At 45.3% G+C, this 63,144-nt stretch overlaps 1 long non-coding RNA gene across 1 annotated transcript; it reads right to left on the reverse strand.

The window, feature by feature from the left end:
- Positions 1–29,020: 29,020 nt before the first annotated feature.
- LOC123480271 (uncharacterized) lies at positions 29,021–58,244 on the reverse strand. The gene is made up of 3 exons (XR_006656191.2): positions 58,159–58,244; positions 39,574–41,279; positions 29,021–29,409 (listed from the first exon to the last, which is right to left on the reverse strand). It is a non-coding gene; the product is annotated as an uncharacterized lncRNA (long non-coding RNA).
- Between the last annotated feature and the right edge of the window lie 4,900 nt (positions 58,245–63,144).

Here is a 63,144-nt window from a genome sequence, read left to right on the forward strand (position 1 = left end):
TTCAAAAGGAAGCTTCCACATATGCCCAATAAAGAGAAGCTGCTCAGGTTGAGATAGTGGGGTGCCTAGGGCCCTGCCTACTTCATAAGCCCTCTACCCCTGGCCTCCAGGGGGCTTTGGAAAAGCTAAAGAGCCCTGAGTCTATGCAAACTTGTTTTTTAAAAGAGAAAAGGGAGGCTCTCAAAGAACTAAATTCGCAGAGCATGTTGCTATTTTGTAACCCTGAATGGCTTGGGAAGGACCAGAAAATAAGGTAAGGACGGGACTGAGACTAGAACCTAGCGTCAGACTCTCTACCGCTAGTCTTGCCTGCAGGCTTGTTTTCACAAGGAAATCAACTCCAGCAAACTTTAGGCTGGTCCCGAGGCCTGTGGTCATGAGAATGCTCGTGTGTGTGTGTGTGTGTGTGTGTGTGTGTGTGTGTGTGTGTGTGTGAGGCCAGGTCAGCCGGACCCGCCCGGGCCGACCTAAGAGCCCTCACAGGATTGCTCACTTGCCGGCCTGCTCCTGGGATTCTGCGCAGAGACTCCTGGTAGCACCGTTCCCTGGATACCGGGCCTGCTTTAGGACCTTCAGACAGAGCAGTCTTTCCAGGAAATAAACATCTGCCTTAGCTTTGCTTCGTTGGCCTCTAATCTCATGCAAAGTAGCTATCTGTGGAGTTTTCGGGGGTGGGGGGAGGAACCACAAAATTCTGTTGAAACACCTCCCTTTCACCAAGGGCCAGGTTATCCCCTGTGCGCACCATACCACAGTAAAGCCAGGTGACCCACGTGCGCCCGTCCCAGACCCTCAGAGCAGAGGCAGCTGCAAGTCCCACCTCGGAGCAGTCCTCTGGAGCAGGCGAGATGTGTTTTTTCCCCAGTTCTAGGGCAGGCACCTTCAGGGCAGGGACTGGACCCGGTCCGCCTTGGTGTCACGACAGAAGAGCGTGCAAGACGAAGTGCTTTTTGGTTGTCAAATGAATGAGAGTCATCGTGGTAAACACTTACGCAGCATCTTTCCCATGCCGGGCACAATTCCGATTGTACTGGTATTCTCAGTAACGTATGAGATGAATATTATCATCTTTATTTGACAGATTAGGAAATTAAGACCCAGAGAGTTTAAGTCACTTGCCCAAGGTCACTCATTTGGCAACGGATAGAGCCAGTCCGGTCTGTGCTTCTCATTGTTGCGCATTAGTGGGTGTCGGGGTCCTGGCTACATGGGGATAGAGATGAAACAAGACATAGCTCCATTCTCACACGGGGTAGAGAGAGAGCTCTGTGACCAGGCCAGGGCCTGCTCCTTTGGTTGGAGCACAGCTGGTAAGCACAATTTAAAAGACAGCACTCTTTTTTTATATATAATGCACATACCGTAAGATCCACCCTTTAGAAGTGTACAGTTCAAGGATATTTAGTATACTCACAGAGTTGTGCACTCATCGCCATTATCTAAATCTAGAGCATTTTATCACCCCCCAAAGAAACCTATCCCCAGTAACAGGCACTGCCATTCGCCCCCCCCACAGAGCCTGGCACTCAGGCTGCTTTTTGTCTCTCTGGGCTGGCCCCACCTGGGCGGCTCACGTAAGTGGAATTGCTCAAAATGAGGTCAAAGGCAGCACACTTTGTCTGCCTTTCTAAATGTCTCATGCTCTTACTTTGTCCTTGTTTCTTGGCAGCTTGTTTTGCCATAGTTTAAACAGACATTGTGGCAATTATCTTAAAATTTTTCTTAAAATGTCTCAAGGAGAGCAGATATCCCCCTTGCCTCTGATCCTCCAACCCTGGATGTTTGCATCTCACTGAGCTCAGGGCCCAGGGTTGAAGCTGAGCTAAGAAAAATAAATAAATAAAGGAATCAGAATGACCAAGGCAGGACTCCAAGGCCTGAGGCAGAACAAGGGCCCAGGAGGCTGGGAGGCAGGACCGGGACTGCCTGGCTCCAGACCTTCTTTTGTGGGTTTTTAACCCTCACTCAGCTGGCTCACAGCAGCACCTGGCCATCAAGCTCTGCATCAGAACAGTTTTAATGTTCAAAAGCCAAACTAAAGACCCAAGCAACAGAATAGAGAGATCAGAAATAGACTCTATGAAAGTAACATTTTCAAAATAAAAGCAAAAGACAGATTTTTCCCACCTCTCTGGTCACCCACCCCCAAGACATTCACCCACAGCAGCATCAGTTAGTAACTTCGATGTTCACCCACCTTCCCCATTACGGGTCACTTGACATGCTTATTAAAGTAAAGACCCTTGTCCCTTCAGCCAAAACTCAATACATTTAAAAAAAAAACATATTTGGAGTAACTTTAGATTTATAGAAACGATGCAGAGTAGCACCGAGTTCCTGTGTATCCCTCACCCATCTTCCCCTACTGTGGTTACCTGGATACTTTGTGAGAACAGGGAAATTAACATTGGTGCCTTACTATTACCTGGATCAGACTTTACCTGGATTTCATCAGTTTTTTCATTCGTGTCCTTATTCGGTTCCAGGATCCAGTCCGGGACCTCATAGATTTTGTCATCACGTCGCCTTAGGCTTCTCGGGTCTCTGACAGTGTCTCACTCTGTTCCTTGTTCTTCATGACCTTGACTGTCTCGGGGTACTGGTCAGGTATTTGTACTGGCCCTCAGTCTTGATTTGTTTAGTGTTTCTTCTCATGATGGGCTGGGGCCGCCTCAATAGATTTTCACTCAGTAAATCTAGGGTGTCCAGGAATCTAAATTTTTAACACATACCCATGCAAATGTTCTAATGCAAATGATCAATATTTGAGAAATATTGTTAGTCACCAAGACAATCTACAGGAGAATTAAAGGATTTAAAATTTTAAATAGTAAAAATTTCTTTTTAAAATCAGAAATAAGAATAAAACATTAAAAAAATCTGTGGAATTGCTCCTTTCCTAAGACTTGAAACATTAGTAGAAATCATAAATAAAAAAGGTTGACACATTTGATCATGTAAAATGATGTGTAATAAAAAATAAAATTATTTGCTCAAATATGAACAGCAAAAGGTTAATATTCATAGAAAATTCCTTCTAATGTAATGGTAAAACATGAAGTACCCACTAACAATCTCATCAGTACTAAGCAGATATAAATTAAAACAAGAATCATTTTATTCCCTCTAAATTAACAAGGCTCTTAATAAATGGAACAGGACCTTGTGCTGGTGAATTGGCGATGAACTTAGAACGTTCTTCATTGCTGGAGACATCGTCAATTTGTACCACTCCTTTGCAAAGCAAAATGGTAACACACACCCACATACCCAGCTACTTGTAATTACAAAGACCGTGACAAGAAAATATACATAATGTTCCATTGGAACAATATGAATTACATAAAAAGGTGTGTCATGTTTAGGTTTGCATTAAAATGTTTATGTTCAGACAAAAATGAAAAGGATAATTACCAAAACGAAATGTTTAAATTATTAAAAATTTTACATCCCCCGGTTTATTCTGCATACATTCAGTCCAATTATTTCAGTGTCTCTCATTTCAAAAAATAAAGACCTTAAAAACCAAGAGGTCTTTTCATCAGGCTGCACTCCTGCTTCCTTCAGAGAATTTTATGGTTTGTCTGCTGACATGAGTCCAAAGTTCGGAAGAGTTAAGCACATGTCCAGTTCGATCATTGGATGTGGCCCATGGGCTTTCAGAAATCCCTTTGGCTTTTCTTGGTAACAGAAAGAAAAAGAGGGAAGTGAGTGGGATGTCTGAGTCATAATAAGAATTCCCCTTTTTATGGAGAATCATTGGGATAAATAACTTCTCAAACTCAAAAAACATTCCATAAGTTGCCCTTCCCTTCCTTCTTCCTTCCACCATCCGCCCCCCCTGTGTTCCCCCCGTGTCCCTCCTGTCGCACCAGTTGCAGCTGCACCTGGCTTTGCAGAGCTGACCATGGGAGAGGTCAGCTTTCTGAGCTGGTCTGCAGCTAGGAGGCTGCCTTCTCCCCAACCCCCCACAGTCCTCCCCTGACTTGCAGAAAAGCCACAGCATGGACATCTGACCACAGCAGACCTTAGTGGACCTCAACTGGACACCTTACACGCCTACACTCCTGGATGTTGAACAAGTACCAGCAATGCTATTAATTTGGAAGGAGGGGGAGCATGTAAATGAAGCATGTGGGGCATTTTCTTTATGATTAGAAAGTATAATTAAGATACTTTCCTGGATATGTGATCACAGGACAGACTCAAAAGTAATGGCTTTAAAATATCTCCTCTAGAATTGGTTAATGTTTTTCCCTATGCAAGATAAAGAGTATTTTGATGTATTGTTAATTAGTTTAGATGCTGAAATTATTCAAGAAAGTTTGCCTCTAGTTTACTACGAAAGTTACTGAGATTTGACAATCTTCAAATTTCACCTCTCCCTCCTTTTTAATTTTAACTTTTACTCTTCTCATGAAAGAATTCATTTGGCCTTAAACACAAGAAACACCAACTTTTTCCCTAAGGAACACAAATCTGTGGATTTCCTAATATTTCCAGGAAGTGTCAACCCAAAAAAAGTTTAGGCTGAAACGAATAAAAAGCGTTTATTTGAGCCAAAAGGATTACAATCTGAGATGCAGATTCAGGTGCCAACATGAACTATTCTCTGAAGAGAACAAAGAAAGGCAGGGTTAATAAGACCAAAACCACAAAATGTAACTCTTTCGTGCAAATGAAGGAGTGCAGGCTAGGCTAATAGGGATTGGTTAGTTCCGATATGCAAATGAGGGAGGTGAAAACTGCAAGAAGGAAGTCAAGTCCAAATGTGACCATGTAGCAGTTATTGTTCCAGGATGCTTATGCCTGGGCCTTGAGCTGAGTTTGTCAAACCGTCACAGACTTCCCCCTCTGGCCTCAGCTACCATCTGACAAGTGTGTGCAGTTGAGGGAGGGCGTGCCCAGAGCAGCCTAAACCCGACCCTCCTGAGGGGCAACAGCAAACCCCCCAGGTCTCACCACTGGCTTTCTCCGAGGAGATCAGCACACTGGCCCACCCTTCCTTCCCAGGACAGAGAGGCTGGGGGAGGCAGGTGGAGCAGCTGAAAGGCCACCAACCATTTATTGGAAAGACATGTTGTTTTTATTGACTTGATGTATTAGTTCATTTTAGAAGAAAAGACCAGACAAATCCTGTATTTCGAGCTTGCCAGCACCCTGGCTATCAGTCCTTGAGGAGTCAGTTACCTCTTGAAGCTTCAATTTCCTCATCTGTCAAATGATGGGTACAACTGCAAAGTTCAATTCTCAAACCATCTCTGTCCCCTTTATCTGGAGACCTGTCACATTTGACTTTTAATTTCAATAATATCGTTCGATGATAACACACTTAAAGAACGGAATTCGAGCACTTTGAAGAAAGCAGTTTAAATTTTAAAGTCTGTGATATTATTGCCCTAAACTGCTCAGACTGAAACAGCTTGCTTAGGACAGCATCCGGTTTGCATTAGCTTTGTTGTTTTGCTTCATCTAGAATCTCTGTTTCAGTGTGTCAGCTCCAGGTGGCGGTAATGTACCACGGAGATGTGTGGGAAAGGAGGTTACTGCGCACCCTGCTCTCTTTCCAGTCTGGAGGCTGAGGGGCGCCTTAAGGAAAAGTCGAACGTGATTACTGGGGCACACCCTGCGCCCTGTGTGCAGCTCAGCCCACCACCCCGTCTCTTCCGGCCAACTGTGCTAGAGGAAGGAAGGAAAGCAAGCCACAGCTTACGAGGACATCATATCAAGGATGCAGTGGAATAAGATGAATTGATGGGGTGTGCCCTAACCATCTTCTCATTTACTCTTTTCTCTCTCTCTGTCTCTCTCTCTCTCCACCCACCCACCCCCACACACACACACCCACACACACACACACACACACATGAGCTTAAGAGGAGAGTGCATTTGGGGGACAGTTTAATTCACTCCCCTGGATTCATTTACAACAGCGTGCGTATCAGCATCCTCATGTAAAATGGTGTGATATGTGTTTTTCCACCTTCATAGGGCTGTTATGAGGATTAAATTAGTTAGCGTATGTAAAGCGAATGAGTTGCCTGGCACACAGTAAAATGAATGTTAGCTACTGCTGTTCAAATTAGTCTTGCCCAAAGGTCTTTGCGTTCATCTGAGGGCATCGGAGGAGACATGGGCACGGCCACCTAGGGGAGGGAATGAAAGGGGTGCAGAGGAACACATACAGACACAGACAGACTCACCCACAGCCTCTCCGGAATGTAGGCACCTGTGGAGCCAGATAAAGAAGAATGTCTAGTCTGCCGCCATACCACCCTGAACGCACCCGATCTTGTCGGGTCTCGGAAGCTAAGCAGGGTGGGGCCTGGTTAGTATTTGGATGGAAGAAGAATGCATAAGGCAGTTTTAAAGGGAAAAATGAAGGCCGGAAGGAGTTGCGGTAAGGTCTAAGCTCATTTACTTGAGGAATGAATGGACAGTAACTTTTTATGGTGAAGGAAGAGAAGAGGAGAGCATTCCTGAGCTGAGCTGAAATCCCCAGGCTGTGAGTCAGTGTTGGGGGCAGCGCAGCCGGGCGCAGTTCCACAGCCCGAGGTTACTCGTCCTGACCTGTGCCGCGGGAGTGTCTGGATGCAGATGGGCTCTGGGAGGTCGGAACAGACTTGCCCTTTTTGAGAGTCTTGCTTAGTGCTCACCTATGTTGACATATATCTCTCACTTTGAGCCAATCAAATATGTGGAAGTCCAAACTTACAAATCAAAAATGTGTGGGAAATTTCTCAAATAGGAAAAAAAACCTCTACACTTCACAAAATAATTCACCATTGGTCTCCTTTAAATCATTGACCTCTCACAACTGTATTATGGGGTCACCATATCTGAGGATATTCTTCTTTGAAACAGATTCATCAGAAAGCAAAGAAGCTTATAAAAGGCATTCATGTCCATTACGGATTAGCCCGTAGGCCTGACCCACGTAGACACACCCTGGAAGTGTTTGCACAGCTGCTGAATCGTCAACAGGACGAGAAGGCTTTCGGAGTGCCCTTCAATTCTCTCCCACCTATCCTTACAGTTCATCCCCTCCTCCTCCTCTTCATTGTTACTATCAATTAATCCTCACCCGAAGGTGTGCTTTTTCTTTTACTGATTTGAGAGAGAGAGAGAAACACGGATGTGAGAAACATTGATCGACTGCCTCCCGTCGCACCACCAGGGATCGAACCCACAACCTTTCCGTGTACAGGAAGATGCTCCGGTCAACTGAGCCACAATGGAGGCCTTTTTCATGTTGATTTTTTGGGAGTGGGGGGTTCTTTTAATTTTATGTTGTAATTACAGTTTACATTCAATGTTATTTTGTATTAGTTTCAGGTGTACAGCAAGGTCATTATTATTTTGCAAAGGCTTCTACCTCTGTGTAGAAGGGGAAGACAGAACTTTAACACATATATTCCAGCAGATGTGGTTTTCCTCTGAAAGCAGTTGTGAGGCTGAATGAGGCGCTGACAGAGAAAGGCCGTTTGCTCCCAGGAATTTCCCACACCCTGAGCTTCTGGGAGGGTTGTACTGAAGGGAGACAGACACCACAATTTGGATGTCCAGACTGCTTCACGCTTGCAAAAACAAGACGTAAAAAATGGTCTTTGTATCCTTCCTGGGACCATTTTAATGTCAGGAGCCATCCTTAACTAAGTCAGTAACCAAATTCACAAATATTCCCCATCATAACCTTTTTTGCTTGGCAGGAGACGCGGGCTGTGACGTCAGCCTCTGATGGAAACTTTTCCTCTCAAGACCGTCACAGATGTTGTAAAAAATGCAGCACTGACAAACTAACAACAACAACAAAGAATAAAAGCACTCACAACTCTCAATCTAATTTGTGCTCATGACTTTTCAAAAAAATATGTTATGGAGGCCTTTCGAGGTTAACCAATTAATTTATGTGGAAAGCTAAAAAATTATTATCCCATGATTGTTATGTAGTTTGTTAGCAGAGACATGTTTATTTTATTTTATGGCTTTTTGGATAATGTAGAAACAGACTGTGCCTTCTGCTTATTTTGTATTCCTCTCCGGTTCTAGCTGCACGCTGGTCCGGTCACAAATCATTGCTTGCTGATCTGATTTGCTGCACATCTAGAAGTCTTTGGTATGCGAGAACATTGCCTTAGAACGCGCGCTAGACTGAGCCTTTAAAGATCCCAGCCTAATCCAGGTTCTGTGACCCTAAGACATTATTGAATAAATCATTTCTTCTCTCTAGACCTCAAATATCCCAAATGAAAAAATAACAATGTTGACATTTTCCTCTCCCTTGACCCTATGAGGAAGCTATAAAAATATATGAGGCAATCATAACATCATAGCATCTCATATTTGTATAACAGCTTATGATTTCTAAAGTACTTACTATATATATATATACATATATATATATATATACCCTATTGCTTTTGGTCCTCATCAAAACATTATAAAGTAAAAGGCAGTGTATTATTGATAGAATGTATGGATAAGCTGAGAGGTTTCCAAATTTTCAAGTCCTGAAAATTTTCAAGGGCTGAAAAATTCCTTCTCCAATTGCTCTCTCTCTTCTCTCATTTCACTATAAGCAGTCAGGAGAAACCAGGCCAGACCTTCATCCAACACTTTACTTAGAAACTTCTTCAGCTAAATTTTCAAGTTTATTACTCACAAGTTCTACCTTCCACAGAAGTCTAGAACACAATTCAGCTAAGTTCGCTGCCACTTTATAGCAAGGATTACCTCTCTGGGGTCCAATAATATGCTCCTCATTTCCATCTGAGGCCTTACCAGAAGCTCCTTTAACTTCCATATTTCTACCTATAGTCTCTTCATGGCCTTCTGGGTGTTTCTAACACAGGCCTCAAAACTCTTTCAAGCCTCTACCCATTACCCAGTTCCAAAGCCACTTCCACATTTTGGGGTATTTGTTATAGCAGAATCCAGCTACTGATAGCAAAAAAAAAGGGAAAAAAAAGCATTACTTTGCTAGGGCTGCCACAACAAGATACCACAGATGGGATAGCTTAACAACAGAAATTTATTTCCTCACAGTTCTGGAGGTTAGAAGTCTGAAATCAAGGTGTCAGCAGGGTTGATTTCTTCTGAGACTTCTCTCCTTGGCTTATAGATGGTCACTTTGTCCCTGTGTCTTTCCATGGTCTTCTCTCTGCATGTCTGTGTTCAAGCTTCCTCATCTTATAAGGACACCAGTTGCCCACTCTAAAAACCTCATTTTAATTTTTTTCTTTCTTTTTAAGATTTTATTTTTTCATTTTTAGAGAGGGGAAGGGAGGGAGAAAGAGAGGGAGAGAAACATCAATGTGTGGTTGCTTGTCACACGCCCCCTACTGAGGACCTGGCCCGCAAACCAGGCACGTGCCCTGACTGGGAATGGAACCTTGGGTTCACAGACTGGCACTCAATCCACTGAGCCACACCAGCCAAGGCTAAAAACATCATTTTAATTTGATTAATAGGAAGATTATATGGAGATCTTTCAAGACTTGATCTCCATATACAGTTATCTTCTGAGACGGTGGGGGATTATGACCTCAGTATATGAATGAGAAGGGAGGACACTCTTCAGCTCAGAAGAGGAAGTAGACCCAAAAATGAGAATTAAACCCACAGATGAGAATAGCAATGTGCACAGGAACCTAAAGTCACATAACTAGAATACTCAAGACTCAAATATTCTGAGTTTCTTTCCTCAGTCTGTTAAGGTGAAAAAATATATATTGGACATATGTCCTAAGTAAGTAGACCTGTGAATTATCGTTAGGAAAGAAGACAAAAAGATAAGTTGTGGTCATGGGAAATGCCGACGATCTTGAAAGGGCTACTACTACGACTTTGACAGACCAAAACATTGTGGCACGCCTAATGTCTTTGTAAATTGTTTGAAAGGTTAAGTTCATGGCAATGCTATTATTTTAAGGCTTAAGTCTTTTTGTTGCATTTTTAGAATTAAATGTTTTATCTGCTCAGAGTTATAATCCCAGAAATTATTAAGAAAAAGGATTATATTATCATCTCTACTCTTTGAATGGTATAAATCTCTTCAAACACAATTTGAAACTAAACCTCTGTATACGGTGAATATAAGAACAAACATCACGGGCTGAATAAGAACCTGTTCAGTCATTACCAAGCCAACAAAATTAGTGAGAAGAGCTCTAGTTGGCAGAGTATCACCCTGGGTCCTGACCTGGAAATTACTCAACTCTAACTAGCTGCCTCATTGCCAAGGTCACTGGCTTTGTCTTTGTCCTACAGCAAATCATCCTCCAATCATGCAGGTCACTGCTCTGTAAACTGGGGATTAACTATCCCAGAGGCTTAGGGCCACACGTGAAATTCACTTTAATATAGATATGTGTGTATTAGAGGTAGGGGAGAAACATTTTCAATGCTGCTCTTTGGGTGTGAGTCTGTTCTTGGATTTAAAAAATGTGTGTTTTAAGTATCACACCACATGTGTATATTTACATTTGAGAAGAATCACACAATAGATAAAAACATCATTGTATAAACACAAAAGAAATGCCATAGTGTCTTTAGCTATGTCCCTGAGATCACTGGAGGCTCCAAGGAGAGAAGAACCTGGAGGAAGGTCCAAGTTGCTGAGCTCATCGTGATGAACACAGGAAGCCGAATCAGGATGAACACAGCTCCTTGGACCTAAGTCCAGGTCCTCCTCTGGTGGAACATTATTTATGGCTCTTGGGGGCAAGTTTGGGGCAAACAAAACTAATCAAGCTATAAACTATCACCTAACTGGTGGGTCCAGATAGAGAAGGGACTGGAATCATTCCTCACCAAGGTTCTCTGGGGGCCAAAAACTGGGGGTCCACGCCCAGATTTCTTCACTGTTGGGACCATATCACGTCTCAAGATCCTTTTATTCAAGGGCCTTCTGCCCAGGACAAAAGTGCTTGTGGTTTTCAGGCAGCCCCAGGTAAGGAAACAAGATCTGACGGTTACAATATTCCTCTCTGAACTTGTCTTTGGGTCTATGATAAATAATTTAAAAGGACACTTTAACATACATGCCAAATAATAGAAATATTAGATTAAAAATGTGACCAGCTGGTGTCTCAACCTTCCAGAAAAGTTATGATCAGACCTGCCCTTTGGTGAGCAGCCTCTGTGCAGGGCACCTCCTGGCAGGCCTCCAGCAGAAGCTGGCGTGGGTGGAGGGAGCGGTCAGACGGCTCTCCTGCTGAATGAGCCCAGTGTTCTGCACTTGGGTACCAGTCAGTGGCTCTTCAAAACCTTACTGGAGGTTTCTGCACCTCAAATATCCATCAGAGAATGAATTACTCCCATAGTCTCCCAACTGATTTCAATCTTGCTTCTCTATAGTTTATTCTCCATACGGAAACCAATTAGGCTTTACAGTGATCCTCGTAAAGCATAATTGAGGTGATGCCACTCCTCTGCAGATGTGCCTCCCATGTGTTCCCTAGACAGAGAACAAAACCCCAAATTCCTACCAGGACTCTGATTTGGTCCCCATTACCTCCCATTCATTTTCCAGTTACCTCATCATCTACCACTTTCCCATCCTGTCACTATGCACCAACCTTACTGACCTCTTATTTCTTAAACTCCCCAGGCACGCCCCTCCTCAAAGCCTTTTGCACATACTGTTCCCTCTACCCAGAATGCTCTTCTTCCAGATGCCCAGTGGCTTGCTCCCTCACTTTATTCATACCTCTAGAGGCATACCACATTATTAGAGAGGTCCTCTCTCTCCCCGAATTCTATCCCCTCCTCATCACTCTCTTTTTTAAATAATCTCAAACTTAATGATAAGTGGCAAGAAGAATATAAAGAACATCTTTTTCTGAACTATTTGAGAGTAAGTTGCTCCATCACCCTTAAATATTTAAGTTTGAAAGACCTGCAACAAGAACTTTCTCCTACACAACCACAAAACAGCCCCAGAATGAGGAAATTAACACTAGTTCATTACTGCTATCGAATACTCAGACGCCGTTCAAGTGTCACCACTGGTCCCAATGACATCTTTTACAGTAGAGGACTCCATACAGAATCTTGCTTTGCAGATATTTGTCATGAGTCTTTCGTATTCTTCAACCTGACACAGTTCCCCAGTCTTCCAGTGACTTTCATGACCTTGACACTTTTTGAAGAGTGTGGGCAATGGATCTTGTAGCCTGCTCATCAACTTGGGTTTGCCCAATGATTCATCATGATCTTTGGCAAGAGTATCACAAAAGTGATGTTGTGTTCAGGACTAGCTACATCATTTGCAGGACTCATTGCAAAATAAAAATGCAAATCTCTTGTTTAAAGATATGAAGAATTTCAAGATGGCAACAGCAGAAAAATAAAGCAAGAGTGGGGACTGTACTACTGACTGCAAACATCCGACGCCCGTGAAGCTGGCCTTGTCTTTATCATTAACATTGTACCTGGTCAGATAGCAAACGGTCCCTTTCCATCCATCCCTGATGGTTTTAACTTCAATCACTGCACTGAAGTGGGTAAGCCGGGCTTCTCCACCATGTCGTTCATCTTTCTCCTTTCGTAGTGAGTGTTTGAAGGAGTTATATGCTGTTTGCTTACTTATATCAACACGAACTCATAGTTTCCAATTTTATTCAGAGTTTTATAACTCATGGCTATCATTGTTAATTTATTTATTTACTATTATTTCTTAATTTAAATACAGTCCACATGGCGTGCTTTGGTGTACAGTTCTATGAGCATTAACACATGTTCAGAAAAGCATACCCTCCATTACAATCAAGATACAGAGGACTCAAACAAAATCTTTCAGGCTGCCCTTTTGTAGTCAAATCTTCCCCTCCTCCTAGCCACTGGCAGCCCCTGAACTTTGCCCCTATAGTTTTGCCTTTTCCAGAATAATAAAAATGGAACCATACTGTATGTAACATTTGGAGTCCTGAGTCTTTCACTCAGCCTAAACACCTTCGTGATTCACTCACGTTTTTTCCTTAGTAAGTTTCCATTGCATGGACACATGCAATTTATTATTCCATTCACCCATTCGTTAAATTAAAATTTCCTATTCAAATTAATGGTGCTTTCTGCCTTCAGACTGGATCCTCATTAAGAGAAAGCTTGCGTTTCTAACAAGCTCCCAGGTGATGCTGGTGTTGCTGGTGCAGGGATCACCTGTGCAAGAGCAGGGCTGTGGTGAGATCACTGGGACAAGGATGTTTGGAAACACTCCATTCTGGGCAGGACAGTTGCAAAGGAGGATACTGTGGCAATGCGGGTGAGCGATAATGAGTGCTGAGCCAAGCCAGAGGCAGCGGGGAAGACAAAAGAGAGAGACTATGGAGATACTGAGGAGAGGCCCCCAAAGAGCTTGAGGGATGAGGACACTTTTCTGAGAGCATGGGAAGAGGAACAAGACTAGGGGAGAGGTGCAGGGAGACAAGGAGTTCACCATGTTCAGTGGTTCAGTGTTAGACACACCAAGTGTGAGGGGGATGGCAGGACATCAGGTAGAACTCTCCAGTAAGAAGTTGGCCCTGAATGTGTGGAACTCAGGGGAGAGATGTCTGGGTTGAAGCCAAGGGTGAGTGTGAGTGTGATCACCAGGGAATGGAAGTAGAGCGGAGGAGGTGCAGGCAGGGCAAGCCTGCTCTGGATGCTGTTCCATCCCTCTGCTCTCTCCAGCTCCAGGTGAGAAGCCTCCCACCCCACCCCCCCGCACCAGTCTGCTTTCCTTCTATTATGTTTCCGTGTGGTCAGGCTCAGAGCCAAATCTTAGCATCCCAGGGGCTTGCTCAGTGCAAAAGGAGGCGGAAAAATGTTTGAGTGGAAAAGTCTGACCTTGCCTACCCCTGTCCGGGTCCCAGGCCAGTGCTGCTCCCTCTACAGAGGCAAAGTACACACACCCTACAGCTCTTTTCTGCATTTCTTCTTAGTACACGCAATACAAATTCACATTTAAAAAAATATTTGTACCACTGAGTAAGCTAACAGAAATAATTGTAGAAACATGCATTTATTAACAAGTCTACATTTCCAAAATTATAGATTCTAACTAAAATGACACCATAAAAAACACTGACAAGATTCCAAGACCTCAGAGTTGCATATTCCAGAACAGCATATTCTCCATAAAACGGCTTGTACCACTCATTTGATTTCTTCCACTCCAGCCCTGCATTTCCACAGGGCAGGCAGCCGTACAAGAAGCATCACTTAATTTGCCCTCAATGCAATGAGTCTAAAACAACATTTTGTCTCTCCACCCACACCCAAACCTGTGCAAAAACCTTATTAAAATGAAAACTTTCTTCACTTTATAAAGTTTACAGAAAAACAATATATTAAATATGATTTTAATTTTTCTGTAAGGAAGAGTCAGTGAAGATTTTTGCGTATTTGAAAATTCACAGGGCTCAGATTCGAGGTAGGCACTGAGTACTTATTAATTAGATGAGTGAGCGAGTGAGAACAAATGAAGATGAATGAAAGCCAAAGGAACGGTCTGGCGCAGTGTGTCCCTGCTCTTCTGATGGACGCTGCTTCTTCTGGTTTCCCAAAGCAGTGACTTCCACACAGCTCTAGGCTTGCCTTCTGCTGCTGCTTTCCTAAACCCACAAACAGATCACTCACAGAAGGAAAACATCTCAGAGGGGAGCAGGCAGGAGGGGGAAGTTTTTGGATATTGTGAGTCAAAAGCAAGACTTGGAAGGCCCCACCCCTAATTAATTGCAGGGATAAAGGTGAGCGCCTCCCAGCGTAAACTACCTGTGGCAGCTGGTGAGAGAAGTCCCTGAAGACCAGACCTCTGCTAGCCCATTAGCAAGTGTTCATCTCATATTTGGGACTAAGGACCCTGGTGGTGTTTTAACATTAGCTTTGTTCTGGGTTATATTCCCAAACTGAACAACGTAAGATCAAATTGGGGGGGGGGCAAGTTTTATAATGCAAGCTGTGCCTTTGGTGGAGAGGTTGAAAATCACATTGCAGCAGAAGAAAGGGGCTGATTGCAGTAGGTATGGTGTCTGCTAGTTCAGGTGTTGCTTTTCTACATTCGGTTATATGATCTTGTAAAAAAAAATTAAGAGCATGCTTTGATTATAGCAAGTAGATGTTCTTCTAAAAGTCTTCATCCATTCAACATGTTACTGAGCAGACCAGGGCCATTCACATGGTACCTTGGTGAATGACCCAACAATTAACGCTGGAAGAAGCAGGTCTTTATTTACAACATTCCAACCTTGGGGGGGCTCAAAGCACCTCAGCTCCACCCTCTTTTCTCACAAGACCCAGCACTTCCCATGCTCCCCACTAGGCTACTATCCACAAAAACACTCAGTAGATTCCCATGTTCATATCTGGTCTTAATCTGGCTGCGCAAACAGTTCTCCAGTCCCTCGGGAAGGTACCAAAGTCTCCATCCTCGCGCAGCAGCTCTCTCCTTTAGATCTGGAGTACGCGTTTAGCAGCCTCCATATTATAGTCCAGAGAAGCATGTGCTATGTTATTCTGGATCCTCAGAATAACACAGCACATGCTGTGAAACTCAGGAAAGGCATAAATCTTAATAGTCCAGGTAAAATCCAGGTATAGGACTTTTAAGGAAGTCCTCTGCAGCTCCAGCGTCAGCTAGAGCAGGCACCATCACAGCAGCAGCATCTCCTTTCTTATTAGTCCAGGCCACATGGCCTCCTTCCTCACTATAAGCTACATAGCTGCTTGCTTACTTCTCCCTTCCAAGCTGCATGGCCAAGAGAGAGGACGAGAGAGAGAGAGAGAGAGAGAGAGAGAGAGAGAGAGCCTCATGGCAGGCCTGTGGGGCCCATCTGCACCCTTTCAACCTGCGTGGCCAAACGCAGACAATGGCTGCTGTGCTTGACTTTAAATCTTCACCCTGTGCCTCCTCCCTAACCCCATTTCTGACTCCTCCCACAATTGGTTGCATCTGCCCATTCTCCGGTATCTTCTGCCTTTCTCCAGCTGCCATTGTTAGTCCGGGCCAGTGTGGCCCTGTGACACAGAGCAAACACATTGCAAGCTCTAGCACAGGCTCAGCAAGCCCCAGCTACATCACAGGTTAAGTCACGCCAGTCTCCCTTGCTTCAAACAGAGCATGGCAGGCTCAGCTATTTAGCAAAACTATGAAGCTAGCCAAGTTGCCAAAGATACGCAAAATCTCCCAATCTCTTGCTGTGCTTGGCTTTTCTATCCCCCAAGCCAAAGCTGTGGAGGCTTTTTTTTCTGTTTTTTGGCGGAACTCTAGCTCAACATCCTGTATCAAACATACATGTACTGAGCACGTGTTTATATGTTTCACTGTGACAGCCAAGTGTCACAGTTTGTATGATAAGAAACTAATCTTTCCTGCCTAAATGGGAGTGAAACAGGGTGATATGTGCTGGAGCCAGTTTGTACCAGCTGTTGAGAGTCAACTGTTACATTTTCAGAATTTTTGCAAACCAGTTTTTAAATACAGCTATTATTAAAAACTCTTCAATTTTACTAAAAATAAAGGTATCCTTTTCTAATTATTTTACTGCAATTTTTTTATTACCGATGTTCTTGAGGTTATTTTCTTCTCTCGTGCCTGTGTCACGGAAACACTTTGTAATGACACTCTTCTGCACAGCTCTGTGTTCGGTGATCTCATATTGGTAGCCATGATAGGAGTATTTACACCACAGAAATTGGGAAAGGCTACAAATCGGACTTGATTTGTTTTTTTGTTGCTTGACTAGACTGAAGAAAATGTTAATGATGCAGGTTAAACTTAACAGTGTATCATATCTGTAGCTGCCTGATTGTACATAGCACAAAAAATTGGGGATGTATTCTTCTAGTGCCCAGAAACCAAAATCCAATTCAGTGAAGAAGTCACATATTTACGAAGGAATGAGGTTCCTACATATGCCTTCATTTTTCCCTCTTATCTAACTCAAAGTAAACAAAAACACCCACCAACACTCACATTTAGGCTCCACACATTTGTCAGCGCTTTGAGTGACTCTGCTGAACGGGGTAGGAGCAAACATTTATTTGTCGTTCGATTTTGTCAAATCATGGCCGGATTGTACCCATATGTAGGTTGACTACGGTTGCAAGAGTCCAACAGAAAGTAATCAAAGTATTTTGTAAGAATCAATTAATTGACTATATAGAATTTACAATAAAGTATTGTATCTTTCATAATTATTTGTAAATTGTGTGCAACACATCCTTTATAAGAGTAAAATTTATAATAAATTTATGTGCAGACATATATTTACATACTTTTTTTTGAAGGGCCAGTTTTAACTTTTGTTAGTGAACACTTGTGCATGGGTTCCAGTAAAGGCAAACTAAAGCCACCATCCCAACTTCTCCTATATATCAACCACAAAAATTAAAATAAAAATGACCTCAAATATCCTGACAATTTCCATAATTGTTAAAAATACGAAACAATAGTCACAGAGAGAATGAGCCACAATAAGGCACATTGTAAGCTGGTTAAATCAGTCACTTCCAAGTCTTTAATATTAGGGTTTAAGAAGAAGTATTCCCTTTTCTTCACAGTGGCTTATTTTCTCCCACCTCATTCACCCACTTAAACCAGTGTTGTGGAATCACATCTTCCCTAGGTGTTAAGCACTGCTGAAAACCTGCCATTACTACGCATCTAGTGGCAACACCTGTTGGTTGTTGCAGGTGTGGCTGTAAATAGGATGATCAAAGTTATCTGTGGATGCCGGAGGAGATGTCAGAAAATAGTGTCCTCACTTTAGTGATTGAGATACGATGGAAAAGCCAGCAGCACAGAAGACGAGATATAGCTGCTGCCTCACCGAGGAGCTCTCTGATCACGAGTAACTCACAAGTGTGGGTAACCTGGCCTCCCCCTAGAGGGTAAGATGCAAGGGCAGCCAGGCTGCTCACTGCTCTCCTCGGAGCCTCGCACAGTGCCCGGCACATGGTGGGCATTCAGTAAACGTTTGCTGGACGAAATCGGTGATGATAAAAATCAATTCTGCCTTGCATAGCTGTTGTGAGGATCAAACCAGTTTGAGTATATGTAAATGTTTCACAGACTCATGGTCTTTATTAATGTATTAGTGTCCCCCATAAAAGAACGGTGCTTGGGACTCACTGCCTGGCTCCCTACTCTGATTTCTTCTCTCTCACAAGGAGCATCTCTGGCCAGAGCAGACCCTGAGCACAGAAGGGTCACACTGCATTGGAATAGCTGATTTTCCTCATCAATTTTTTTCATTAAACTGTGGTTCCCTCAAGGCAGGAATCCTGGTTTATTCATCTTGGAATCCCCAACTCCTAGAACTGTGTCTGGCACCAGGTATATGCTCCAAGAAGAATGAATGAAAGACTTGTGAATTATATTTAATCCATTCAATTTACTCGCATCCAGAATATGAGCCAGAACTACAGGGACAAACGAGCTGTGTCGCCTCCTCAGGGTTCAGAGCCTGCTAGAGCTAGGAGACAAGGAAAAGGGGAGGGGTTTCCAGCAGACCAATGAACCACCTCTGCAGCGAGGCATTGTGTGGGTTAAACAAGACTTTGTGGGCTAGCCTAGGAATCTAACTACCACTTTTAACAGTTTTGGGGGGCACTTAAACAATAACCCGTGTGAACAAGACAGCCAGCTCTACTAAAATTAACAGAATGCCACCCCATCCTAGAAGCCAGCCCCAAATATGCCATCACTGATATTAGCTGGCCTTGAATGGTTCGAGTCCTGCCACCCCTCAAAATGTACACCATTTAATTCTCTATAAGCTGGAGCCTGCATGGAGTTAATTAACAGCAGCACAGCAGAAAGAAATCAATTTGAATTCAGTGCCCCAGGATTTGAGGGAATTATTTCACCCAATGAATTCGTCATGCCAGTTACTATAAACACATTCAAGGCTCTGCTGATATTCGGGGCAGGAGCACTGCAGGAGCGTCCCCTGTGCCCCAGCCGGGACTGGGAGTGACACCCTTTCCCCACACAGAGTCCCCGCCCCTGGTCCCACCCTCACTTTCCTCTTTGTCCTTTGCTGCTTCCTGGGATCACTCAGAGAATTCTGTCTCCATGGTGGGGAGCAGGACAGCTGCTGGAGTGGCCTCCAAACAGAGGACAGGTTGGCTTTAATCATCTGTATTAGCTTTCAGAGCAACTGAGATGCCTGCCGAATGATAGAGCACATAAAAGGCAAAGCTCATAATTAATCTTCATGGAGCGCCCAACTCTTGGCAAGCTTAATGAGCTGATGTTCACCCTGCACATCGACATGGCACTCTCTAATTCCTCCACACATCAAGTAAATACATATGAACCCAAGGTGGGGGGATCAGCACAGTCCATAGCTCAGATCTGCGGGATCCTGAGTACAAGGATGGGAAGCCCTCAGGGTCCCCTGAACAGGTGCAGCAACAGCAGGAAGGATGCTCACTGAACAGGAAATGGTTATATCTTTTTAATTGTGTGGCAGAGCCATTCACCGCCTGACCAGTGAAGCAAGTGCATAGAGACAGTTGTTTTGCTTTAGCAAAATGAAGTCTTTTTGCTTCCTGCCTTTTGTTTATTTTTGTGTAGTTCTGTGTGAGAAATGACCCAGATCACTACAGTCTACACTCTCTTTCTTGACTGTTTTCCTTCCAAACCAAGGAGAGCTGAGGATTGACCGGAAAGAGAACATCTTCTAATCTTGGCAAGTGCTTGCCACACCCCCAAGAATGTATGTAAAGAAGGCTGCATGTTGTTAGAGCAAAGGAAAAATGAGCTCCGCAGAAAGTATGGGTGTTCCAGCAGTCCTGCTAGGGGACGAACTGGTTCCCACCTGCAAGAGCAAAGGCCATTAATTGGAAGGGGCTCAACTTCCAAAGCCTGATGTTTCAGGCACTGGACAGTCCACTAGATCCATGTGTTTCCAGACACCTTTGGTCAGAAGTAATCACCACCCGCCCTCCTGTTAGCAACAGAGAGATCACTGTGGCCAGCCGCCGTCACTCCCTTCACCATCTCTCCAGGAGAGCCAGCTCAAGCCTGGTTCGGCAGTCCTTCAAGTGTTTCTCTGCCCCACACACAGCTGTCGGTTCATTTCAGCTCCCCTCATTCTCTGCTCCGCCCTGCCCCACTCCTGCTTCCAGCTGCCCTTGCCCTCCATTCTCCATGCCCAGCAGTCTAGCCATGATGTCCAGCAGGCAGGAGAAGGAGAACCATGGACCCTAAGTCAAATCTGTGTTGCTATTTGTTATGAATCACTCTCCCTTGTATGTGCATATATAAATACATAATGTGAACATAGCCAAGGGCAGAGAAGGCTTCCTGCTTCATGTTCTAGCATTTGAGAGCAATCCCAAACTCTACCCAGGGCCAAGCGGGGAATCTCGGGCTCAGTGGTCTGCACTGGACTTCCGGGGCATGCTTGCAAGAAGACTTGGTTGGAGAGAAAGCCCAAAGGCCACCCTGTTCCCCTCTGTATACTTACAAGGCGCAATGCAGCACTGAGCTAACACTGAATGTTGGGGGAAAGGTAGGAAGGTGCAAGGGAGAAGCTCAAAAGAGCATGTTCTCTGTGCAAAATGCTCACTGGCCTGTGTCAGCCTGAACAATCCCTACTACTCATCCTTCAATGCTCAGTTCCTTACAGATTTCCCCATCCCCATCCACCAGCTGCAGTCATAAATTCCTGGCTCTCTTCTGTTTTCCTAGAACACAAGTGGTCATGGCTTCCCAGCCTGTGATACAAAATAACTACCAAGAATACCTGAGTTATACCATTGGGTTGGCCAAAAGGTTCGTTCAGTTTTAAAGTAAAAAAATAAGACATTTTTTCATTTTCACCAATAACGTTATTGAACATTATTCACCATTTTGCTCTACTACCTTCTGACATCTTTCAGGCAACTTCCTAATTCCATCTTCCCAAAACTTTTTATCTTTTTGAGCAAAGAACTGTTCCAGGCCCGTTTTGCAGTCTTCCAGGGAATTGAAATTTTTTCCAGTAAGAGAATTTTGTAAAAACCAAAATAAATCTAAACCCAAAGATGCAGTATCTGGTGAATATGGCGAAGGAATCAGAACTCCCCATCCAGGCCGGCACAGTCTCTGCCTGGCCATCAGAGAAGCATGCGGCCTTGCGTTATCCTGATGGGAGATGGTGTGTTTTCTGTTGGCTAATTCCGGATGTTTTTCGTCGAGTGCTGGTTTCAGTTGGTCTAACTAGGAGCAGTACTTTTTGGAATTAATCGTTTGGTTTTCTGGAAGGAGCTTATCATAGAGGACACCCTTCCAATCCCACCATATACACAACATCACCTTCTGTGAATGAAGACCGGCCTTTGGTGTGGTTGGTGCTGGTTCATTTCACTTGCTGCACAATCTCTTCTATTCCACAAAATTGCAAAGTATCCACTTTTCATTGCCTGTCACAATTGTTTTTAAAACAGAACATTTTCCTTACGTTTAAGTAGAGAATTGCATGTGGAAATACAGTCAAGGAGGTTTTTTTCGCTTAATTTATATGGAACCCGAACATCAAAGTGATTAACATAACCAAGCTGGTCCAAATGATTTTCAATGTTTGATTTGGATATTTTGAGTCTATCAGCTATCTCCTGCATAGCATAACATTGATTGTTCTCAGTTAATGTCTCAATTTGATTGCTATCAACTTCAACTGGTCTACCTGACTGTGGAGTATTGTCCAATGAGAAATCTCCAGCACAAAACTTCATAAACCACTTTTTGACATGTTTGATCAGTCACAGCACCTTCCCCATACACTGCACAAATCTTTTGCGGGGGGGATCAGTAGCATTTTTACCTGTTCTGAAATAATAAAACATAATATGCCAAAAATGTTGCTTATTTTCTTCCATCTTCAATATTAAAATGGTTACACAAAAATTCACTAATTTTGATAAGTTGTTTTATAAATGCATGCTGATAAGAAGGCTGTCACAAAACGATCTAACAAAATTGTTTCAAATGAAGTTAAAGACAACTAAGCCCTACTAGAGCCATCTTACAGAAAACAGAACAAACCTTTTGGCAAACCCAATAGCTTGTTAGCCCACTCATCCAAGTCCTAAATTTGCCCTCGGATTACCCCCCAGTTATTTCTGTGGCTCCCAAGGACTAGTGTAGAGGCACTCAGCAACACCCCCATGGGTCTTGGTCCTCGCCTCAAGATCTGAAACCCCAAGTCCCCTTGTGGAAGGCACCTCTCCCCTGCCCAGCAGATGCCCCTGGGATAACTCCTTCTTTCCAGGTCCCTTTGTGCCTCTGGGCTTCTTTGTTCTGTGGAAGAGTGGGGGGACATAGCTCTCCTTCACCTCTGGGCCTTATTCCATCACCTGAGCCTTGAAAACACTCCGTGTGTAGCCCAGGTCTGTAGAGCTTGCTTCATCCTCTGTTGTCTTTGTCTCTGTAGATCGAGCCTCTCAGACCAGGTGGGAGAAAGGCGCCATGCATCCCCTCCATGCTCTTCAGGACACAGGGGCCCAAGCCTAAGCCTTTCCTCCCTCTTCAAGTTAAAAACAAATAAACAGACCTAGAAACCCATGCAAATGAATGGCCTGAGCAGGGCAGGTAACTGGCCTCATCCACACAATGGCCACTCAGACTGAACTGGCAACACTAGAAACACACACCGTGCAGAGGAGCAACGCTCTTGTACAACATGTGTCATGGGTGCCGTGATCGCAGCATCACGGCCAGACTCCAGGCCCCTAGAGATCAGGGATCGCGGGCTATTCCTCGTTGTGTTTGCACCCTCGTCCTGGCACTCGGTAACTAACCAGCACAATAGCTGGCATTTATCAGGCACTTCGTGGAGGGGCCAGGGCAGGCCAGGACTTGTACAGTAAGTGTCCACGTTTCTAAATAAAAGTTGTTTGCACTGAAAGCTGAGAAAGATGATCGATTAACTTTTAACTCCTTCACTACACTCCACATTAGTCACCTACCTCGCACAAGGCCACACAGTGTACTGAAAGGTCCAGGATGAGACACGGAGATTAGGGCAGAGTAGGGTCAAGTGTGGGGAGCAAGAAACCTTCCTTCTTCATTTGGGATCAAAATACATTTTTTCATTGGATAATTCTCCCTAGAAGAGGCTCACCCACTATGTCAGTTTCCTCTCCACGCTCTAAAGATTGGAAATGAAATATATAGGAAGTATTCATGACAAGCTCGGCCACAATACAGACTCCATGGGTGGGTTATTTGGGCACGGGACATGAAGGTTAGTCATTTCTACCCTCTGAAGGATGATGGAATGTGTGGGGTTTCTCTCCATATTTGCTTAAAATATCTACTAGACCTCCATACTGATGTTCTTGATTTTGTTTTATGTTTTGGTGCTAGTCCTAGATTAGGCTACACTTAACCGCTCTTACCACTAGTAAGAGTAAAGTAACCTGCATGATCTTCTGGAGCCATAAAATCTTACAGTTAGAAGTTTAAGATCACTCAGTCCAAGTACCTCTCTGATGCCTAACCCCCCCGACAACAGCCTGCTGGTGGCTGCATCCGACTCCCTGGGAGCTTATTATAAAACAGAGACTCCTGGGACCTTCTCCTGCAGATTTTGATGCAGTATGTCTGGAACAGGTGTCAGGAAAAGGAGTTTTTTAAAACATCCCAAATTTGGGAATCATTGCAATTGATTACGTCTCCTGACAGAAGTTTTTCGGGCTATGATTAAATGTCTGTGAGGATGTTGAAAGTAGTCCAAAAGTATTTCAGATAATGTTGAGACCTTTGTTAAGCCAAAATTCTTTCCCTGCTCTTTCCATCAATTGATATTGGAAATAACTTGAATTCGTCTAATCGTTTTCTACATTTAGTATTTGACAGCTTTAGTATTTGACAGCTCCTCAAATACTAAAGATAAGCAGGAATGCTGCCTTCGGGTCCATCTTGATTATAAAGTGCTAGTTGTTGACGGTTCTTCCCAAACCACAGTCCCTGTCGGTCCAAGTCTTCTAGATTGCAGGTCTCTAGAAGCCAGAACCATGTCTTACCAATCTTTCCTCACAATACCTAGTTCTAAGATGTACGTGGTACTCATCACTTATTACAAATATTTATAGACCCTGCTACATGCAGCCGTTCTTCTAGGCCCAAGGATGAAGCCATAGCCAAACAAAGACCTCCATCTCATGGCATTTGCCTTTGAGTCGGGAAGGCAGACAAAAGACAAGCAAATGTATAGGTAAGAAGAGAAATTAGACAAGGTAAGGAGATGAGATAAAGAGTAAAGGGGGCATATAATAAAAATGTATTCATTTGAAATCCAAGTAGAACTTTAGTTTGGTCCAGGTGTACAAAATGTACCACATGGATATTTGCGGACATGGGTCATTATTCTTCGATCCGCAGGGAAGCTGCTGGGGGGGGAAGAATAATCTGTGGGCACTAGAGGGCAGCTGAGTGCAAGACAAACGTCTGGGCTGAGCTCTGAGGAAAGCATCCCCCCACCCCTCCAGCCCTGCGCAAACAACCCCAGTCTTTGCTAGTCGATTACTCAATAACCCCAACCAGGAAAAACTTCATAACAGCTTTTTATCATTACGTTGTCACCAGGCCATAAGAATTCTTCTACTACATTGAGTATTTTATTTCCTAACTTGTGCAGAACCAGTAGGCTAGTCTAGTAGGAGGGCAGAGTTGTTTGGGAACAAAATATTTTTTCCAGGATTTTTGTGTGTGTGTGAGGTTGAATTATTGAGCTACTCACACAAAAATAAGAATAGTTACTTCACGCAGCCTCAAGAGGTTTTCTTTGGAATGTGTGCATAACTACTCCCCCCCCCCCACCCCCACCACTCACCGCCACTTAATTAACCTGGATTTGATTCACGAAGCAGTCAGTTATTTTGACACAATGTAGGTCCCGACACAGTAGTCATTGACAGAAAGGGAACTAGGAAAAATGGTTGCATTTGGAGGAATGGGACAAAGAGATATAAGAAATTATATTCTTTATTACCCCCAGCCTACAACAGGGCCCCCACCCCCTGAAGAGTTACAATATCCTAAAATTCAGAGTACCTATCTAGTCATATCTGACTCAGTCAGCATTAACAAGGTTTCAGTAAAACTCAGGGCCCACAAAAGCATCACTTACAAGTCTGTCATGCCTCTACATGCCCCCATAACAATTAGTACACACAAGGAATTAGCACACACAACTAGTACACACAAGGAAAACTCAAAATTTATCTTCTACTGCAAAGCAGGGGTCGGCGTCTGATAAGCATTTCTCGACTGATGTGCCCTTCTGCTGCCAGAGCCTGAGGTAACAGCCCAGCGGTTTGGCTCTACTATCACCTTCCCGAGTCATTTATGTTGCCTGCTGACTTTACCTGCCGGCGGGTGCTAGATTAAATTTAAAAACACACATCAAAACCCTACTTGGTATTAAGCACTTTCTTTGTTTTACGCTTTATTATTCAAATGTGATGCTATTTCCCCTCACACATCACCACCACCACCACCACGGGGTAATGACGCGGACATTCACACCCACTGTAATATGACAGAGGGTCTGAAAGTTTCAGTGAGTGGGTGGGTCGGCAGCAGAGCTGGGATTTCAGGCTGTCTGTAAAACCCACAGTTAAATCACTACTTAATTCTTATTGGATGGAGTTAGAGGGGCAACATTTTTGAGATGCATAACTGCCCTGGGAAATGAAGGGCATTGTCCCCTGGAGAGAGTCACGGCTCAGAGCCAGGGAGATGAACACCCAGTGGAGGAGCCCAGCAACGTGAAGAAGATGAAAGGGGCGGATGAACTTTTATTTTCGTTTTCATGCTTTTCTTCGTCTCCATAGTGCGCCCGTTACTAAAATCATATTTCACAGAAGAAACTGGCAATTCATGTAATGGTAGGGTATTTTATTTGTTTCCTTTTCCTTTCTGAACATAAAACATCCATTTTTAAGCTGTACTTGTTCACAAGACCTTATGTTTTTCAGACCAAACAGGAAAATATCATAAAAGGCCACTGGAATATGTGGGCATTTCATGAGTTGGGAGGCATGTATTTACATGGCAGAGAACTGAAAGGGTTTCAGCGGTACCCCATTTTTATCTTCCCAGTGTCCTGCATCCCTGTTCTGTTGACTACACATTTGAGAAGGCTATTTTGGGTGAGTCCCAGTAGACGGGAGCTTCCTTGGCTCCGGGGAAATCTCCAGTTCAACCAGAGGACGTATCTACGAAACACAGGGGCAGGTTCCCGCACCTAGCTCAGTGGTGCCCCCTTCTGGAGGATAGGAGAAGGACCAGCTGACTGTCCTGGCTTCCTGAAAACAAATCATTAAAAAACAGGGAAGGATCTATGTTCCCCACAGTGCACAAAGCCCTTCTCACTTCCGTGGCCAACAAACACTCTGATGTGCTCCTGTTCAAAGACTCGTTGAAAGAAAGCAGACGTCTCATCTTACAGTAACAGTGTCAAACCCCCACGGTTTGATGGAACACTGCACTAGAACAAACATTTTCACACCCATTATCATCTCATTTAATTTAAGTGAATGAGCCAGTTGAGCAAAAGCAAAATAATTCTTCCTCACAAATAACTGTGAATGAGCCACTGGTTCCTGTTCATTAGGGCTCTGTGCTGTTCATTACACCCATGTAATTAATGTCACCTCTGCTACCAGCCTCCTGTGGTCCTCATGTCTCCCTGGGGAGAAAGTGAACCTTAACGAAAATCAGCCTGGAGAGCTGAGCCCTCCAGGCTTGGTGTCACTGGCATTGATGTGACTCAGACTCCTTGGGATAAATGTGTTTACCTGGGTCACCCATTTTTGACTGGGTGCTCCTGGAGTCCTTTTCTCCACAAGTGCCAGCCATGGGGGTAGGACACAGAATTTGCCTTCATTCCCTGCAACACACACCTAATTACGCAGTGTATGCAGAGACATATTTCAGAAAACTCAGCAAAACTCAGCCAAAGTGCAGTGAGCGTCTCCTGACCCCCCTACCCTGTGGGCTGCCAGTTGCCTCACTGCCGACCACCCTCCCTCATGCAGGATCTCCTGGCTATCGGCATCCCGGTCCCTTGGACTCCCTTACATCTTGTCCTTTTCTTAGCAGGCCCGTGCACTCTTCTCCCACCTTCTTCCATCTTGTCTCCTCACACCCACTCGTTCACTCCTATTTATTGAGCAGCTGCCAAAGCATCAGACGCCATGCTAGGTGCTGGAGTCATAGTACAAAACAAAGCAAAGCCCACATGCTTACGTGCTTTACAGTCCAGGCAGAGAGACAGACAGTAAACATACACACAGAATAAATGTGCCACCGGTAGTGAAGAGTGCTGTGAAGAGAAGTGAAATGGAAATAGGATGAGAGGAGATGGGGAGGGGAGGTCTGAGATGGGGCGGTGGTCCTCAACCAGGGGAGAGTTTGCTTCCCTTGGGACATTTCGCAAGGTCTGGAGATGCTTTTCCTGATACAGCTGTGAGGGTGTTACTGGCATATAGTGTGTAGATGCCAGCGATACTACTAATCCTACAATTCACAAGAAAGGACCACACAACAAAGGACAATCTGTCCCAAATGTCACTGGAGCTGAACTTGAGAAGCCCTAAGATAGGACATTGTCCAATGAAGAGGCAAAAGCCACACAGTATCTTCAACAGGGAAAGTTTAATATAATCCTGAACAGGTGTTGCCAGGGAGGGGAACTGGCTAGTGAGAGATGAAGAGAATTTTGAAGAACACGGGAGCAGTGGCTGTAAGCTGAGCTGGACCACCCAAGGGAGAGCCTGCCTCCAGAGCTCAGATTTGGACTTCCTTGGAGAGGCCAGGGCTGTGGTTCCCTGGGGGGTAGGGAAGTCACTGCAGCCCCTGCTGCCCCTGCTGGAAGTCTGCCCCTGGGTGCCAGGGGAAGCTGCTGGTGGCTGTGCCCTGACAGAAGGGAGCTGGAGAAAGCCACAGGGCAGGAGTCAAATCGTACAGAGAGTGCATTCTGCAAGAGCCCAACACTGGGGGATGCCGCATGGCTGCACAACTCAAGCACCGGAGACAGTGTGCTCAGCAGGAGCACCTGGCAGGTGGGTATGCAGAGGGGACACAGGATTTCAGGGGTGGCCGTCAGGGCTGTGCATAGCCGGGCATGGACATTGTCTGTGTGGGGGTGTGGGCACAGCGAGCTGGTGGTCCAGCCAGGGCCTGGACCAGGGCTGTGAGCTCACCAAGGATCTGCACGCTCTGCACAGGCACTGCTGAACACACTGTGCAATAGGAGCTGGGAAAACCAGAACTGCAGCAACAGCAGAACAAGGAATTGGAGCCCTCCAGCGCCCCCTACTGACAAAACCTAACCTGAATCCACTGTGCACAGGGGAAAAGGTTTTAGAATCAATGCCATTACTGCAGAGCAGGTCCTGAAGGGTGAATTTGGAGTTGAAAGACAATAAACTGGTAATTGTCACATGGTGAACTTTTGGACAATGGACTCTTTAAAAAGGGGCGTGATGAAGGTCTCTGACCAAAAAACTTAAAAATATCTACCCCAAGGTAAATCACATTTCTAGGCTTAGAAGGAAGAAAAAAAACACCCACCCCTTTCCCCATCCCACTCACCGCAGTTTCTCATAACCAACCAGAATCTGTGGGCTTCTACAAACTGTGGCCTGACTAATTTGCTGGGCATAGTGGCAAGAAGAGCTCGCAGGTGGAGGACTATGGTGGGTGGAGAGCTTCTAGAGGGGGGATTTAGAGATCAAGGGGTCAAATCGGTTTACCTCCAAAGGCTCAGGGAGAATCCCTGTGGTAGACTACATACTTTCTTAATTATGTGCTTGCTCGTTTTTTTATTATTTTCTTCTCCCACTAAAATTATGTCTTATGAACACAAATTCTTTAGCCATCCCAAAAACCCTTCCAGGCACCCAGCAGGGGCTCAGTAAATGCTGAAGGAGAGCTCACTGCCTCCAGGAGCTCAGAGGTGGCGATGAAAATCCAGCCTCCTCCTCTTAGCCTCGGTGCCTCTTACTCAGATAGAAATCCCCACTACAGCTAAAACACAAATACACAGCAGCTACTTATTTTTATTGTTGCCTTCAATTTATAGTATCTGAAGTGTATAGAAATCAACTGTGAACAAGTACTTTCATGTACATTATTGGATTCTTTCCAATGTATTATCAAATTCTTTTTTAATCATGAAGATTTAATCAAATATTTGTTAATCACATTATCAGCTGGGCCTTTTGTCTCTCCGGCCCAAGGGGTTGGACTGAACCTGGTACAATCAATGCCAGAGGCGACAGTGCTGGGTCCGGAAGGTCTTGGGACCAAATGTAACCAGAATCATGTATGCTCAGGTGACATGAAAGTACAGACAGGGTAGAGCCAAGATCGCCATCAAGAGAATCCATGTTCATAGCCAGAGATCACACCAAGCTTCACATCAAGTCCTAAAAAGGAGGGGGAGGAGGAAGAGGAATGGAAAAGCTGGAACTCAGAAAATGGATAGCAATATTTTAATTAGGAGGGTCCAAATAAGGTGTCATGATTGATTGAGAGAGAAGGGTTCAGCACAAATTTGTGAATGTGGTCAAGCAGTCTCTTTATTTGGTGCCTCTACCAAATCAGCACGGGAGTTTAAAGGTGCTTTCAGAGCAGGCACCACACAGGCCACCTGCCACTTCCCGGGCACTGGGTAAATAGAACGTGAAAGAGATACATTCTGATAGGGGATTAAGGCTGATAGGAACGTGCCACCTTTTTCTGTGAGGATTTATCATCACCTGCTTCTATTTATTTATTTTTAAAAATTTAATTTATTAGAGAGGGGAAGGGAGGAAGAAAGAGAAGGAGAGAAATATCAGTGTGTGGTTGCCTCTCATGCACTCCCAAATGGGGGCCTGGCCTGCCACCCAAGCATGTGCCCTGACTGGGAATTGAACCGGCAACACTTTGGTTCACAGGCCGGACCTCAGTTTACTGAGCCACACCAGCCAGGGTGCCACTACTTGCTTTTAATCCTACAAAGAATTTCAATGTGGGGTGAGAAGTAGTGTAAACCTTCAACAAAGATGTGTCTTTGCCACTTGTAAATAATTATATTAAAGCAAAAAAAACCTTTTTACTAGAGAAAATGGAAACTACATGAAATGGGCAGCGGAGATTATTTCCTAAATCATTTGGAAAGAAACAAGGAAATAACCAGCCCCAGAGAAGGAAGCTCTGACTAAAAAGCCTAAAGTTTGTTGTCCAGTCTTGTACACCCCTTCTTTCACTCAGCAAACATTGATCTCTCGAAACACCTGTCTTCACTACATAATTCTATCCTCTTTGCTATGCCCCTGTGCAGACACAGCCTTTCTCCACAGCCAAGAGCCCTGCTCATTGCAAGCTTCAACTACAGAGGCAACTGGGCCTTCAGGAATTCCCATCTCACTTGCTATTGGCGGTCAGTCTGGGTGAGCATCTCCAGCTCCTTATCAACGCAACTCAGGAAGCAGGACGAGTGACTTCACAGGGCCTAGAGAAGAATCACTAATCGGGATGATTCCTGGGCATCTCCTCAGATGCCTACTAATAAATGCTTCTGTTGGCAGTGCTCTCCCCCGATTTTGACACAAGAAAGGATGACAAAGACAAGGCTCCCACCCTGGCAACAGAATTACTGCCCATGAATACAGCTATACTGAAGTAGTTGGTTTTTACACTAACTGTTTAAAGGAGAACACATGACAAATCTCTCAAAGAGCAGTGGAAACAGGCTCAATCTGTTTTAAAATCTCAGTAAAGAAAGAAAAAAAACCACAGAGTAAGAGAACACACAAGATTAATGATCTCCGCACACCGCAGGGAGAAATCAGCACCAGCGAGGGGATGGATCTGTCAGTGCATGAACACGATGGGCAAAGGCTGCTGATGAGTTCATTCGGTGCAGAATTCGAAATATGATTTATAGATACACACTGCACCGGAGTATCATTCTTGCAGAGTACAAATACTCCAGAAATAGTCATGGTCCAGCTATAGCACACAATTGGGGGGGGGAGGGGCAGAAGGGGGCTTCTTATTTGTCCTGACCCTGTACCCGTGTTGCCATACAATTCATAGAATATTAAGTAGAAAAATTATGAATATTAGGTTTTTAAAAGTGGTAATGAAGGAAATGTGTTTGTAATATGCATTTTCATAATAAAACCATCTAAAAAGTTAAGTTGTTATTTACAAGAACATTTGTTTATTCTACTATTTTACAGGTATAAATATACCAAGTATATAAAATTTCCAGGTAATGCCTATCTTATTCATTATATTAAAACTCAAAGTGGTGAGAGATTCCCTTTGGTTGGTTGATCTGCTGCTGGCACATGGTCCCAGCTTCCTCGTGGCATAAGGCAAAGATTTCTATAAAGACAGCCTGGGACTTCCAGGCAAGATGGAGGCATAGGTAAATACACTTTGCCTCTTCACACAACCAAAAGAAGGACAATAACAAATTTAAAAACAAAAAATAACCAGAACTGCCATAAAATCAAACTGTGTGGAAGTCTGACAACCAAGGAGTTAAAGAATAAACATTCATCCAGACCACACAGGAGGAGGGGCAGAGAAAGGACTTGAAGCAAGACGGCAGCTGGCAGAGCGGGTGGTGCCACGTGTGTGTGTGTGTGTGGATAAACCTGGAGGATTAATTGGGGAGTGAGATAGACCACACAACCCAGGGTTCCAGTGTAGGGACATCAAGCCTCAAAACTCCTGACTAAAAATCCTGTGGGGGTTGAGGCAGCAGGAGAAACCCCCAGACTCACCAGAGAGCGTTGGAGAGACCCACAGGGTCCTAGAATGTATACTAACCCATCCACCGGGAATCAGCAACAGAAGGACCCAATTTACTTGTGGGTTGTGGGGGAAGTGACTGAAAGCTGGTTAAGCTGAGAGCTGAGCAAACGACATTGTTCCCTCTCGGACCCCTCCGCCACATACAGGGTCACAACGCAGCAACATGGGTTGCCCTGGCCTGGCAAATACCTAAGGCTCTGCCCCTTACTACATAACAGGCCCACGGAGACAAGATAATATGGCCCAAATGAAAGAACAGATCAAAGCTCCAGAAAAAATACAACTAAGTGACGAAGAGATACCCAACCCATCAGATGCACAGTTCAAAACACTGGTAATCAGGGTGCTCACAGAAATGGTTGGGTATAGTTGCAAAATAGAGGAATAAGTGAAGGCTATGAAAAGTGAAATAAAGGAAAATGTGCAGAGAACCAACAGTGAAGGGAAATAAAATGGTATTCAAATCAACGGTTTGGACCAGAAGGAAGAAATAAACATTCCACCAGAATATAATGAAGAAACAAGAATTCAAACAAATGAGGAGAGGCTTAGGAACCTCCGGGAAAACTTTAAACGTTCCAACATCTGAATCACAGGGGTGCCAGAAGGAAAAGAGGAAGAGCAAGAAATTGAAAACTTACTTGAAAACATAATGAAGGGGAACTTCCCCAATCTGGCAAAGGAAATAGACTTCCAGGAAGTCCAGGAAGCCCAGAGAGTCCCAAAGAAGTTGGACCCAAGGAAACACACACCCAGGTACATCATAATCACATTAGCCAAGATTAAAGATAAGGAGAGAATCTTAAAAGCAGCAAGAGAAAAGGAGACAGTCACCTATAAAGGAGTCCCCATCAGACTATCAGCTGATTTCTCAAAAGAAACCTTGCAGGCAAGAAAGGGCTTGAAAGAAGTATTCAAAGCCATTCAAGGCAAGGACCTACATCCAAGATGACTCTATCCAGCAAAAGTATCATTTAGAATAGAAGGGCAGATAAAGCGCTTCCCAGATAAGGTCAAGTTAAAGGAGTTCAGCATCACCAAGCCCTTATTATATGAAATCTTAAAGGGACTTACCTAAGAAAAAAAAGATAAAAAATACAAACGGTAAAATGACAACAAACTGACAACTATCAACAACTGAATTTAAAAAAAAAAAACAAAACAAAACAAACTAAGAAAACAACTAGAACAGGAGCAGAATCACAGAAATAGAGATCCCATGGAGGGTTATCAGTAGGGAGGGGTGGGGGGAGAATGGGGGAAAAATAGAGGGAATCAATAGCATAAATGGTAAGTACAAAATAGACAAGGGGAGGTTAAGAATAGTATAGGAAATGGAGAAGCCAAAGAACTTATGTGTATGACCCATGGACATGAACTAAGGTGGGGGAATGTTGGAGGGAGATGGGGTACAGGGCAGAGGGGAATAAAGGGGAAAAAATGGGACAACTGTAATAGCATAATCAATAAAATATATTTAAAAAATAAAAAAATAATTTTTTAATGATGGCCTGATTACCTGTAAGGAGCAAATAAATCCAAACTACGTTAATGTGGTTAACATTAACGTAGTTTGGATCTACATTAACGCCGATAATATGGGACCAACGTAACTGATTTTTTAAATATTTTTACTGGACATTTGACTGAATTAACTTGAGAATTTAAATCTAAGAATAATCTAATAAAACTAGGGCTTGAATCCATAACTCATGTAAATGTAGGGAGCATTTAACTTCCTTCCCCAAACACTTTACCAAAGGATACATACTCCACGCAGTAATGGTTCCGCTCTCTGCAGGTCCTCATGCCAGCACCTTGGGATCACAAATACTTAAGCAGCAAAGGGACTGTTGCTTAAAAGGGATAATGAAATTATATAATCTTATTAACCAATGTCACCCCCATAAATTTGATAATTTTTTTAAAAAAGGAAAATGAAAAAAAGCAAGAGAGCAAACAATACCCACAAAGCAGCTATGCCCAGCTGAGGGCCAATCAGGGTCCTAGATTCTTCGAATATGGAAACTAGAAAATCATTGGAGATTCAATCCAAATCACCCACTGGTTGATGGATTAGAATCCAATGCAGCTAATTCTTCTCTTTAAACTCCACTAGAAGATGTCAGATTTCAAAACAAAAACAAGCTGTGGATAGGTAACCTCCAAACCACAAGTTAGTTCTGTTCCCAACTAAATTGCATCTGCCATAGACAGCCTAAATCCAAATGAATTAAGAGGCTTTGTCAGCAACTATAAGCAAAAATTAAATCTCAAGTTCACAATTTCAGGCTGACATTTTTAAAATGACAGGAAGAGGAAAGGTCAATGACTTTATACCTAGAAATAAGGAGTACCTTGGCTCATTTATAGATAAAAGGGTCAGCAAAAACAGGTAACTAGACGTTTCTAACCTGAAATTTTCGTCCAAAACAAAGGAGAGAAAGAGAAATTTTGCAGAATACCTGTATGTTTTCAGATCTTGGGGAGAAAGTAAAACATTTTAGCGAAGTTTCGGGTAATCTTCCTTTATTGTAAAGTGTAAGTTACAGGTACATGGTTGCGTGTGCATGCGTGTATAGACTAGAAGAGAGAGAGCTGGTTCTCTTGCCAGTGCCACACCTTTGTTTCCATTTCTTTGTGCTTCTGTCTCTACCCAGCCACACATCACTCCCCCCAACCCACCCCACAAGTCCCACTTCAACTTCTCTTAGTAGAAAAATTAACTTCTATAATTTATTTTCGATTTTGAATAATTTTAAAAAGAATCTTATACTCCCTACTGTTCTTTTCTCTCTGTGGTTTCAGGAGCCCTTCAGAGCGATTCAGTGCTCCACTCCCATTCTGTGGAGGGTACATCATCACACCCTTAGAGCGGGAACAAAATTTAACATCCTTCCCTTAGAGAAAAAGAAAACATTAAAAACTTCAGTGTTTTGTTTACATACACAATGGTTTTGATTTCTCCAGAGCCTGCTTTCATCTGAAATCATCCCTAACCTTTGAGTGCCCACCGCCTGCGCGTTGGCCTTTCAGCTGGAAAGAAAAGATATGCTGAGCTGTCCCCGGGGTGATGGGGATGAATACTTGAAGGACAACAAGTCGCTCCCCACAAAAGAGAGAAGCACCAAGATGGGGGAGGGGCTTGCTGCCTAGCCCCACAAAGTGTTATCATCTCAATTTCTATTTTAAAACTCAGTCTTGTCCAGAAGCATGAAGATTTGTTTCTACTCCCTTTTCTTGCCTGTGTTCTAGTACCTTATGATTTTCTCCAAAGCTTGTACCTGTCAGCAAGAGCATGCTTCAAGAATTAGCTTTAGGAACAAAACTGCAGCAAATATATATATTTCCTGTTGTCAGCGTCTCTCAGGAGAGACTGATGCACTTTGCCGTAGAAAGCCGTGCTGCTGTGCTGTCTGACAAGATGAGGCCCTGGCAGGTAAGCTTCAACACAGAGACCAGCAGACGAGAGGTTTTACTAATCCTAGAAGAAAACCTTGATCTGATGTTGTATTTGTATATGAGTCAGGATAAAGAACCTTACAGAAACAACATCCAAAAACTCAGTGGCTTGATACAGAAGATTTATTCCTGGATCAAGCAGATTGGTGGCTTTCTTCCCAGAGGTGACCGAGGAATTTAAGTTCATTCCATCTTGTTTTGCCAACATCTTAAATATGTGGCCTTTAAAGTTGTCACAGAAGAAGAGAGAGCGTGAGCCACTGCACACAGGGTTTCGCGCCAGGCCTGGAAGCAGCTTACGACTCTTCTAGCCACATTCCATTGGCCAAACCCCACTCATATGGCCCCAGCCTACTGCCAAGGGGAGTTGGGCAACATGATCTCCCAGGGTGCCGAGGTGAGAAAACAGGTTCAATATCATAGGTGATTCAGTCTATTAAGTCATTAAACTTTAAGTGTGCTAAGTAAGCAAAGGTAACAAAGAAGAAAGGAAAAACCTAAACAAGAACTTTTGTTAGTTTGATACAATCAGACCTTTGATTGGCGTCAAAATGCCCAATGGGCAGACCAAATGAGAGCTAAATCAAGGTGGGAAGTCCCAATGTAGAGACTAAAAAGTTACTTTTCATTCCAAAGTGCATGGAAGGCTCAGCTGACAGGAGTCATTGTACCCAAGGAACATGCCAAGATGTGGAGTTGCCTTTGCAACGCTGCAAGGGCCAGGTCTGGAGGTGAGCATCTATCCATGGTTCCTCAGCTGGGAATGTGGGGAAAAGGCATTCTTGGCAACTATTCCACAAACATACTGTTCTCTAGTGAAATAAGGACTAGAGCTGGAGGGAGAGAATTGGTTTAGACAGAGTTATCAAGGAACTTGGGGTGTCCAGAAACACCCTGTGTGGGAGACCCCACACAAGTAACTGTGTACCCCCACATACAACATACATCCCTCTTGTGTACCCCACCCTAGGGAAAGGCCCCACAAGCCAGGCCCCTCTGCTCCTTACCTTCTGCCTGCAGAGTCCCCACCTGCTGATTCTCCCCGCTCCCCAGCTCTTTCTGGACCTCATTCCACTTCTTTTATCCCATGGTGTGGCCTTAGTCCGGGAAGTCCATTACTCCCTGGACTTGCACAACAGCTGCCCACCTGGTCTCCCCGCCTCCAGCTAATCTCACCCCATCCCATCTATGCTCATACTGCAATCAGAGGATTTAAAACATAAAGTCAATCATGTCAATCCCTTGCTTAAAATCTTGTAGTATTTCACATTGCCTTCGGAACGAAATTCAGAATCGTTGGCTTGACCAGCAAAGCCTAACATAATTTGTCTCTTGCTTGGTCCTCTAGCTTTGCCCCCCCACTCTGCCCCTGCTCCCCACACCCCACTCATGCACTGCACACCAACCAAACATTACTACTCAAGGTTCCCAGAGGAACATAAGCTCCATCTTCTCCCTGGGTGGGCTCTTCTTCTTCTTCTGCCTCTGACTCCTACCCGCTCACGTCCCTGTCCCCACATTGCTGCCCACCTGTCTTGATAGACTGAATGCAATGTCCCTGTGTGGCAAAGCAGAAAGGGTCCATTTGAACAAAGTGCTGCCATTCATCTTAAAGTGAGAATATGGCCAGACTTAGCATCTTAGCTCCAGGTGATTGGCAAGGATTGAGGTCAAAATGTTCCTATTAAAAGGGATATGCTGGTGACAGAAAGAGACTCGACTTTGGCTAATAAACATACAGTGTAATATAGAGATGATGTATTATAGAACTGTACACTTGAAACCTATATAATTGTACTAACCAATGTCACCCCAATAAATTCTCTTGTATAATTAGATGGAGGTTCTACCAGAGAAGCACAACACAGAACAGCCCCTAAGTTTTCTTTTATGTACTTGGGGAGCACAGGTGGCCCTGGCACCAACACTAGAAAGGGCCTCAGAGAAGCAGAGATACTCACAGGCCCCCCACCTTCTGCCCTTGTCTCCCTTTCCGTGGATCTGACCCCATCTCTGCCCTCTCTCTGGAAGTCTTCAGGAGCTAGAGCAAATGCAGACACACTGACATTTGGCTGAAGCCTGGCATGGCCAGAGTTTGCAAGTCTCAAGGAAGTCTTAGGACTAGAAATCAGTTATCCCACAAGAAGTTTGTCATACTGCCCTGAAGAAGTCACAGGCACCCAGCAGGGAGGGCTTAGAAGAGGCTGTAGAACGGCCCCAAGGGAGGCGGGTTGCGGATTGGGTGGGGGGAAGAGACTACAGAAACAAGAACACGCTAAAAACAGAATCAGTGAATCCTCGGCTGAGGGCCCAAGAGTGGGACTAACACACTGTCCAATGCACCCAAGTTCAACGAAAGGAGTTGCACCACCTATGCAGGACTTCCTAAAGCATGCCCTAAACCACGTTGGTGGCCTAAAGCCTATTGTCACCTGCAGAATATGCAAGTGCGGTAAGAAAGATGAGAAAAAAGAATGGAGGGGAGGATTTCTGGTTGTCTGAGGGGCTCTGGGTTCTCTTCCCCTCACCAAGGGAGGGAGGTCCTGTCTCCCTGCCTGAGACCAGATGAGGGGCCTTTAAAGGGAATTCCTTGAAGAATTTGATGTGACCCAGGTGTCTGAAGGACCCACACAGAGACTGGTGTCTGACCCTTGCCTGTGGCATTCTGAAAGTGGAAGTCCGACCAGAGGCTCCCTCTCTGGAGAGCAAAGGAAGAAAGTGGGCAATTGGGAGCAGCCTGCCTTCCTAGCTTGGCTGAGTGAGAGAGCATTTCCGGAGGATCAGAGTGAACCCTGTAGAAGATGCAGAGGCTTGAGCTGCCTTGAAAGGGACCCTCCCCACAGGTCTGCCTAGAACAGGAAGTGAGCACAAAAGAACAGGCTATGAAGGGTGAACCTTCAGAAACAAAGCTGAGAGGGAAAATCCAGAGGACCAGTCAGAGGGGCGCCACCTGCACCACTGAACCAGTGAGCCGTTCAGTGGGCAGATGGCCCCCGAAGGGGGTTCCCCTGAAGGACATCTTCAAAGAACTCACAAACATCAGAGCTCTCAAACATCAAAGAACTCACAAACATTTGGGTGCCTGCCTTCCTGGAGGCAGGCAGTGTGAGTCGCCTCCTGCCTCTCCTCTCTTCCTCTTTCTCACCCCGGAGGCTGAGCCCGCCCAGGATGTGGGAGGTGAGTGTGAGACAGAAGCTGAGGAAATACCGAAGAAGTGGGGCCCACTAGTACTCTACCACTGCGGGCTTTACCTGGAGACACTCAAGCTTGGATTAGATGCAACTAGACTTTTTAAACCTCTAAAGGGAATCTTCTTTAGACCTAAAACTGACAGGGAAAGCTATGGGACCAGACAGACACATCGGAGAGCTGGGAAGGAACTGTAATGGATGGTGAGGAAGCATCAAGTTCATCCTCCTCACTCCTTGAACTAGTTACATGAGCTACACTGGGACATATCCCAGTCATGTGAAGGTAGACCTTATGTGGCTGAGGGAGCTTTCTGGCATCTTGGCTTGCCACTCACTCAGGTTTCAGGTAAGCTTAAATTTGGGCCAGTAAACAAAGCTGCTCCATTACCTTAACTAACCTCCTTTAAATAAGTTGCCAAACTTGCATCCCGAGCAAGGAGGACCACCCTGGCCTGAACTCCCCTGAAGCCATGAGGGCTTCTGCCTAAGCTATATTTATGATTCTGCTTAGAGAACATTCATCTGTTAACACGGAGCCTTGAGACATGCTGCACTGTCTTTGGGAAAGGGAAGGAAAAGCCACATCTGGGCAGTCAAAGGAATTCTGCGCTGACATCTTGGGGATTTGTTCAGCCTGCCTGGTGAAGGTTGTTGATTCCAGGCGCAGACCCAAGAACTGGAAAATGTCAGGCTGTGCTCAGCAACTCCCTTCTGTGATTGAGAGGAACCGATGAGTTTGGAGGGAATACAAATGGGACAACTGCTTAAAGCAGATGAATGAATCCACCAGCCTTTCCCTGATGCTTTAGAGTGAGAAAAAAAAAAAAGTGTGCGCCCTGGCCGGGTGGCTCAGATGGTTGGCACTTTGTCTTGTACAGGAGAAGGTTTCACGCTCAATTTCTGGTCAGGGCACATGCCTAGGTTTTGGTTCCATACCCAGCTGGGGCACGTACGGGAGAGGCACATTTGGGAGGCAACCAATCAATGTTTCTCTCTCACATTGATGTCTCTCCTTCTCTCTCTTCCTCCTTCCTCCCTCTTTCTCTCTTCACTTCTCTTTCTAAAATCAATGTTTTAAAAAAAGATATCCTCAGGTGAGGATTAAGAAAAAGAAAGAGCACTCACCTCCCACTGGTCTGTCCCTCAACTCCTCAGCTCGTGGAAGCATTACTTCTCCGTGCACACGACTGTTTCATTGTCTAAATGTCAAGAGTGCGTGAAGAGCTATATTTCAGTATTTCTCCTTATTTCTTTCTTCATTCTTTCTTGGCAGGTGTGTGTGTGTGTATGTGTTGGCATATTAGTTTTTTAGGGCTATCATAACAAATTACCACAAACTTGATGGCTTAAAACAACAGAAACTTATTCTCTCACAGTTCTGGAGGCTGCAAGTCCCAAATCAAGGTGTCAGCGGGGCCATAAAATCTTTCCTCACCTCGTCCAGCTTCTGGTGGCCCCACGTGCTCCTTGCCTCATGCCCGCACCGCTCCATCTCTGTCTCTGTCTTCACATGGCCTCTTCTCCTCTGAGTGCCCTATCTTCTCTTCTTTTGTCTCTGACAAGGACACTTGTCATTGGATGCAGGGGCAATCTGCATAACTCAGGATGATCTTGAGATCCTTAATGCTAGTACTTCTGAAAAGAGTAACTGAATGAGCCTTTTTGTGAGGGGAGAAGGGAGAACACCACTCAACCCATTGCAGAAAGCAAAAAAGACAGCAAAAAAAATGATAAACTATTTAGGGTTCAGTAATAAAGAATTGGGTCTCATAGGAAAGTTCCTCCATTTTGGAGGCCTAAGTGCAGCCCCTCCTCGTATCCATACCAAACGCCTCACAGGGGCCCCCACGCCGCTGCCTCTCCCAGAATCTCCAGGTCTGGACCAGTGAGGGGCGTTAGGATGGAGGGGACATGGGGACACGGGGTGTCTCCCCAGAGCTGTGCACCAGACCACACGTCTGTCTGTGTGAGTTTGTAAGGGGACAGACAACCCTCCTCTTCTGTGAAGTAGAAAAATTGGTTGCCAAGGCCTCTTTCTCAGGGCCAGCTCCTCAAGCGGGTGCTGCTCTCTTGAGGATAACAAATGGAAAGTATTTTGTAAATTCCGAAGCGCTCTACAAATGCAAGCCTTCTTTACAGCACCATCAGCACTACAGTGCAGAGGCAAAACTGCTAACCTACGCCTGGAGAGGCCCAGGGTCAGCGCCAGTGGCAACAGTAACAACTGCCAGCACCTACCGCAGACCCCACGTGGCTGTGCACCGTGCCGCACTGCTTACACCAGAACCTCTTCCAGTCTCCTTTTCCTTACTTTTAATAAGACTAACAACAGGTCCTCCTTGGTGGATTTGAAAATTAAATGATTAAACTATGTATAGGTGACTTAAGGTCATACAGCCAGTGAGTGATCTCTGGGGTCACCCAGATCTGTCTGAGTCCAAAGCTGGTGAACTTCACGACGGTATGTTTCTTCCCGCGAGTGTGACTTTTACAGCGAGGGACAGTGTTTGCCAACGGGAGACCCTTTTTGCACTCCTGAGTATTACCTTCTTTCCTTTCAGGTTCTTCCCCTGTGCAGACCTACTAGAGCCTTTAGAAAAATCAGGAACAGGTGGATTCTCAGGAGGTTAGACCCGGTGAGGTGTAGGCTATTCCGGGCGGGTAGACCCAGCATCCTCGGGCTTTATGATCCTGCGTTCCTAAGCTCCGGTTCTGTTGTGCCTCCAACAGGCCTTGTGAAAAGGAGCTGTAGACCTTTAGGCACCAGCTGCTCTTCCACAGGTATTTATGGAAACCCCGTGAGGGGAAGGATGCCTTCAGAGAGGTTCGGCCTGGTTGAGAAGAGGAAAATCAGAGCATAAGCAGAGTAGGGGGGTAGGCAAAAGTAGGTTTGCAGTTGTACATAAATGGTACAATAATTCATAAATAATACAAGAATAAAGTCTGTGTTTTGCATACTCGCAACTGTAAACCTACTCCCCCTCCTTCTCCCAGTATATAACCAAGTGTTGGTAGGAGTGCAAACTATAAAATAGGATGTGCATGAGGAATGGGCAATCAGGGGGTGGTGCCTTGTTGAAACCCCAGCTCAAGTTCACCCACCGCTGTAAGGCTGACTTCAGGGTCCACTCTTGCCCTGCCCTTAAAGAATGCTGGCCACCTCCCTGGGGAGCAAGTGTGGGCTGATGTTCTCTGTATTCTTTAGCAAAGAATTTCAGCCAGTGATTCTAGGCTGGCATGTTAGGCACATAGCAGGTGAAAAATTGCTAGGTGAAGTTCCCTGACACCCAGGTGCCCCCAACCCTTCATCCTATAGAAGTGACATGCTCAACCGTGCCCTGGAATCACTGGTCCAAGCTCTGTACTCTGCTACTCCCCAAGGGACGGTGTCCTCACTGTGCAGTTTGCCTTGTCCTCCATCCAGCTCTTGTCTGCTCCTCCCGCCCACGTCCAGTCCCTGTATGATGGGGTGGACAGTGGCTTCCCAGGACTTCTCTTACTTCCAGAACCACTTTGCCCAAGCTCGAACCCTGGACCTCTCTTAGTTCTAAGTACAGATTGCAATGATTGACAAGGCTTTGGAGAAGGCTCAGGGATAACAGCAGGTTTGGCTGCTGTTGGAGCCCAGGGGCCTGACCTTCCTCAGAGTGTGTGCCAGGCACTGCCCTTGTGAGGCCCTGCTCTACGCTGGTGATGAACAGCCCAGCCCAGCCCAGCTCCCAAAAAAACAACTTGATATACAGGAAGGTCTTTTCTGAGGCTTCCAGAGAAGGAGAAAAAAGTTGTTTCTAGAGGAAAATCATCATCTGAGACTTGCAATTCTGCCCTCAGTAAAGACATTTAATTATGCAAAACATTTAGATTCTTGTTGTCTTAACCATTCTATTCCAGCAGATGATCTGGGATTTGCAAGTTTCATAACCAAAATGTCCATTAAAGTGTTATTCTGCAATAAACAAAGAAATCTGTCTTCTATCTTTAGAGAAAATCAAACACTATACAGTCAGCTTCAGAAAAAAGCAGATCCTTCCTATATTAGTGTTTCTAAGAATAAAGAAAAGGGACTCTCGGCTCCCCTGGAGCACCCTGTTGTATGTCAAGAATGAAGGAATGGAAAGAAGGAAAAAAGAAGGAAGGGTAGGAAAGAGGGAGGGAAAAAGAGAAGAAAGGAGGGAAGGGAGGGAGAGAAGGTGGGAGGAGGCTGCTTGATTAGTTTACAGCACTTGCTCGTGTATTATTTTACTTCTTTGTTTACTCATTTGTCTCTCTCCCTACAGTAAGCAACCAAAGAGCAGAAAATGTGACCTAATCAATTGTATATCCCAAGTCCTCAATAGGACCTACGTGGTGGTCAGTGAAAGTTGGAGAGAAGGAAGAAGGGAAGGAAGGAGGGAAGGAAGGAAGGAAGGAGGAAAGGAAGGAAGGAAGGAGAATAGAAGGAAGAAAGGGAGGAAGGAAGGAAGGAAGGAGGGAGAATAGAAGGAAGAAAGGGAGGAAGGTAGGTAGGAAGGAAGGAAGGAAGGAAGGAAGGAAGGAAGGAAGGAAGGAATAAAATAATGTTAAGGTAATGCGACCATTTTGCTCTGCCTTCTAGGGGTGTCCAACCTGAGGCCCATGGGCCCCATGCAGCCCAGGATGACTGTGAATGTGGCCCAACACAAAACTGTAAATTTACTTAAAACAATATGAGGTTTTTTTATGATAATATGTCACAATGCATTTAATGTGTAGCCCAAGACAACTCTTCTTCTTCTGGTGTGATGCAGGGACACCAAAAGGTTGGACACCCCTGTGAGCTTAGACCATTTGAAGTGAAACACAATTCTCTTGGCCTGTAAGGCCCTTGTTACCGATTCTTATGGAGGTGAGGTAGTGAGACTATAAAAACTTCCAGACCACACGGGGCCTTTGTGTAGTTCACAGCCCACGCATTCTCACCACCAACGTGAGAGCTGAGCTCTGAGCCTGCGGATCCTGGAGGAGGAAGCACTCGGAATATTTTTTAACTCTCGATGTCTGACATCTGCCTAAGCTTTCAGAGTGCAGAGTTCTCTCATGTACATGATCGAATTCTGATTCTCACAGCTGCCCTGCATGGAGGTTACACCAGGAACCCTGCTTTGCACATGAAGAACTGTGCAAAACCACCCAAGTTCAAGCAGCTGGAACTCGAATCTAGGTCTTCCAACTCTCAGACTAGGACTTATTCCATTTCACAAGGAGAAACACATTATTGGTTCGTGTCTTTGTGTCCTGGAAAACAGTGTTCTTTGTTAATGTTTAAAGTCTCAAGAGTCTATGTAGCCAAAATGGATTTCAATTACTGATTTGATACCTCGATAGGGAGAGAACAAACTTGAAATTTAAAAATGATCAATTCAGCTAGAGAAAAGAGCAAAGTGTACTGGTCTTGCCAACCATGGGGAGACCTTTTGAAGACGCCCCAATGAGTGTCAAGCTGGTGGAAAGAAAGATCCCAGACCCAGGCAGCTGGGACCACGTTATGACCCTTCCCATCCCCAGTGACAGGCTCCAGGGTCAAGCTTGGGTGGGTCACTCTGTTAAGCGTGCTATTGAAAAGGCAAGATGAAGCTTCACTCCTGGAGGTGGCGTGGGAGGGAGTGTTGGGCTGGGCTGCCAGGCTACAGGCCCCAGGGGAGAAAGAACAGTGTTGGCTTCTCTGTGCTTAAAGGTACACTGCTGCATTCAGACAACACCGTGCCTGAACCAGTTCTCTGCACCTGTGCATAACATCACCTGGGTGTCAGCGCAGGGCAGAAATTTCTGCAGACAGAGAGGTCAAGGCTGGAGGGATGAGAGATGGGCTAAAGCAAATCAGAGTCAGTTTTCTCCACCTCCATGCTGCCCCCACCCACCCCCCATGCCCACAGCGGCATTTAGGTCACTCTGTTACCATCTCTTGACTGTCAAATCCATTGGTCCCTTAGTGACTGTGAAGAGGGAGTGGGAAGAAGATGATGTGGCAGGAGGAGAACTGGTTTTCCAAGCACACAAGCCTAGTGAGTTGCTGGCTCTGCAAACCACTGGCTGTCAACTTAGTTCAAGTCGTACAGCTCCGCAGAGCCCCGCGTCCTTCATCCGCTTGGGGAACGACGGAAACACTCCACCTCTAAGAAGTGCAAGCCCCCCTCTGAGGCTTCTGAGGTATCTAAGTAAGGCTAAAATCTTCCGGGGTTCAACTCCTTACTTTTTCCAAGACGTGGGGTGCTCAGTACACCAGGGGCCCGGTGGTGCTTGACGTGGCAGCATAGGCCCGGTGGGGAAACTATGCCTCATCCTGAGTAATAGAAAGAAGTAAGAAACTGAGGCATGCCGATACCCAGTTGTGACTATTTTCTCTGAAAAAGCATACCCCTCAGATGATGTTACAAATTAGGGATTCAATGTGTAGCAAGATTTAAAAAAATAAAACTCTGCCCTGGCCAGTATGTATCAGTCGGTTGGAGCATTGCCCCATAGATCGAAAGGTTGTGGGTCCGATCCCTGGTCAGAGCATATACTCAGTTGTGGGTCCGATCCCTGGTCAGGGTGTGTACTACAAGGCAACCAATGGATGTTTCCGTCTCATATCAATGTCTCTCTCTCTCTCCGCCCTCCCCCGCCCACCTTCTCCTGCACTCACAGCTAGCACCTCCTTACATTAGACCAGCAAATGTGATGCTGTTTAATCTTGACTCTGGAGCTTACATGCTTCTCAAATCTTTAGATCTGCGTTTTCTTAGTATTACCATTACTTTGAAGCTCCATAGAGCCAGCTTTGTGTTTTGAAAATAAAGAAAAGAGGAAGGAAGAATGGAGGGAGAGAGGGAGGAAGGGAGTGAGGGAGGGAGGGAGGGAGGAAGGGTGGAAGGGAGGGAGAGAGAGAGGAGGGGAGGGAGGGAGGGAGGGAGGGAAAAAGAAAAGAAAAACCTCTTGATTTAGTGGAGTGGCATGTGACTTCTGATTTCAAGTTCTACCAATTAGCTGTAGCACACAGTCTTCCTTGGCAGCTCTCTGCTCCCCATCACAGATGGTATGGAAAAGTCTGACTGATGACTCTCTGGTTCTTCTTTCCTATTTCCTCTGCCACTGCTAATTTAAGAAAGTCTACAGGATACCGGGACAACTGTCAGCCCTGCCTTATTCCCCCTGCCTTTGCCTTCTCCTGCCACCCACAGCCACATCTACTGCTGGACTCCTCCAGCATCCAAGCCTGGTCAGATGGCAACAGGAAAAACCAGCGTCCTCAGCCACATGAACCAGTGTGGTGTGGAATTAAGTGATTCTCTCTGCCAGACGGTGACGCGGTGACCTTCTGGGCTCTGGCGAGCTCCACCTGCCTGAAGTGGGAGCACTGCCCGCCCTCGCAGTCCGGATCCACTCTCCGGAGCTGGGCACTCCTTGGCCCTACTTACCAGTCCATCACTTGCTGAGGCAGGGCAGTCCTAAAGTCAGCAGTTCATAAGCCTTAATCTGGCTCTTCCCATCTCACCCTGTGGAGGGCCACTCACTTCTCAGTGTCTATTGGTGAGCAGACAGCATTCAGCAGGCCCTGTGTGGCCTCGTCTGTGATTCCGGGCCCAGCCCCGGACAGCAGCTCTGCCTGGGTCACTCCCAATCCACACACCACTTTCTTCACTTAGCTTCCAGAAAGCAATAGCTTATTCCCCAGGGCAGGCAGGGCAGAGCAGACCCTTCTGCCGAATGGGAGGAGCAGGAGAGGTGCAGCAGGACAGTCTCTGCAGCTTCTGATGATGAATGCCCAACCAGAGTCTGTGGGGATGGGAAGAAAGGGCCAGCTTTCCAAACACTGCAGGTCATGGGACAAGAAAGCCTTACCGATGGCTGACGTGCCAGGACCCCACTGCTAGCAGGGAGGGGACAGGCACCCTGCGGTGGCTGGGTACCCAAAATTAACAGCTGCAACTGGGCCAGGGCTAGAACCTGCCCCATTTAGAAAAGAAGCCTTTATTAAATAGGCCAGGGCTAGAACCTGCCCCACTTAATAAAGAAGCCTTTATTAAATACAGCTCTGACCCACCACTCACCTACTTAATGAGTTCTGATGCTTTTCTATTGTCTGCAGAATAGCTGGACCCACAACTTCCTTTGTAATCTGGATCAATATTGTATCAGTCAGGGCTTTCCAGAGAAACAGAACCAATGTTTGCACGTTCTCCCCATGTCTGTGTGGGGCTCCTCCCACTTTCCAGAGACGTGCACATTAGGTGAATTGGTGTGTCTAAATCATCCCTGTATGAGCGAGTGTTGTGGGTGTGGGAGCGCCCCCCGATGGAAGAGTGTCCTGTTGTTAGTACACATAGGCCCAAGGGAGAGCCCAGAGACTAAATGCCTACCTCGGGGCAAGGGAATACCAAAGAAAGAGGCTGGTCATTCCAGTCTGGCAACTAACTGAGTTTATTAAGGAAAGCTTACATAACAGGCTGGTCTTGGGCAACTGCAAGATGACAGACACTGAAGAACTACATAGGGTAAAGATGAGGGGCGGGGGCGGGGTGGGAACAGTCACAAGCACTAGTGCAAGAACGCTACCAGGCGTGGGAAATTACTTCACATGCTTGACCCTGTCGGGACAATGGCCTGGTCCAGGAGCCAGCACGCAGCGGGAGGCAGGGGAGGGTGCTCCCTTATGTCAGAATGAGTATCAGTTATGATCAGACAGTCTCTAAGGGGAGTTTGGGGTAAGCAATCTCCATTCTGGCCTGGGTCCAGCTGCTGGACAGACAGTGGTCAGGCCACGAAACAGTTTGTCCTCTATACCTGTCCAGGATTGGGCTCTGCCTTCCACCCTGAGCTGTGAGGTAGGCTCTAGCACTCGCAACCCTGAGCTGGAAAACAGTTATCTTATTCATTTTTATTTATCTTTCTTTCATTTTTTAAAATCCTCTCCAAGGATATGTTTTATTGATGTTTTTAGAGAGAGAAAGGAAGAGAGAGAGAGAGAAAAAATGATGTAAGAGAGAAACATCGATCAGTTGCCTCTCTTACATTCACCCATCGGTGACCGAACCTGCAACCCAAAAACACGCCCTGACCAGGATCGAACGCAGAACCTTCTGGGGTTTGGGACGATGCTCCAACCAGCTGAGCCGCCCAGTCAAGGCAATCTTTCTTAAGTGTACGTATGGCTCACTTTTATTTTAATGCTTCATTTTGGAAGTGTTTTGAGTCTTTACACAGATGTTTTTGTGACCAAAGATATGCCATAGGAACCCAGCTCTTGTTTACATCAATTACCTACGGTAAAACTGGTTTTGTTATATGTCATTTCAGTTAGTCACAGTTTCCAAGAACCTATCGACAACAGTAGATGAGAACTTTCTATGTATGTATCTATCATCTATTTCTATCTATATCTATCTCTAGAGAAGGAGAGAGATTTATTTTAAGATACCGGCTCTCGTGATTGTGGAGGCTGGCAAGTTCAAAATCTGCAGGCTGGTGACCCAGAGAACTGGTACTGTGTCTGGCGTCCAAGCACAGTCTGCTGGCAGAATTCCCTCTTCCTCTGGGAAGGTCAGTCTTTTTTCTCTTCAACCCTTCAACTGGTTGGATGAGGACCACCCACATTATGAAGGGTAATCTGCTTTAAACATCCACTGAGTTAAATGGTAATCTCATCTAAAACAAACTTTTACAAAAAAATCTAGAATGATATTTGATCAAATATCCAGGTACAGTGTTTTCCAGACAAAATGACATATACATTAACCATCACAAATACGGTTTCCCAGCTTCTTTTTCAAACATGCCCCTACATGGGCCCTTCTTTCAGCCACTCAGAGACTCGTTCTTTGGACACACCAGAACGTCAGTAGCTCTGGCCCTGCCCTTCCCCGTGTACTCCCAGGACCCAGTTCCTGTGCCTTAGTCAATTCATTGTAATTGGGTATTTACCTGCCTGTCTTCCACTGGCTTTTTCACGTCCTCAAAGGCACGTTTAGCCTGTCATTCCTCCTCACGCCACCAGGACCTCATATAGTAGTTGAAACTCAAAGAACTCCAGTGGATGTTTGTGGAACAAAAATGGGTCTAGAAAGCTGAAGGCCCACACTAGAGATGGGGGCTGAGGAGATTAGCTGTTGGCTGAGATGGACAGGAGATAACAGTTCAAAAAGTGGTGATGAAGCCCAGGATCACTTCTGGCTCCAGAAGTCACAGAAGGCTTCACCGGGGAAATAGCATTTGTGACTGCAACAGGGAGAGGTGGGGAAGGGCAGCCCAGTGAAGGCAGTGCCTTCACTGAAAGCACAGAAGTGGAAAGGTGCAGAGAATCTTCAGGAAAGAATGGGTCTTTTTCCTAGAACATAGCCTACTTGGGGGTGGTGTGGGGAGAGAGGCTGGACAGGGAGGAGGGCCCCATTCTCGCAGGCTGCGGGGCCAGACTCAGCACTGGGTGCATCAGATGTGGTGGGAACCTGTCAGAGGCTGTCTGCCCCAGGTAAGGGGTGGGCAGTGACATATGATTCAGGCCTGGCTGTCACTTCTGCCTCTGCCCGGGAAGTTATTAGAGTGGGGTCGCCACTGCACCAGTCCTGAGGGGTGAGCTCACTGATGCCTGAGTTAAACATGCAGGTGGGCGAGGGAAGCCACAGTCACTGTCATTCATTTGCAAACCTTAGACAGGGCCGCAGCGCTGACTGCTCCAGTTTCATTTCTCCATGTCATTTAGACACAGTTTGAAAGAAGAGGTAAAGGAAAATGTTTCAGAAGCTGAAAGGCCAGAACAATGGCTACACTTTGTCCTGGCTGGGAAAGCAAGCAAACAAAAGACTGTGAGGCATGACATTATCAGTATCATCCTTGAGGCAGGTGGAAAGGTCAGGCTCGGGCCCCAGGGTAGGAGCCCACACCTGAGTAGGGTCTGGGGGGCTGGGCTTTAAGAGCCGCCTCTTCTGAAGGCCCGGGATGGCATGTTCTCTCCAACAGCCCTGGCGCGCTCTCTGCACTGCTCTGGTGCGTGGCTGCAGTGCGCTCTGGGCAAGGCAGAAGCTGGGCTCTCGCCCTAAAGCATTCAGACAGGAAGCCTGTGCAAATGGGCTATGGGCTACTTTGTAGTTCTGATTCCTCCATTTCTCCACTTCCCCACCCTCTGTTTCTTCCCCTAGTTCAGTCTTGAATATGTTTATTTGAAGAGCTTTACAAAACACCTCATTTAAGAGAATTTTGTTGACTCCTGGCACTCAGGGAAGAGTGAGTTCCCACCCCACAGCTCACAGCTCCTCACTCCAGCTGGTAGGGACATGATTCCTGTTTGCCTTTCAGCCTGTGCCCCTCCCCCGGGTGCTGTGTGGCTGGTCTCTGTTCCCACACACCTGATGCACCTGGCAGGCAGCTGCACCCCCCAGCACCCCAGGGAATGCCAGGCCAGTTTTGTGGGCCAGGACTGGACTCAGGCACCAGTGTGCTGGCACTGGGCATAAAGTTCTGTGCATTAAACACTGAACACCAATGCTCTGCGGTACAGGGCGAGCCCACCGCACTGTGTGCAACTCCAGCCAGTGAGATGAGCAGGCAGGTGCTCCACCCCGTCCTGTGTTAGTCCCACCTGGGTTCTAGTGTGGCCGCCCCACTTTGCTGCGATTGGAGCAGAGCTTTCGGGAGGAGAAAAAAGGGCTGAGGACAGAATATCCCAGAATAGTTTTTTAAATCTTTCAGTGAGGAAAAAAAAACCATAAAATGATTTTTCCATTTAAAAAGAAAAAGAAAACAAACACCTAGCAGGAGATTAAGCAAATGAATGAAAGGCTTATTAAGCACAGAAGTATTTTATTTACACCCACAGGCTGCATTTCACAATAACTACCTTCCTCCGTTTAACAAAAACCTGGTCAGATAACAGGATAAATGGTCTGTCTGTGGCCTCATAAAGCTTTACTGACACAAACCTTCCTAAGAAAGATCATGCGGTAGTTTCTCAGGACCTGCTCCTTCCAGTAAAACTGCAGGGGGTCGTAACTCCAAGGCCTACATTGGAGGTCCCCCTCCCTGAGATAAAGCATGTGGGCCACTACAAACTCCTCCCCAAAGGAAAAACCAGGGACCGATTGAGCTACAACACTGGGTTTTGACCCCTAAGAGCCAAGGAGGGAAGGGAACCCTGTAAGCAGTAAGGTCCTGCCGGCTCTCCTGTTCTGTACTCCAGACGGAGCTCTGGGGTGGGGAAGGTGACGGGCCTGTGAGGAGGGCCCGCACTGCAGAGCAGAAGAATGATCCTCCCAAGTCATGCCAGGCTCTGCATTTTCTGACTTGATCTTCACTACAGCCTCATGGCCTAAACTATAATTATCTCCACTGTTCCCATAAGACAATGGAAGACCAGAAAGGTTAAGTAACTTGTCCAAGCTCACACAGCTTGTAGAATTCAAACCCAGGACTGTCTAAGCCCAGAGTCAGACGCTAACCTTTTTTGTTGTTGTTGTTAACCATCTGCCTCTGTGTCTGGCCTGAATGCAGCCATCAGCTCCTTTCTATACAAGCCTGGCCAACTGGCCATCAGGGGCAGGGGAATGGGTGAGGCGCAGAGTTGAGCGGAAGAGCCACAGCCTAAGTATAGGGAGGAAAAAGGACTCAGACATGGGCAAACAATACCCCATCCATGTCTGCAGCGATGATCCCAATCCTACCCCCCCAACGTCTCCCAGTTGCCCCTGGGAAGGACACCTATCCTACAACTCCAGCCAGCCATAGATAATGTTTTGCCCAATATTCTGGGTACTATAAATGTAAGACAAAAACATCAAGCCCAGTGAGACACAACATAAGACAACCAATTTACTATGTGTGACATTTTCTTTCCCTCCCTTTCAGTCTGCGTTGCGACTGGCAGGAGAGCGCTGCGTGTTCACTCAGGATGGTGTTTTTCTTTACCTTCTCTACTTCCCTCTGCTCAGCTACCCAGAAAGTTAAAGCAGTGGGAAGTGTCAGGGACAAAATAAACATGGGGAAATGTCATTTTCAAATGTCTAATCATTTTCGAAGACCAGTTGCCAAGGCCAGTGCGTGAATCTGCCCCCTTTGCTGTGCTGCGTGGTACGCCATTCCTGGGAACTCTACCCCGGACCTGACAAGTCCCGCTCTCAGCGTGGCTGTCTGCCCAGCCACCCCAAGCCACAGACAGACATCGCCCATGTCGCATGGGTTCTTCGCTGTTGACTGGCGCCCAATGTGACAGGCAAGATTTGTGTGAAGCTGGGCTGAGGTAACATGTGGTCTCACACTCAGCATCTTTGTTTTCATTCGTTGAGAGAGTAAAAGAATGCAGTTTCCCTATTTATGTGATTAAACCCTAGCACAACTTCTTTTCAATCCATCTCCTGAGTCACTAGTTTTCTGCATTGTTATTACTTTCCAAGAGCTTTGGAGGAAGGGTCCAAAGAAGCCAAGTCTTAAATCAACTATCCAGGGAGCTGCATATGCGATACCGGGCAGCCTCCGATCCGGACTGGCGGGCCGTGGGAGACGAATAGTGGTTTCTCATTACTGAGAGCAGTGGGGTGTCAGGGTGGCTCATGAAAATCACCTTGCCTCTGTATGCCATTAACCCCTAATGAGAAAACAGCACTTTTTTATTCCACATGGTCTCTGGGGAACACAATTACAGAAAAGCCATCTGAATGCACAGTTTCAAAATACCTCCCTTTGAGTAACTGTCTCATATCTTGTGGGTTCAGCTGTGTCCTACGCCCCAGGCTGCTCCAGTCCTGCACCCTACCCCTTTCTGGTGGACACACACGAGGACATACCTGGTGCTTTCTTTCTGCTGGCAATCTGAAACATTAAAAAAGCATCCCCCCCTGCAAAAAGGAAAACTTTGGAAAGTAAGCAGCTGTCAAAGTAATTTATATGAGACACACACTCAAACATTGGTCTACTCCCAAGATCTACGAAACCTATTTATAAATCAGCAGTTAAATGGCTTATGAATGCCTTTCCACAGACAAATGCTGACCAGGAACATCAGTCCGTGGTAGGAAAAGATTCTCAAGGGACAAAGGATGATCTACAGGTAGAAAGAAATCATTCATAGCACTATTTTCACTAGGCCTTCCCCTTTGCGACCTTGAGTGAGTTGGAGATCAAGTGAATTTAAATATTCATGTCATATATTTACTTTTTGTTTAAACTTTATGACTTCCTTTTAGGAAAAGCCTTCCCTCACCCCCAATCCCATGATTTCCCAGAGCCGTCATTCCAGTAATCTTGCCTCCCGTGCACAGGAATGAGAAAGGTCAGTACCCTGGGTATCTGAGAGAGGCCTCTTCCAAGATGGTGCCCAACCATCCTGCCCCCTTGTGCTCACACCTCATGTAGCACCTGCCCAACGTGTACCAGAGCTGGTCTCTGTGACCAAGAGAATACAACAAAATTGACAATATGTCATTCCCAATATTAGGTTGTAAAAGAAGGCGACTTCCATATAGGGTTCTCTTTGCTTTTCTAGTCTCTTCTCTCCTGTCCTCTTCTCTTTCTCTCTTGGATTAGTCACTCTGGGGGAAGCCAGCTGCCATGCAGAAGGGAAACTCAGGTAAGCCTATGAAGGGGCCACATGGTAAGATGCCCAACAACCAGAGAGAAATTGAGGCCTGCAGGCAGCCACATGGGTAAGCTTCGAAGGGGGTCCTACAACCCCAGGTGAGCCCTGAGAAGATGGCCACCCTGGTCAAAGCTTCACTGCAACCTCCAAGAGACCCTGCGTCCAAACCACCCAGTGTAACTGCTCCCTGATATTTGTCCCACGGAAACTACTTGAGGTAATAAGTGTTTTAAACTGCTAAGTTTCAGAGTAATTTGCTATGCAGTTACAGGTAACTAATACATTGGCCAAGCAGACTATTGCAAACTCTCAAACTCATGGAATACCACGACTGGTCCAGGGGTAGAAACACAATCCAAGCGCAGCCAATCAGAATTGTTTCCAAAAACTGATATGAGGACTAAGTGACAGAGCGTCGGGCTGTTTTCTCTACGATCGAAGTAAGCCTGGAATCGTGGCTCTCAACCAGAGGCCATACTGTGTCCCTAAGGGGCATTTGCAAGTGTGAGCACATAGTGAGTGATCACAGTGTCTGGAAGCCCTGATGGCATTTGATACCTGGAAGCCAGGGACGCTGACTGTCCTGTAGTGCACAGGACAGTGCCACACACCAAGGAACCACCCGTTCCAAAGTATCAATAGCACCCACATTGAGAAACTCTGGGCTAGAACCTTCACTGGCTTCATTCATTCATTCATTCATTCATTTATGCCAAGTGGAGAGATCTTTTATGAGAATAAAGCAAATGTGGGTGACGGAAAAACCAAGATACACCAAAGAGAGAAAGACAGAGCCCTGATGATAGGGTTTGAATCCCTAAATGCCGTCCTGTCTGAAGCTAGACCAGTGCCCTTTGATCTTCCCAACTACGTGAGCCAGTAAATTTTCTTTTATGTTTAAAAGAGGTTAAATTGAGTTATTGTGGTTTTCATCGAAAGAACCATGACTGCTTTGTCATTCTACCATCCATTCGTTCAAATAATAGTTACTGAGTCTTTACTATGTGTGGGTCACTGGTTCAGATCCTAGGGCTACATAGCTAAAGATGGCACACTCCAGAATGACAAAGAGTTAACACATAATTTTAATACAGAGTGAATGAGATATTTACACATACACACAAATTTTTTTAATGCTAAAGAAATACAAAAGAGAAACATCAGCAAATTTTAAAGGTAGGAAGAGGTACACAAAGAAAACCTCATTCCGATGAAAAAGGAAATTGATAACTTATAAACACTGCCTAGAAATGCCAGCAGAGCAGGTAGCAGAGCCTTACCTGATAAACAGCAAGTGACTCATTGCACAGACCAAAGCTTTTAATATATGTTAGACCTGACTACTGAGGCTGAGATCACAGTGATTCAAGAATCACTTACAGGCCCTTGGGGAAAACCCAGGGTAATAAGACAAAGCGGCATTGATCCAATAAACTGTCCCTTATAAAGCGCTCAGGTCATTCTCTTTCTCCACTTTACGATCTCCAGTATTTTATCTCAAGAAATAAGCCTGTTATAAAAGCAACTCTATTTTTAAAAAGTGACAGAGAGACTCAGGTCAGAGTAGACAAAATCATTTTCATTATTCCTGACATTTTTACATCTCCTTCACCCAGCACATAGAATTAGGGGAGGGAGTTACATGCCATTAATTGGTGCTATTGCAATAACTCTGTTTCCTACCACCAGAGGGAAATACGTAGTGCGACACATTAAGGAGGCTCTCGATCTCTTGTGACCACTCAGACTGTGTGTTGGGTACAAGTGAAAAAGGTGTAGTCACTGAATTTTTCTCAAAAGACTTCCAAACATTTCTCAAACTAGCTCTGCAGGTCATCAATCAATCACATCAGAGTATCTGTTGTGGGTGGATGAGGGCAAGGCATTACTCCAGGTTCCATAGAAGAAGTGAAAGATATACTGTCCTTGTTCCCTAGAACTCACAGTCTTATTACAGAGACAATTGTGAAATCACAGAATTAGATGTGACGACACTGGCTACACTGCAATAGGAGAATAGGTAGGAAGCAGGCCATAGATGCCTGCCTGGCCTTGAGCAGGACTGGGTAGCATTTGAAGAGAGAAGAAGGAACACTCGCTCACCACCCAGCAGAACCTACATGGAGGCAACGAGGCAGCCCAACTGATAGGCCAGAGGGTGTGCTGGGAAACGGAACCAGAGAAGTAATGTGAGCCAGACCAGGGGAGCAGTCCAAGGCCAGGGCCCTTCCATCATCCTCTTGCCTTTTAGCCTCAAATTCCTGTTTTTTCACCTGCTCTGGGATAAGGGAGCTTTAAGCATTTCTCCTTTGCAGCAAATGCAATATTAAGCTTTGTCAGCAGAGAGCTGTGAGTCTACACGGAGGAAGGCATTCCTCTTCCCAGTTCTAGCGTGCTGCTGTCTTCTCTCTGCCTCGAGCTGCATGGCTCCCAGTGGCTCTCCCCAGCCTCCTACCCGAGCACACAGTGCTCAGGCTCATTGCTGATGGTGACCACCTGGCCATGGTGCTTGTGATGCAGACTCCGAGTGCCCCAGTCCCTATTGGGCCCTGCTGGAGAGCAGGGCCCTGACACCCACTGTCCTCTGGGCACTCTCCGGCCAGCCTCAGCATGGCTCCACTCCAGGCACCAGTCCCCTCCTTGTCCAGCATCTGTGAGCACCCAGAGAATATCTGCCACCCAGCAGGCTGTGATCACAGCCTCTCCAGTGCTGTCTGAACTCCAGCCTAGGAGAGGGGTTCCTTCCAAGCTTGCCCTTCCATGGGTGCTGTTCATCAGCCTTAGAATATTATTTAGAGTTGCTTTGTCTCTTTATAGTTACTCCCTTGTTAGAATTAATACATCTTTATATTAAACTTCCCAAGTGCAATTTACCATGTGATTTCTGTCTCCCTATTGGACCCTGACTGACAGAGGAGTCTAGGCGATGTGGTTGGGGGCCAGGTGGTGGGGGATGGGGATGCATGCTAAAAGCAGGAGAAGGGGAGCTGGACCAGGAGAGAACAGGTACTACCGCCGCTTCATTCTTGTTCCATCTGATGATCTCAGAAAGTGAGGAGAGAGAGAAGCAGAGGGAAGGAGAGAGAGAGAGAGCAAATTGGGGAGGGCACAAGCATGATCATGGAGACCTATTCCTTCAGGCCGTCCAGCTGCCCATCCCTACTCCAGTATCTCCAGCTAAGTGGCCTGGCCCTGCAGGCCCAGCCTGAGAGCCACACGGTGATGTGTTTGAGAACGATGAGTCTTAGAGGTGTTGGAGAGTGGATTGAAATGGGTGGTGAAGAGAGTGAAGGGAAGAAAATGCAGAACCTGAGCTGACCGGCTGTGGGACTGGGTAGTCCAAAGGAAGAACGCACAGCCCACTGAATGGTGACTGACTAAGTCTAAGTGACAGAGGATTCACGGGGAGGAGTGGAGGAGAGTAGCAGTCGTTATTTCCAGGCAACCTCCCTTAAGAAAAGAGAACACAAGGGAAGGAAAGGACTGGCCTCTTCCATGTATGCAATGCTTGGGCGAGCCACTGGCCTCTCTCACCTCAGCTTCCTTGTTATACAGTAGCAATACGAATGCCTACTGTAGAGTACGATCTTAGGGATTAAATGCAACACACGGCACCATGTCTGGAACATAGAGATGTTGGAAAGTGAGAGCAAGGGATGGGCATCCTGATGGGTAAGCTGGACCCAGGTGATGGGAGGCGGGAGAAGAGGAGCTACCTGTAAGGACTGGGCTCCTCGAACCCTGAAAAAGGAGGAAGTGGCAGGAGGGCTCCAGGTCCTGGGGCAGAAAGGAGGGTTCTCTGAGTGAAGAGAAGACGCCGAAAAGAAGGAGGGAGCAGAGCACACCTTCTCACAATGTAGCCTAGGGCTGGTGGGCTTTTGAAATTTCAAACTAATCATAGTAACACATTTATTGGATGTTAGTGTTCTTTTCAGCAGGGCAGGGCCATTGTATCAGGTCATTCAAAGTATGCAAACAAAATTTTTCTCTGGTAATCTACTGCCTTAAACGGGTGGGTCAGGGATCATTGCTGCCTGTGGTCACATCCAAAACTCAGGGGAAAATGCATGTTACCTTTGTCAGATAACTTCCTGCCTCTAATTTTTTTTTTTCCCTTAAACCTATGATCTTAGAAAATTCCCTGAAGGTTAATTAAAACTTTATTTTTCAACCTCTGGTGTATTGTGCTAAATATATTTGTTGGTTTGGATGTCAACAGCAACTGATATTTGCGAATAGCTTATGCAACATCAGAGTTGAGTAAAAGGAGAGAATAAAAACCCTCAGATACTATACGCCACAGCTGGTAATTGCGTCCCCTTCAGTGCTGGTTAAAATAATCCAATTCTCTGTAAGAAGCTCTTTATTGGAAGACTTCCGGTGAATAAGTATATTCAAACAGTGTAAACTTTTAAATTAAATAAAGCACTTCAGTATTCATATTTGCGTATGAGAGTATGATCACACATTCATCGGGGTCAACAGTAACTGACAAATATTATGTGATAAAAATGGTTATATCTGAAAGTCTTTGATGAAAATCTCTCTCCTCCCCCCTCTCTCACACACACATATACACATGCATACTACCCCCACCCAGATGAGAGGCTGAGCAGACTCGTTCATCACACTTTATCATAATACAGGGCCCGGCTCAAATAATGCCCCTTTTCTATTACAAAATCTTTTACTACAAAATCATAAGCATGTAATTCTGTAACATAATATCACGCTCAAGCCCACCATATGACATATTATGTGAAATGTGCAAGTTAAAACTATAAATTACTGCACCCACATTATTATCCTACCAACCACACTCAAGTAGGCTTTACTTCAGCCAGACTCTGTATATTAAGAAGAATAATCAGGTATTGGTCAAGGGTTTCAATCTCTTGAACCAGAATTCTAACCTTTATTCAGATTCTAAAAACAATGATGATGATTATGATAATTTTTTAAAGGTTTTAAAACAAATTCTCAGAAAGATACACTTTAATTTTTTTCTTTGAAACATTCTAAAATTAACAGCCAATTTCTCAGAGAGAGGTTTATGCAAATTAGAGTTGATTCCCTTGGTTTATCAATGATTAGTTTCCATTAAAAACAAATTTCATTAAGTCCTTCTCCAAAGTTCCGCTTCAATTACTTACTTAAAGGTTGTGAAGTGTATTAGGGACCCACTTGGAAACACCAGGAGGAGTGTTAGAGTCCGTCAGCACTTGCGTACTCAGCTTCTACAGCGAGTGGATGTGTGAGCAAACAGAACTCAGTGTCAGTGGTGCTGGGGAAACTAGAGCCCAGTCATTCCCTGCAGACAACTCTCTTAGGAAGCACCGTGATCCCGCGGATTCCACCACCCTGCCCCATGCGCACTTCGGGCCCTGTAATCCGCTCTGTCAAATGCCATCTGTTACCGCCACATCCTGGGTCTATATCACTCTTGTTTGTGTGCCAGGCTTTGCTCCACGCACTCAGCCTGTCCTATCCCCCTGTCCCATGTGGCAACCACAACAACCTAAAAGCATGCCCAGAAAGCATGCTTGCTGTTGAGCTGGAGAGCTGGATAGGCTAAACCCACATTAGCCATTATCCTGTCTGTGAGTGAAACAGAGGCCCTATCAAAATAAAAGGGGAGGGAACGGAAATGCTGTGGAAACCCAGAAGGAGAGAAAGACATAAGAATCAACCATGAATGATGAGAAAGTCACAAGGAATTACAACTGAACCTTGGTTTAGAATCCTAGAATCTCACATTGTTATAGAACCTTGAAGGTTATTGTATTAGGCAAGGTAACTGCTAGCTGCTAAAATAAATACGTGCAGAAGCCTTGGTGACTTAACAAAAAAGTTTGAAACTGCTAGGGAGGCTGGAAAGGTAGACTAGTCAATGTCCAGGAGGAGGAAGAGAAAACAGGCTTGTCGTCAACCAGCCAAGCTCTACCATAGTTCCCTGGGATAATTTTTCCCACCTCCCCTTAATCACCCGTACGAGTACGGCATGCCTGTCTTTGAACACCTCCTCATCCCCAGCTGGAAACCACGTAGCATACTTGGCCCGACCGAAGGAGCAAGTGGAAATTCCGAGAGCTGGGCGGTCCTGCCTGTGGCTAGGTGACTTTCTGCAACCTGTATCAGAAGGGAAATACACCACGTAAGGTTTAATTCTGAACTGGCCCCAGTATGCTTAGGAATGCAGGCTCTACAACCATAAGACAGCTAGAAACTTTAATAGCTCACCAGAAAAATGCTTCTGGAAGGGTTGGAGCAACACAGAGCCAACGGAGATAAAGGCCTACAGGGCATTTTTTTGAATTTCTAAGGCTAAGTAACAGCAGGTCACTCTTCAAAATCATCACTCAATCATTTCTTGTCTACCCATTTGTTTTATAGGAACATTGGGATGTTTTGTAATCTGTAAAGTTTTAGACACAGGTAAAAAAAAAGTCATTGCTAATTTGCATCAACAAATATGTATTAATTCAAACTGTCCGCATTGTAAGTTTATTAGCAAATTCACTATTCCTTGGGAAAGACTGAAAAAAATGCAAAACACATACTTAGCATGGCCTGTCTATTTATTTCCATCTCCGTAGGCATTGACTTTGCTGATCTAGGCATTTTAAATGCGGTGCTTCGGTCCTAAGCAAGCAGCGATCACGATGCCTCATGTTCTAGTTCAGTATGATCCTATTGTTAGACACCTAAGTGTCTGGTGAGAGCTGGATTGATCTGCTGAGTACAGAATGTGCTAATTCCTGACAACTGTAGTTGTTGAAGGCCGCCAACGGTGAAGCACTGTGAAGGAGCACGTGGAGAGATTTTAACTATCAAAAATTGATTGTGCCTAGCAGAAAATAAACATGGAGTAAAGAGCTTCAGGGGAAAGAGGGAACAGTGTACTGGGCAAGACCCACTCTCATAAGATGCTTTTTCTATCCTAAATTTGGGGGAGCCTTTAACGTTCACCCTGGAAAGCCCCATTTTTTAGAGGGCATTCATAGACAGTCTTCGTGAGTCAAACGGCAATGACAATACATGAATTTGCCTAGTCGCATGTCTCTGAATTTTCTGAATATTTCAAATGTGTGCACGAACTTTACAGAGACAGGCTTTGAAAACACAGCTGAAGACATCTGTGCAGTGGAAGCAGCAAACCCTCATCGCACAGGGGCGGAGGGGGTGGATGGCAGAAAGGGCAGCAGTAGCGGGAGCCATCTGGGGACTGCAGCCTCTGAGGCAGAAGGGACTGGGCATGCTGCTGGCTGGGGCCTGTGTCTCCCGGAAGCAGCCAGTAGGAGTGAAGACAGCTCTGACAGCAGATGCAGAAAGATCTGAGGCTGGGGTATGCAAAATTAGCCTATGTTTTCTCCTATGTTATTTAATTCAGGGGCCATGTTCTAGAAAGGTAATGGACTTAACAGGAATTTCATTGAAGTAACTTGCTTTTAGTGTTGTGGACATGTCCATTGGCAGCACCCAGTGACAGGTTTTTCTCTTCTTAAAAAACAAAATAAACAAACAAACAAACAAACCAAAACAGACTTGAGTCCAGTATTTATTTCTCTAGCTTCCGATGGGGTCTGTTTCATGCAACCACATATTTTGTGTGCTATTTGAGGCTGAGGACTACTTCAAAGATCTCGATAATGGCAGCAGTTATACGATTAATACGGGTGTACCTTATTTTATTTTGATTCATTTTATTGCACTTCACAGATGTTGCGTTATTTAGAAATTGAAGGCAAGACCCTCCACCAGCAAAAAGATTATGATTTGCTTCATTGCGATACTCACTTCATTGCAGAGGTCTGGAACCACAGTGTCTCTGAGGTCTGCCTGGACTGGGTACAAATGTCTAAAGGGATGAATTTTGGTTTTATCCCACCCAGAAGAATTTGAACAATAGGAAAACGGGAGTGGGGGGGAGTTCTAATGAGGTCAGAGCATTTTAATACAGTCCAGGTAACCTAATAACAGCTTTCTGAGGTAGGGGAGATAGAAGTCAACATGTCCGGTTCACAAATGGAAAAGAGCAACCCCAGAAAGACTCTCCCGAAGCCCAGTGGCACATTGCGCATAGAAATGGGGTGGCGGGTTGCCCAGGACACCCGCAGACAGCACCCAAAAAACATTTTTTCTGATGGTGACAGGAAAGTAAGTCCTCTGACCCAAGGCTGAGAAACCTGTTGACACCCCTAACTTTTTACTGGCTCTCTAGAATTTATCTGACTTTATCTCAGAGAGATGTTTGACAATGCAAGAAAAGACTTGCTAACAGGTAAAAAATAGGCACAGGACAAATATCCACTTAGAAAGGGACCTTTATTGGTTGTTTTACAGACAGGAAAACTGAGGCAGAGAAGGCAAATGGCCGGAACGCAGCAGCAGTAAGTGGCAGAGCCGGATGAGAACACACAGCTCCTGATTCCTCCCCACCCTGTCCCAGGCTGACACGCTCAGAGCCGCGCTCTTAAGTCTCCTTTCAACAGAAAACAGACAGGCAAAACTAATCACTGTTTTGGTAAAGTCTGTGCAATTTGTGATCAAACTCTGCTAGGAGATAATCTCACTGACGTTTTGATTTCTTAAATGTCAAAACATGGAAAGGATCATGAAGTTAAAATTAAATCTCGGGTGAGTTGGAGAAAATTGACAGGTTTAAAAAAAGAAGACAGAAAAAAAGAAATTAAAAAACAAACCTCACAACTGAGTCTCTCTCAGATGGCAGCAGGAACCAGTCAGCGGTGCACCCGTTTTCAATGACAGGTCAGGGTAGCCACCCTGGAAGGGCCCCCATGAAAAACGTCACCAGCGACAGCCTCTGGAAAATGTTTGCAGAGGATGCAGAGTGAGAAAGAGTCCCTGAGATGAAATTTGTATATTGGGAAAATTCAAATGAGGGCATAGTACAAGATAAGAACAACTCTATATACAGATTCTCATTCCTCCACCCTAAAGGAGCCATGGATTCTAAACAACATTTATCCCTGGAATAAAGGAAGAAAGAGAAGGAAGTAGGGAGGGAGAGAATTTGAGGGAGGGAGGCATATGAATTCTCATCATTCATATCAGGGAAGAGAGAAATGGAAGGGAAGGGAGGGGAAGAGCAGGAAGGGGAGGGAAGGGAATTCAGCCTAAACCAGGGGTGTCAAACTCATTTTCACCGGGGGCCACATCAGCCTCGTGGTTGCCTTCAAAGGGCTGAATGTAATTTCAACTCCTTAACAGTTAAGGAGTAGTTACATTTATACAGTCCTAAAATTATTTCAGCCCTTTGAAGGCAACCTCGAGGCTGATGTGGCCCCCAGTGAAAATGAGTTTGACACCCCTGGTAAACTATAAAGACATATACTCAACACCATGCTGGAAACATCTTCCCAAGTTATCAGCTTCATCTGATTTGCCTTCCAGGCATAACTTAGGCACAGAGAAAACGTGGTACAAGAATCCCAAAGAATAAATCAATAAATCTTGTTGTATAAGAAAAACAATAAACTAGAAAAATGAACTCTAATGAACTGTTATCAGAGTGTAAATCTTAAGCTCTGTTTCTGTAGGGAATGGGACACTCACTTTGGAAAGAACACAAGAGGCAGAGTTGGCTGTCAAGCCTCTGTCAAGTTGACAGTAGGACAAACCCAACCGGGTGACAAGGAGGGGTGTGCTACCAAAGGGAGGATGGCACTGGAGGTGTCTCTTTGAAAACCACTTGCAAACTTTCCTGTCAGCTAGACTGTAAAAGGGGTAGTTTCCTTCTGAAAAAGAGGATATTTGTTCTTAGTAAAATCTCAACGAAATACAAAGCTTTAGCAGGTATAAAGAATCCCAACTCTAAGATGCAAATTTCTTCCTCTGCTCTGGGCTTTCGTTAGTCTCCTGTGGAGTCTCAGTGGGATGAGCCATTTACTTGTGACAAAGAGCAATGGTGATGTTGTGTTAAAGGAGCCTTGAAATCCCACAGATGGGTCCTTATTGGAGCAGTGCCAAAGAAGAACCCAACTTCCCACTGGAAATGCTTCCCTGAAATTTAGAGAAGCAGATGTTTGTGCTCCTTCTTTTTATGCTGCATAAAAGGAAGCACCAGGTAGAGCAGGGAACATGGCTGGGTGCCCATAACCTTGAGTGGGGAGACACCT

The sequence above is a fragment of the Desmodus rotundus genome, chromosome 3 (genome assembly GCF_022682495.2).
Source record: "Desmodus rotundus isolate HL8 chromosome 3, HLdesRot8A.1, whole genome shotgun sequence".
Lineage (NCBI taxonomy): Eukaryota > Metazoa > Chordata > Mammalia > Chiroptera > Phyllostomidae > Desmodus > Desmodus rotundus.